General features: G+C 40.7%; 2 protein-coding genes and 1 long non-coding RNA gene across 5 annotated transcripts; 2 read left to right on the forward strand and 1 right to left on the reverse strand.

The window, feature by feature from the left end:
* Positions 1-29139: 29139 nt before the first annotated feature.
* On the forward strand, positions 29140-42445 carry LOC121697071 (myosin heavy chain, fast skeletal muscle-like). Its single transcript, XM_042078349.1, has 40 exons — positions 29140-29227; positions 29389-29435; positions 31246-31461; positions 31569-31712; positions 31800-31956; positions 32069-32096; positions 32196-32316; positions 32403-32495; positions 32774-32837; positions 32928-33026; positions 33108-33211; positions 33293-33431; positions 33833-33951; positions 34102-34251; positions 34340-34510; positions 34600-34900; positions 35003-35070; positions 35156-35243; positions 35338-35455; positions 35555-35678; positions 35786-35922; positions 37214-37469; positions 37587-37829; positions 37943-38119; positions 38208-38353; positions 38454-38544; positions 38630-39019; positions 39116-39361; positions 39471-39667; positions 39776-39959; positions 40039-40204; positions 40297-40421; positions 40508-40816; positions 40932-41135; positions 41223-41348; positions 41447-41617; positions 41695-41799; positions 41879-41974; positions 42106-42237; positions 42327-42445. The coding sequence occupies exons 3-40, from the start codon at positions 31258-31260 to the stop codon at positions 42345-42347; spliced, it is 5814 nt and encodes a 1937-aa protein (XP_041934283.1). The 5' UTR covers positions 29140-29227; positions 29389-29435; positions 31246-31257; the 3' UTR covers positions 42348-42445.
* LOC121697072 (kyphoscoliosis peptidase-like) lies at positions 34572-60493 on the reverse strand. Of its 3 annotated transcripts, XM_042078351.1 has the most exons (9): positions 60432-60481; positions 59559-59625; positions 58226-58516; positions 57893-58007; positions 53023-53140; positions 52722-52913; positions 52348-52538; positions 50648-52155; positions 34572-34583 (listed from the first exon to the last, which is right to left on the reverse strand). In XM_042078351.1, exons 3-8 carry the CDS (start codon positions 58484-58486, stop codon positions 50837-50839), a joined length of 2196 nt encoding a protein of 731 aa, XP_041934285.1. In that variant the 5' UTR covers positions 58487-58516; positions 59559-59625; positions 60432-60481; the 3' UTR covers positions 34572-34583; positions 50648-50836. The 3 variants fall into 3 exon arrangements, with proteins under 3 accessions (XP_041934285.1, XP_041934286.1, XP_041934284.1); XM_042078352.1 differs by lacking the exon at positions 59559-59625 and having other exon boundaries at positions 60432-60493; XM_042078350.1 differs by lacking the exons at positions 59559-59625; positions 60432-60481 and adding an exon at positions 60251-60425.
* LOC121697074 lies at positions 44360-46219 on the forward strand. Its single transcript, XR_006026383.1, has 3 exons — positions 44360-44489; positions 45054-45142; positions 45307-46219. It is a non-coding gene; the product is annotated as an uncharacterized LOC121697074 (long non-coding RNA).
* Positions 60494-71577: the final 11084 nt, after the last annotated feature.

Here is a 71577-nt window from a genome sequence, read left to right on the forward strand (position 1 = left end):
GAACACGGTACCAATGTAGCATGTCAAATGTTGAGGATGTGTCTTTGAACCTTTATATCACAAGATATTGGCACAAGCTTGATTTGGTTTCGAATTTTGATTGGCTTTTGGTAGGCAATTTGTTTAGCAACCCAAGTCAATCTTTAGGAAATGTGAGCAAATCAAGTCTGTCACATGCCACTTTTACAAACAAAATGTAAAGCTGTTCTGTTCTTCACTCACAGAAATAAAAACAAATGTAAGGGAGAGAGCTGTTTTTACAACATAACATCCAGGCAGGGTTGGACTGGTAATCTGGCAAACTGTAGCAGTTGTTTTCAAAAGATATTTTGTTTCTCTTAAAGTCAAAGGGGACAGAGTCAGAGGAGGAGGACACTTTGTTAAAATTTGTGGGGAGGGATAGTCTGACAGTCATACTCAATTCTAGTCAGAATTTGAGTCTGATACTGCTTGATTGGGACAAGATTACGGGGCGTGTTTCAACCGACACCAGGGGAAAAATGCCTCTGCCCTCAATTGGTTAGACCTAACCAATCAGAGCAATGAAATAGCCTACCGAGAATCCTGAACCAAAATGTTATTTTTCTCACTGTTTAGTTTCATTTAGTTTTTGATCATTTTTTAAAGTCAATAGGCTATCTTGTACAACAGACGTGACAGTGACATCTAAATGTAGGCTTAAGCTTCTCCAGTGGCAACAACATTTTTTGTGTAAACAAAATAATCAACTGAAGCACACTCAGTTGATGTGATAGACTAGGCATTGTTGCTCATCCATCCATCATCGAACAAAGCCAACCCATACAATTTGATTGGTTCGAACTGCTCGTGTTCGGGCATAGTTGCTTCTCAATGGAACAAGTCTAGACTCTGAGAACTTCCCGACCTCAAATTTTGTGGGCGGGATTAAGTTGGGGCTGGCTTTCCAGGCTAGATCACCTAAACCTAAAATAAATGTTTTATTTATAAATGAGGTCAAGCATTGGTCTGAAACTAAGCACCAGGTCTGCTGACCACTCTGGTGTCCCTTACACTTGTTCTGGAGTTTGAGATTAGTAAGCATTTTCCAAACGGAGAATGGGAAATATCCCAAGAGTGCTCTGAAGATAGCTTAGCAATCACAAAGTGGAGACATATGCGGACATCAACTAAGCCCACAACATGTCTATTGGATCCAATACCTACTAGTCTTTGTTGCCTGTTTTACTGATTTAGCTCCTGTCTCCACATTTTTGGTGAATCATTTGCATTAGACTCTGTACCATCTGCTTTAAAACAATTATCAAACCACTACGCAAATCTAACCCACAAGTTCTGCTAGAAACTGCTAGAAAAGAGAAGAAATTGCTGACCAATTATTTTAGTAAATATTCAAAAAGACCTAAATGTACTACTGATTGGTACATGTATGTTCCAAAAATATTTTTTATATATAAAATATAATAATATATAGTTTATTTCCAGTCTGTCATGGACATAGTATTATAGCTAAAAATGAATATACAGAAGTAAAAAGATTCTCTGTAGAGAAGGATAATCTGAACACAGCAAGTGTTTGCGGTCAGAGAAACGTTAGCTTGTCCATCAGCTATTTTTCCTCATTATTTTAAAAATAATGCATTAAGGATCCAAAGATTATTTTTTTATTCCTCTTTTTAGTCAACTTAAGCATTCACACCCTGTGACATAACAACAAAAAAGAAGTTGCTCACATGCACAAAAAACATGGCGGATTTTCGTTTTTTCTTCAGCAGAAAGTGAAGAATTCTGAAAGGTTTCGGCACTAATATCTGTTCAGATTAAGTTTTAGATTGAAAAGTTGTGTTTCATTTTCATAATCTTGGTTCAGTGAACACATACAACCGTCAGTTTATTAGTTAACAGAAATGTTGTGAATATGACGTTCAGGCCTATAAACTATAAGTTTTCCTGCAAACGCCATTTGCTTGTGGAAGAAGATAGTGCAGTGGTCACAGATATGCATTAGCAGGTGGGACACCGGGGTTCACATCCAGTGTGATGCATTTTGGCAGTGTGTGTGTGCATGTGTACCAACGTCTCTGGAGAGAAGGCACGCAATTTGAACAAGAAATCGGTTCTCAAACGGAAGTTTTGATTGCAACAATTAGCTAGTTCATGCACCAGGGTGTAAATAGCATACAGTACTATATACACCAGGGTACGAATAGCATCCACTTCTAACTATACATTGATGCAAACAGCATGAGACCCTATTCAGAGTGTCTATTACACAGCTGAGCAATTCACACCCTGTTACGTAACAACAAAAAAACATGTTGCTTGTTTTTTTTTTAATTATTATTACATTGTGTGATCAATATGCCAGAATAAATGCACAGGCGTGCAAATAGCATACACTGATATTTGTACCAGATGGGGTATTACTAGAACACATTGCTGTGTGCACCAGGGTACAAATAGCATACACTGCTAATTGTACCAGGGGTGCAAATAGCCTTACCCTTTCATTTTTATTCTCGGGATCTACTGGGCAAGTCCTAAAGAACTGGTCTGTCGCGATCGACGGGTTGGCGACCACTGATTTAAGCTATTATTTTTATATTAAGCTGCCTGCTTTTGAAAAGATACACTCATCAGTGATCAGATGAAATAGTGTGTCTCCATCACTCCAGGATAGTTCACAGAATAGTGTTATGAAAAAAAAACAAAAAAACAGTCGGTTTTACCTAGCTTGAGTTGCTGCAGCCAACAGTTAGAGCTTCCAGATAGCTACAGTGCTACACTCAGGGAGCATGCTCATGAGCCCCCATGTTCATGCCCCCAGAATGTAGCGCTATAGCTGCCTGGTTGCTTTAGCTGTTGGCTGCATGAACTCAAGCTCAGCTGACCTAGTACTCGGTGATCTCGAGAAATAGAGGTCTCTGTGAAAAATCACCAGATTTTTCCTTTAAGAAAGAGGAGCTATATACCGACATGTTGAGTTGAAGAATGCACTTGGAGTGCATTCTGGAGTAAAGTGAATGTTTGTATATTAATTGATTTTATGCCTGCAAAATAAGAAAACACTTCCCTTGGATGACAAAATGAAGTATGTTGTCCTCGATGAATTCACTACTTTGATGGTGTCCGCGAGAAAGATAGAGAATTTGTGAATTGATTTTCAGATACATTAAATCAAATTATTTCACAAATGCACATTTAAGCAAGGCTTTCCATCTCTTAGACAATATTGAAACACACGAGACAAGAGAAGATGGGTGTTCTCAACACAAAGTTGAGGAGTGGGAGGGGAAACATAAGGAACAATGGTGTTCCATGCAGTCAAAACCGACAGAGAATGCCAAGGGGAGCCTTAAGAGGCAGAAGAGCAGCAGGAAAAAGCACCTGTTTCCAAGCCCAGCAGTCTTCAGCCAGATTGATGCTCATAGAGAATATATAATATATAGAGAAAATATAATAAATATAATAAAGTGGTGCTCAGAGGTCCAAAGTGCCACACCTTCCCAAGCCTCTCGAAGCAAGGCCAGCGGTAACATTACTCCTTTCTATACTATCTGAACTTCTTGACTGGTTTGAATCTTACCTTAAAGTGCCCATATTATGAAAAAAAGACTTTTTCTGGGATTTGATGTGTTATTGTGTGTCTCTGGTGCTTCCACACGCATACAAACTTGGGGGAAAAAAACATCCATGCTGTTTTGAGTGAGATAAGGGTTTCTGGATGTATCCTGCCTTCAGCCTCCAGGGTGAGCTGGTCAAATCGGCAAGGCTTTTGACGTCACAAGCCGGAAAAGGATTTATACTTACTAAATCGTTGAACAAACGTGAATAAAAGGCACACAATAAGGTTGGTGTAAGAGCTATCTGTTTCTATCTGATTCATTCTAATTCCATCACTTACATATTTCCTACAACTAGGTGAGATAGCTAAGCTTATGTTGTAGGCTACTGAAGTTCCACTGTTAGATAGCTTGCTAGCAAGCTAACCGTTTTACATAGAGATTATGGTAAGTGTTAGCTACGGGCTATACTATGTAAAACGAAGGTGTAGTACATATAGATGTTAGGGGATTTTGAATTGGTGTGTTTCAGACATTGCATAATCAACACCCATCTCTCCACACCAAGCCTGCGAGTTCAACTGTTTTTTAAGCCTACATATCTCAGAAAATAATGTAGATACAAGCTTAAACCTTTGCACAGTAGTTGTTGGGTAATATTTAGCATTATTGACATTAAGTATGAAGCAAAGCCAAGATGGTCAGGCAAGGCTGGAGGCATTTGTTGATTTGGCACGAATTACCCTGGTAACAGTTGGAGTGGGGCGTGGGTAAGTGAGCAGCAGCTCATCAGAGGTGGAAAGTAACGAAATACATTTACTCACGTTACTGTATTGAGTAGTTTTTCTGTGTATTTTGTATTTTTTAAGTAGTTTATAAAATCGGTATTTTAAATTTTACTTGATTACTTTTTGAGTGAAGTATTGTACTTCGCTACATCAAAAATCCCATCCGTTACTTGAGTAAAAAAAAAGTTAAGACTAACGAAAACAAAGGGAGAAAAAAAATCGCGCCCTAAACCACTAGCCTAGTGATAATGATCAGCATGTAGCCTACAACAGGACATGAATCAAGCTGACGCCATGCAGTCTTTCTGAAAGTGATGGAGATGGAGCTGGATCATGAGATGCATCAGATTAGCCTAACATATGAAAGTGTATTTTCCGCTATTCCAATGGGTTGTCTCAGTTCGTTTTAGCACCAATGATTGCGGAGATATTCAAGCAAACACCATGGGATTTCGTGCTTTGACGTTTGTGCTCACCTTTCTTTGGAAAGAAGTTTATTAGCAGTTGTTTCCCCTCATTTTGATGTCTCTCTTTTTCCTGTTTTGGCCTTTGTTTTTAGTAACCTGACTTGGCTTTCTTGGAGAAAGACATTGCACCAGCAGCACAACAATTAGCGGTCCACTACTTGCGATGCTCAACTAAATAAACAAAAGATAGACTACCTTATGAATCATGCAGGCGGACTAAACCATTTAGCTCTTTAGCAAGGGAGAGTGAGAGTGACCTTAGACAGTTTTCACTATGTTTTGTATACAAAATCCAGCCAGTCAAACTTTACATTTCGTCTGACATTCATTTTTACATTTAATTTGGAAGTTAAAATATTCAGGTAAAATAAATATATGGTGGAAATAAGTATTGAACGCTTTTTTTTTTTTTTCCAGTAATTAGCCTAAACTTCCAGTGAATCTATTCGAAATTTTCACCACACATTATATTAACACACATATAAAAAATCCAAACATAAGAGTTTTGTGTATTAAGTGGAATGACACAGGAAAAAAGTATTGAACGTGCCTACTGAAATTTCTTCAATACTTTGTGGAAAAGCCTTTGTTTGTAAAGACAGCTTCAAGACATTTCCTGTATGACAAAACTTACTTAACAGAACTGTTTGAGCTTTTTGCTTTTATCCATCATGAAATGTTTCTTGCGTGACACCTTGGTAATGAAAAACCTTTTTATAGCCCATCAATATGTAAGCTACTAACCAAGCTTATATTAATTTGCGCAGATAGAAAGGATAACTACTCTCTAACTACTTACAGATTCCAGCTCGTTCCTTCCCTTTCCTTGCCTTAGTGCTTTTTCTTAGCGTGTTCAATACTTTTTCCCTGTGTTATTCCACTTCATTACACATGACTCTACTTATGGAGTTGTTTGGATTTTTTATGTGTGGATTAGCTGAGTTATTACTAATGCCTGATGAAAATGTTGTGCCCCCTGTATTCCACTTTTCAAGGGCCCTCTCCTCCATTGCCCTATACTTCCCACTTTCCCCCCCAGTTCGACGCCCTTTAATCTGCTGAACCTTCTGCTCGTTTCCAAATATAAAAAAAACTCTCTGCAACTCAACATTGGCCTGCCTGCCTCAGCTGCATGTGAGGGGCTTTTCAGTTGTGCTGGATTACTGTTCACTGCAAAGCGACCCAAGGATGAGTGCAACTAACTTTGAAAATCAACTACTGCTCAAACTTAAAGGAGAATTCCGGTGATTTTTCACATAGATCTCCATTTCTCAACATCCTTATCAGGCAAGTACCTCCACTCGGCGGCCATATTGCAACACTTTTTGGGCACTTATCGTGCATCTATTTCGGCAGAAATGCATGTGCGTAAGGCTTCACGACACCAATCTTGCTCCAGCAGCGAGATCACAACAGATGATTGGCACGATGTCTTCACAGCACACCACATGATTGGCTCAATGTATTTTACAACACACCACATGATTGGCTCAATGTATTCACATGTCAACGTTTTGCCGCGGAAGGGTTGTGATATGTGTAGACAACTGCCATATTGGCGTTACAAATTAACCCCATGCATTACTATGGAGGATTTTTTTAGTGCTGTATCTCCTCATTAGAAAGTCTCTGGTAAAACTGGTTGTTCTGGTACCCACCCCAAAAAAGTAACTAAGTAACTTTTACTTAAAGTACATTTTAAATGAACTACTTTTTACTTTTACTTGAGTACATTTTCAGATCGGTATTTTAACTTGTACTTGAGTAATATTTCATCAAGGTATTGGTACTTTTACTTGAGTACAATATTTTCATACTTTTTCCACCTCTGCAGCTCATTAATATGTAATGAGCAGCAGAAACAGCACACTTTGAAAGGGACTGAAAAAGAGTGTAATAGAAGTAGGTAAGAATCTTTTCCTACAAGCTATTTCCAGCAAAGAACTTCAGAAACATGTTTTCTTGAACTCATAGCTATTTTAAAGGAACCATATGTAATATTGTGGTCAAAACTGGTACTGCAATCACTTTCAAATTACTAGAGCGGTGTATCCCCTCCCCCATGACTCAAGGTTGCCAACCCGGATGCCGAAACACTACTGACTTTGTGATTAGTAGATAGGTGGAGGGTGGCGCATCAGGCCAAAACACAACATAACATGACAAAACACAACATCAACATCAGTTGAGGGCTGCAACTTCACTTTTTAAATGACAATATCCTGGCTGTACTACTGTTGTCAGTGATATAAGTATTTGAAATGAACATGATTTCTTAATGCCTAGTGACATATCAGGGCCATTTTATGATTAATTGAAATACATTTCTTACATACAGTTCCTTTAACTTGTTGAAAAATAGTCATAATATGGGCACTTTAAAGGGCGTTCTTTCAATGTGTCTTGGCAGGGACAGCTATCTAAGTCTCATGACCTAACCACCACGGATTTCTGCATGCCTTAAGGATATTTCAGCCTGGATGAAAGATCGGCACCTTCAGCTTAAAGCGATGGTTCAGAGTAATTTCACCCTAGGGTCCTTTGCACAATGACCCCGAGCCAAACACCCTCCCAGGACCTGTTTTCCCTTGGTTGAACCCTGGTCAAGTAGCGCTGTCAGAAACGAATGAGTTTCTGCAGTCGTAATGGTACCAACTTTTATCTCGTAAATTACCCCACTAATAATGCCCTGAATGGTACGAAACTTCTACAGTAGTACAACTATGCTCTTTACTCATAAAACAAGGCATTGATGGATGCTACTATCTGCTACTATACCGCTGCGTCAACATTACTTCCCGTAAAAGTCCTGGCAGGAAGTAGCCTATGCATAAGGATGTAGATCCAGGAATGCACTAATATTTTGTTCGTAGTACCAGTTTGCAACAATTATTAGTTTACACTAAGTTGTAAACACTTCAGAAAAAAAATATTAAAAACTTGATATACCAAAAAACGATGTAATCGCTTCCTACCAGGACTTTTACAGGCTTTTCCCAAATCACGGAAGTAACGTTGACGCAGCGGTATAATAGCAGATAGTAGCATCCATCAGGCAAGTGTTATTTAAATAAACTCCTGGTGTATTTACAAACTTTTCAATGCCTCGTTTTATGAGTAAAGAACCAACACAGTCCTCAATGATCAGTATAGACTACAACCCAGACGGCACACATAAATCTTACCGATGTCGGGCCGATGAATGCCGTTACAGTCTAGAAGACATCGCATAGGAAGCGTTTGCTCATTGGCAAGACATCGCCGCGATGTCGGCAAATCATTGAAAACGACAATGAGCCAATGTTTCAACGACTCATCAAAGCTATGCCCACCCCCGGCTTATACGACCTTTATTTATTTAGGTCGGAACTTGAGATTGCACATTTTACACTAGGCTATAAATGATTAGATCTATAAAGACACAAGAAAGATGCCAGAAATATTTTCAATTCATTTTATTGAATGTTTAAAAATGTCTGAATGATGAAAAAATGCTGTTAGAAAATGTTCCCCCAAAAATCAGGTTCTTCTCCTGCAAGAGACAAAAACAACAATTAATTCACCGCAACACTTTCATCTTTAAAGTCTACCCTTACCGATTGCTGTTAATGAATTTTCATAGATGCAGAGAACCACTACCGAGCTTGGAGAAATAGATTTCAAACCCATTAGCATTACCTCAGCTGATATTTCAATCAAGCAGAGGTGAGCTAATGCCATTACTTGGCTAGCACGCTAACGCCGGCCAAAACACGAACTCTGGAAGTTCGTGTGAAAGTTGGGACTGAAACGTAGCCTACATTTGCTTTGGGAACTTTGGCTGATGCATATATCTGTGCATTTCCTCTGTGCAAAGGCGTTATGATGACACGACCAGCAAGTTAGCTCAGCCAAGACTGTAACGTTAGCTAATAGCCTAGCTCCCACTCCTCTCCATACAAAAATGACAGCCTTTCCTGGGTTAAGTCTCACGGTCAAATAATAACTTGCTATTCTTACACCCAAGCATATTGCTGTCCTTGTACCGGTAATCATAGATGCTGTAGTGTTAACATTTCGCCATAGCCGCTAGCTAGGTTTAACATATTTTCCAGTGTTAGCTCAACTAGCATGCTAGCTAACGTGAATTAGTTCACAACGAAGTTGTAATTACCCCAAAACAGCTCTTTATAAAGTAATGTACACCAAGTTATGGCTTAGCCTAGCAGGCAAATATATAAACCATAGACTGTATATAGAACTGGACAGTGTGCCGTCTGTTAAGAGTGATGCGAGCGTTAGTCCAGAGCCCCCTGGTGGCTGGCTGCAGTACAATGTGTAACTCCGTCCATCCCCATGTATTTCAATGGCCAAGAAGTCAACTTTCCGTGTCACTTTTCTTACCTAAAACTATTTTTGTATCTACAACTTTTTATTCGAAAAAATAGTTTTCAAGATGCTTCAATACACACAATTTTTCTTTTCTCGCTGAAATTATTTTTTTTAATGTTATATTAACAAATCTAAAAAGGGCGTGTTTACACCTATGATTGACAGCTGGCTGGCTGCAGACACGTCCATTATGTTTTACCGTCTATGCTGCAGACACGACTACGTCATCACTCCCTTATTTTAACGACACCAGATTTCGACACATAATCTAACCTAAGCGTTGCTGTTATTATCATTAGGCTATATCTTATCAGAGTCTGACTAAATACATATTAATAGTCATACATTGTGTAGTTGTTTGTAAGAGACATCGTTGTTAGTTGTGATAGATTCTTTGTGAAAAAAAGATATGTGCTGTTCTTTCGTAGATGCTAAGTATATTAGCTCATAGCATGCTAAATCATGCTAGCATTAGCCAGTTGATAGGTAAAGAAAAAGGGCTCTGCTATATTGATCCGAAGTTACATTAGCCATACTTACCATCATTTAGGCTACAGTCCTACTTATTTCAAATGGTTTAACGTAACCAGTGATTGCCGCCATCATCGTTGCAACTTCATTTGAATACACTTAAGTCACTGGGAGAAGGCAATGTTAAGTTTCATTAACGTTAACTCTTGCTTAGTTTTGCACGAATGGCAACAAACGTCACCTAGCCTGCTAGGTCGACATCCTCGGTTTGACCACTTATTAATTAGCCGACAAATAACGTTATTTGGTTTTTAGTGAACATATATTAGACCATAGCTTAACGTGAGGAGGGATTCAAAGTTACAAATGGCCAATTTGCTTAGTATGCTCAGAACAGCGGTATCTTGCCAGTGATGTGTAAATCCTCCCGTAGACGTACCCCATTTCAAAATACGTCTAAATTGAAAATGTAGTATTGAATATCAATAATACACAATGTCAAATTAATCAACAGCCTAATGAAAATAAAACAGCACTACTGCATACAAACCACGCATAAGTGCTTAAAAGACCAAAAACTATCACAAGAACGAAGAGCACTGGGCAACTCATTCCACCAACATTGAACCACTGAGGAAAAGAGTCTTGAATTTGACCTAGCGTTTAAGACTGGTCGACACAACAGAGGCTCATCAGAAGACCGCAGTGGGCGGTTGGGGATTTACATGTTCTGCTTGATGAGGGGTCCATTCGGATATCTTTTCTTCATTTCCTCGGCTAATTCTTTGCGAGCATCCTCAAGGCCTTCATCATTACATCCTTCAGGAAAGTTTGGAAGATAGTTCAATTCTCCCTTCTTTGCCTTCTTTATGTTCTTGTTCGCCGGTTCCCCTGGAGTTGAATGACCCCCCGTTTCCCTGCATTTATCGCCACATCAAGTCATCCAGACGTCTGCGTTTGGTTCTGTAATTGCCCATTTTATATTTAAGGCTATTTTTCCAGCCACAATAACGACTGGCTGAGCCTCGCTCCTGAAGACAGGGGTGCTTGCTAATCAGTGCTGAAGCAACACTTTCAAATTGTGCATTATTTGGGTAAGCTGTGTACTGATAAATGCACTCAGCAATTCTTTCAAGGATGTCATGCTTAAGATCTTTGCCAACCCTTAGATGTGTTCCATCCTTCATGTACAATAGATCAGCCTGTCTAAGTCTGTATTCCACATCTACAGAAAAGCTTGGAATTTCAAACTGCTCTGGCCACTGTGTCTGTCTACCCTGAGGGGATAGTGGGAGTGGGAGGATCTCAGTATCTGCAGTACTAAGTGTGTCACTACAGATTTCACTTAACACAGAGGTTTCCAACACAAGGATAGGGATGATTTTCACGGTAGCTTTATCTGGGAGATCTCCCATATCGGTCAGGTTAAATAGCTGGTAATTGAATCCAGGATCTTCATATTGCAGACAGCAATTGTAATTAATGCCTAGCGATTCTTTAAGTTTGATTATCAAATCATCCACCGTAGCAGGCCTTGTATTTAGTACGAACTTTCTGATTTTTTTCTCGTTGCCTATCTATTAATCACTGTAGTACACAACGCAGTAGTCTTTTAAAAATAACTTGATAAGTTGGTTATGTAATTTCATTGCTCAATGTGAACTTGTGTCAATGTGAGCAACGGTTATCCTGATAGAGTTTATGGTAAACATAGGCTTTTAAAACATAACTATTGCCAAAATGCAACCAAGGGTCTTTTTGTAAGTGGGTCAAACTCTCGTTTAAAAGCGGAAATAGGACAGAATCGCCACTTTTAATACTAACTGTGTTGTTGTTTTCAGGTCAAATGGCCTTTTGAATGAGAGCGCTAGGGGCACTACTATTTTAATGCGATCATACTATGATCCATCAAAATATGTAATGAATATTTTTAAAACACAATTAGCCATTTTAATGCAATCATAGTACAACACAGTCAGTATTAAAAATGCCGATTCTGTCCTATTTCCACTTTTAAACGAGAGTTTGACTCACTCACAAAATGACCCTAAGGTGCATTTTGGCAATAGTTATGTTTTAAAAGCTTATGTTTACCATAAACTGTCAGGACAACCGTTGCTTTCTTTAACACAGAATGTAACGCTTGAGAGTCACAATTAAATTGTCCCCAAAATTGTATCCTGGCAGAGGGAAAACATGATTCAGCTCTTGCACTGTCACCACACACTGAGAGGAACCAGGGATGTCACAGAGTTCAAATGACCTAATGTTCGTGGTACCATGCGATCTTATCTTTGCAGACAAACAGGATCTCTGTGTTAATTGCCAGAATCTGTTGGATTTGCTTAAATGTGGGGAGGCCTGAGCATGAACCGACTGAGACTATCATATCAGGGCAGTATCTTACTCCATCTATAGAGACGGATGAGGCAACAAGAACTGCTGTGAGACCAGGAACTCTCTGAGAGATGACCTGTTGGACATTCTCTGGGTAAGATGTAATCAATGCTGTGGTCACCTTGTCCATTTCAACTGAGGGTTTAAAAAATGAACTTGCATCTAAATGGTAAGCAATCATTTTCTGGTGGTTTTCAGCCAGTGTGAGAGCTACGTTTCTGAAATTGTGAGCATTACGAATTACAACTTTGAAAAACTTGTGCTTGCCCTCAAAGCGCATTGTCCAAACATCAGAAAGTGGGCCAAATGCCTTTATCATTTCAGGATAATGCTCCACAAAATGGTGTTTAGGGCATAATCTGAAATTTGGGAATGTTGCTTGCAACACTTCTCTATGCTCTGACACTTTACAGTCAAGGATGTGTATTGATTCATCAGTGTGTCTATTTGCTACAGCCAATTCCACAATCTCTTTGAGAAGCATCAAAACGTGCCACGCATTGTCTCCCTCTGGAACTTTATGTCCAATGAGAAGCGGGAGTAGTCTGATTAGAGCCCAATTCTCATGCCCATTTCCACCTCCCTTTGGTCCCTTTGGAAAAGGCATGGGGAATAAGTTGAGGCTGGTCAGTTTTATCATTTGAAGCATAGGGAAATGTTCGAATGGCATTGTTTAATGCTTCCAGCGTAAAATATTTCTTGGAAATCAAGTCTGAAATGCAGAGCGACAACTCTACTGGAACAATACCTTCGAAAAGGTCATGCAGGACATCAGGGGGGTAGCCCTGAACAACATGGAAGTGCCACACCCTCTTTTAACACCATACAGCCTGAACAGAGTGGGATCTTGCTGTACCGCCTGAACCTGCTGGTTGTGAGTATGTTTTGTGCGGGCTGCAAAAGTGCCTGAACTTACCTCGTTCTCTTGTACTTCACTCCTCTTCACCATGCAGAACCTATCCACGACAAAACTCTCATAGAATCCTGCAAGTGAATGAGCACCCAAGTTGTCAGCAGCCACATATGACAATGTTCCTTTGACACATTCTCCTAACTTATCAACATAAACACCATGTGTTGTCATGCACAACTTGCCTCGTTGCCATGGCGCCGCCGCGTTCGGACGCCTTTTTGGTTGCTCCGCCTAACTTGTGCTTATATTTACTCTTTTACCTTTTATTAACCCCTAATTTTTTGCACTTTTCCACTGCACTGATTACGTATGATGGCGTTACACTCCGAAACATCGGAAATTAATTGCCTTTTTTGTTTCGGGATGTTTTAATTGACGATTCTACCTGGCCGACTGAGATTCTCCGAGATGCATCAGGGAACCATGGAGACGCATCTCGGCGCAGAAGGAAAAAACACAGAGGAAAACGAGCCGGGGCCCGTAACAGATTGAGGAATAGAGCTCATAGGCCTCCACTGCCTAGCATTCTCCTAGCCAATGTCCAGTCTCTTGTGAACAAGATGGATGAACTAAGAGCGAGGATACAGTTTCAAAGAGACATCAGGGACTGTAACATTCTATGCTTTACTGAGACATGGCTAACTGAACTTGTACCGGACAGTGCCATCACTCCGGTGGAGTTTTTCTCTGCTGCTCGCTCTGACAGGACTGAGGAATCTGGAAAATCGAAAGATGGCTGTGTTTGCATCATGACGAACAGCAAGTGGTGTGATCCTAGAAATGTCACCGTTCTCTCAAAGTCCTGCTCGCCTCATCTAGAACATCTAGCGATCGTCTGTCGACCCTTCTACCTGCCCTGTGAGTTTACTTCGGTAATATTCAACGCTGTCTACATTCCTCCACAAGCCAACACAGATGCTGGCGGTTTCAGAATTGCAAGTGTTAAATAGACAACAACACACGCACCCTGAAGCTGCGCTTATTGTGGCCGGTGATTTCAATCAAGTACATCTGAACCGGTCCATGCCTGAATTTACTCAACACATTCACTTCCCTACACGTGGTGACAACACACTGGATCACTGCTACACACAGTTCAAGAACAGCTACAAAGCGAAGTCTCTACCAGCTTTTGGAAAATCAGATCATGCCGCTGTTTTCCTACTGCCTATGTACAAACAGAGAAGTCGGACGGACCCCCCAGTGACGAAGGAGGTCAAGCGCTGGACTGACCAATCGGAAGCCAGGCTACAGGACGCCCTTAGCAACGTTGACTGGGAGATGTTCAAGACGAACTCTGCTGACATCAATGAGTTTACGGAAGTATCATTGAGTTACATCAATATGCTAACTGATTCCATCATCCCAACTGTAAAGATCCGAAGCTTCCCTAACCAGAAGCCATGGGTGGATAGAGAAGTGAGAACGGCATTAAAGACACGCACCATGACTTATAATGCTGGGCTTATTTCAGGGGATATGACGGATTACAAAGCAGCATCTTATAGTTTACGTAGAGCTATTAAAGATGCTAAGCGGCGCTATAGAGACAGAGTTGAAGCTGATTTCTTGGAGGGTGATCCAGCACGAGTGTGGAAAGGACTCCGAACCATCACTGGCTTTGAAAGAAAGTCCCCTCCTATGATGACTGTGAGTAAAGCCCTCCCTGATGAACTTAATGCTTTTTATGCTCGCTTTGACATGAAAAACACAGACTATATTGGACTAGCTGCAGCATGTGAAGCAAATGAGGATGCACCTTTCTGTGTCTCTGAGGTCGATGTGAGCAATGCCTTTAGGAGGGTAAATTGTAGAAAAGCTACTGGACCGGATGGAATTTCTAACAGGGTTTTGAAATCCTGCGCTGCTCAGTTAGCTCCTGTGTTCACTTATATCTTTAACACATCATTGGCTCAAGAGACAGTTCCTACTTGCCTCAAGCTGTCTGTTATTGTTCCAGTACCGAAAAACAAAAGTCCATCATGTCTGAATGACTACCGCCCAGTAGCCCTGACGTCTACAATGATTAAGTGTTTTGAGAAGCTTGTGAAAAACATTATCTGCTCATCCCTCCCTGCCTCCTTCGACCCCCTCCAATTTGCTTACAGAGCCAACAGGTCTACAGAGGATGCCATCTCAAACCTCATGCACACAACCTTAACTCACCTGGAGGAGGGGAATGGGAATTATGTGAGGATGCTGTTCATTGACTTTAGTTCAGCATTCAACACGATAGTACCTCTCACCTGGGTCACAAAGATGAAGGCCTTAGGACTGAACACCACCCTGTGTCACTGGATATTTGACTTCCTCACCAACCGTTCACAAGTGGTTAGAGTGGGGGGTCTGACATCTGACTCATTAACCATCAGCACTGGTGCTCCCCAAGGCTGTGTTTTGAGTCCACTGCTGTACAACATCTACACACATGACTGCAAAGCCAACAGTAGTCATACCTCCATCATCAAGTTTGCAGATGACAGTGATCTTGGGCCTGATTAGTAACAACAATGAACAGCTCTACTTGAGGTTGATGAGGTGGCACAGTGGTGTCAATCTAACAGCTTGACACTGAATATCAATAAAACCAAGGAAATGGTAGTGGATTACAGAAGGCAGCAGCAGAACTACAGTTACACCCCACTAATGATCAGCGGGCAACCTGTAGAGAGTCACAAGTTTTAAATACCTTGGTGTCCACATTACTGAAGACTTAACATGGACTGTTAACACTCAATATGTTCTGAAGAAGTCCAGACAACGACTCTACTTCCTTCGTCAGCTAAGGAAATTCAAAGTTTCTACATCCATCATGAAGGCCTTCTACACTTCAGCGGTTGAGAGTGTTCTAACTGGTAGCATCATCACCTGGTATGGGAACTCCACAGTTAGAGATTGTAGTACTCTGCAGAGAGTAGTGCGCTCAGCTGAACGTACTATAAGAACTCAACTCCCTGCTCTACAAGATATCTATTCCAGAAGAGTACTCCTAAGAGCCCAAAAGATTCTGAAGGACTCTTCTCATCCTAACAATGGATTATTCCTACCGCTGAAATCAAGAAGACGCCTATGTAGTCACAAAGCCAGAACTGAGAGACTCAGGAGAAGTTTTTATCCCCAGGCCATCCGAACTCTGAACTCACACTATACTGACTTTGCACACATTCACTCCTCAGCACTCTCAAACATTTCCCAACTCTGAACTCACACTATACTGACTTTGCACTCATTCACTCCTCAGCACTCATGACCACCCCCCCCCACACACACACACCTACAAGACTTTTAGCACTTTTACATCCCTCTCCCTATGCTACAGACCTTTTATTTATTTTCTTATTTCACCACACGTCAAAACACACACACACACACACACACATATCTGACTTTCTCCAACTTTTGCACATCTCCATAGAACTTTTTATTTATTATTTTTGATTTCTCCTCCATCTACCCATGTCCTTGATTGCCTAGCCTTTCTGCCCCCACCCCCATCCCCAACACACACACTTACATCATCACGGTCATCACTTCACATACATACAGCACACTGCTTGCTACAGTAAGCCTCCTCTACATACAGTACTTGCTGCACACTGCCCCCCCCCCCCCACATACACAGCACATTGTCTTCAGGATCTTCTCCAACACACATCCTCTACATACTTACAGCACACTGCCCCCACCTACCCACACACACACACACACACACACAGTCACTGCTCCACTCCCCTCCCGCCCACACACACATCTTCACGGTCATCACTCACATACATTACATACAGTACTCTGCTTGCAATAGTAAGTCCCTGCCCCACCCCCCCTACATACACAGCACATTATTTCATCAGGAAGCTTCTCCAACACACATCCCCAACATACTTACAGCACACTGCCCCCCCCCCCCCAATACACAGCACATTGTCTCATGAGGAAGCTTCTCCAACACACATATTGCACACTGCCCTCTCCCCACATACACAGCACACTATCCCATCTCCCCTGTCATCCCCCAACACACACACCAAGACCCCTGGCAGTTGGGTTAGCCCCTTGAGCCGTGGATCTGCCCAAGGTTTCTTCCTTGGTAAGGGAGTTTTTCCTTGCCCCTGTTGCTCTTGGGTGCTCCTTGTTGGTGCCCCCCACCCAATCCCAATCCTCCCCCACCTTTTTTATGCAGCCCTTGCCACTTAATCTACTAAACCCCTCTTCTACTGCACTTTTTACCCCCCCCCCCCCCCCCATTAATGCACAAATAGGCACCAGACACCAGACATAATTTCACTGCATTTCTTACTTCCAGTAACTATATGCATGTGACAATAAACTTCCTTGTATCCTTGTATGTGTCTCCATATAAACCAGATCCTAGAGGAGAGGATGGAGAATTTTTGCGTACCCAAATTCTTTCACATCAGAGACTTTACACAGAAGAGCATGAATAGAATGAAGTGTGGACCTATATTTTGATGGCACATTAGCGAGCACCCAATATACTGCATTCATTTTGTGCTTTTTTCTAGAGGTCCCTAAAGGATTTGAGATCTCAAAATCATCCGTGTAAAGTCCGATGGCAATTTTAGAACCCTCTCCACTGAGGAGGACATTTTCTTTATAGTTTGACCCATCTCTGTATGTACTGTATCCACAAGCTACATTCTGTTGAACTGAAAGAGCCTTTTCTAAAATGTCTGCCCTACTCAGCATTTTCTGCAGCATTGGAATTATTGGAACGTACACTACACTAGACTTCTTGTCATTGTTAATGACATACTCCACTGGTCTAACAACCTCAAATTTTTTGTTGATATATGCTGCTCTTCTTTTTGTTGTTGACAATGAGCAACCCCTGGCACAAAACCTCATTAGTACACTGCTTTCTGAGGCAGCCCTAACTACCTCTCTAACCGTGTCTTCATCTACATCAGTGTGTTGTTTGAGGACCTCCTTGACTGAACTGTGCAAAAGTGGCTGGGACAATTCACAAATTTGTACAAGCTCTTGTATAAATTCTTGCACAGATGTTGCTGGGATGTGAAGGATCATTTGCATCTTTAAAAACAAAGCGGCCAAATTGTGTTCCAGCTGTTTCCCTAAATCATTAAGTTCATCATCATCACTGGAACCCTCACTACTGTCTAAATCAAAGGTGTCAGTTAAAGGCACATCTTCTACTACTTCAAACATGTCAGCATTTAGACTAGCAGAGATTATTTGAGGCTTAAACATTCTCCAATTGTCTGCTCTGTGCTCTTTACATATGTGTGCATTAAACGTGGAGTACACATTGGTACTAAAGCCACATCCTTGGTATGGACACTGAACTCTGTGATTGACTCTTAAAGGAATTATCCGGAGTAAAATGCACTTTAGATCAATTTACGGATGATTGGGAGTACATACGTTGAGTTGACATCAAAATCATGTCATTCGGATGTGTTTTGAGAAAGTTCGATTTTACCGTTTTTAGTCAAAACTCGTTAGCCTGTTAGTGACCAGGGCATGTCATTTTGCCGCTACAAAACGCTATTTTTATACCTCTTCTACAGTTCCAAACAACATTATACTTACATGGTAGTGAGTAGAGGGTCCCTAAAGCCAAACCGAAGTATCCCGAGGTCTTTATGTGGTCGTATAGAGAGTCCAGAATGAATTTCATCAAGCCAGTACCTTTCCGGAAATGTTGCTTTAAATGTGTACTGCGCAGGTGGGTGAAAAAGGCTGCTTCTGTGCAAGGAGCAAAGAATCACATAACAGACAGCTAAGTTTGACAATTTGTTGTGGATCTTGGGCTTTTGTGTGAATTTTAGATAAATGGACCTTAAAGGTCTCATCTCATCGTTTTTTCATTAATTTTGCCATGCCCAGAGGAAACTTTTGTTTCTCATTTGTATCCCTTCTGTTGCTAAAGAGGCAAAATGGTGATTCTCTTTTAAGGATCATTTAAGTATTACCCAGAGGAAAGAAAATGTTAAAATGAGAGCTCCTCTCTTTCTCAATTGTTTCTCCTAGACAATAATGAGATCACAGTGATATAAAAATGAGATTATTGCTTTTGTCTCCCGCTTCTCAGGTTTGTCTCTGGAGCAAAAGAGTTAAGTTATCTCAGTGTAGACTCCCTTTAATCTACAAATGAGATCTCATCAATATTTTATTGATGAGATCAGTGTTGTCAGTGTTACAGTGTTGTCTAACTCTCCTACTCAAGTGAGTAGGACGCATTTCACACTGCTCCTGCTTCACCTATCCTTTTAGCAATTTCCACTCTTTTTCATTCTTTTATTTCATTTACAAGCTAGTTTAGCAAAGCCAGCCAAGTCAATGAACAAAAACTGAACGGCAATTCACCTTGAAGTTGGATTAAAACAAAATGCGCTCCTCCGGCCAGAGACCCAGGAGATCATGCCGAAAATGTACTGAGCTAGAACAGAGGATTTCTACTTTGGAATCAAAGATGCATGCCCTTCCACCAACGACAGATGAACTACGAGAGGCATCTCATGAAGTGAGTACAGCAACTACTGGAAATGCAGAGAATGTAACCCAGCAGTCTAATATCACTGCTAATAGAGCAGATGAATGCATCGACCTCACAAAGGGAAATGTGAGTACAGAGCCTTGGCACAGGCAAGGTGCCAGACCAAAAAACAAAAAACGTAATACAAGAACTGTAATTACCTCAACACCAGTAAATTCAGATGTTAACTTCAGGCCTCGTATCAGAAATACAGACAGATCAGCAAACTACTACAGGGCTTGTGGTCCTAAGGGAAGCCCACAGCCCCTAACACTATGGAACAGATTTGAATGCCTCCGGGACGTGAGAGAGGAATTTCCCAGGGAACAGACCCAAAGCAGGCAGCGATCAAACCACAACAATAGAAAGATGGGCACAGACAAGAAGCAGCACTCGACACCTATTCATCCCACAACCCTCGTTCTAGGCGACTCTGCTGTGAGACATATAAATGGGGAAAGGATGATTGTATGTTGTTTCCCAAATGCTTCAGTGTCTGACACAAAAAACAAGCTTGCAGAACTGGTGTCAAAATATGCAACTATCAAGCGCATCATTGTGCATGTTGGAGGAAATGACAACTACAGAGAACAGCTGTATGGCAAAGAAGATTTCAAGGAACTTTTCTCGGCCCTATATGAGCTTGGAATACAAATTTTCATCAGTGGCCCACTCCCAGCAGAGGGAAGCTTTGTATTTTCCAGACTATTCAGTTTAAACACCTGGCTCGCAAAAACATGCTTTTCAGTTGGGATGAATTTTATTGACAATTTTAACCTTTTTTGGAATCGCAGGGAATACTTCAGACCAAATAGCACAGAGCTGAGTTGGACTGGGGCCAAGATCTTAACCGAATACTATCACCTCTCTCTCCTGCACCCAACATTTTTTCTGCCAACCTTGAGCCGAGCCTCTGATAAGCGCTCAGTGGCCATACAGACGGAACAAGCGGATGACATCAACAACTCAGCTAAACCAAAACACTCTGCACAGGCTGAAACAGAGATATGCCCAACCCCCCCTGCTGTGGGGTCCTCTGGTAACCACCCGCTAGCCTCCGCTGAAATGCAGCCCTTGGAGAAACATAAACAACCAGCTCAACATGCCCAGCCATGTCCACTGGACAAGATAAGATGGGTGCTGCTAAAATGACTCAAAGTCAATCACTGGCGTCAAACTCCCTGGAATCTCAGCAAACAAATGGATGTGAAGAGCATGAGGAGATAGCACCTATCAAAGCTGCTGAGAGGCTATCAGAAAGGAAGGGTCATGTTGTAACACCAGTACCAATACCCCTCCCCACCTCCGTTGACTCCTTGTCACCACAAAGACACAACAACATGGAATACACTACTGGAATACATGCTGAAAGCGGAGCGTCTGCAACAAACTTCCCAGAACCTCAGCAGGCAGATGGAGACTCTGGATCAATTTTCAACCCCAACCTCCTTGATTTCCCATCACCACCCACACCCAATCACATCCCCACCCAATCAAACTCCCCAGGCCACACAAACCCCCCTAATCTCCACCCCGTCATCCCACCACCCACTCAAACTCCACAGGATCCCCTGAATACCCATCACCATCCCCACCCAAGCACATGATGTTCCCTGCAAAAATGGAGAGACTGCTACCAGTAGCCATGCAGAGTATTACTAGCCCAAGATCATTAGCACCAAAGAAGCGAAGGGCACCTCCACCCCCTCGCCCTCCCCCTCCCCGTTTAGAAGGATCTCTTAAGCAGCAGCAACCTCTTAGTTCATTTTCTTAGCCGGCATATATAGCATGGAATGTGCAGTGGAAAATACAGATGGCAGCAGCAGGGGACAATTATATGATGACTGTATTGCATGATATTCTCAGGGTCCCTGCAATATAAATGGTACTGACAGTAGTTTTGAGAACATGCCGGGACCCAGTAAGCCCATGACATTCCTTATTCCTGTATTGACAAGAAATAGAACACAAATGCATCGAGCTTATAGGGTAAACCAGTCCAATCTCCTACCCGTACCACATCAACCTCAGATTTCCCCCATGGATCATATTTCATAACACTTACAGCAAAACTAGCACTCCTAATTATCAGATCTCTTTCAAACAAATCATTCTTAATTTATGATCTAATTTGCACACACAACCTTGATTTTTTACTTTTAACTGAGACATGGTTAGATCAAGCAAACAGTGCTGCTACTCTCATCGAATCAGCTCCCCCAAATTTCAGTTTTTTGAGTGCTACCACAGCAAATAAAAGAGGTGGGGGGATAGCCACAATTTTCAAGACGTCTTTTCAGTGCAATCAGTCTTCATTCGGTGACTTTACTTCATTTGAATATCTGTGTGCATGCATTAAGTCTTCTCCTCAGATTTTATTACTGACAATTTACAGGCCTCCAAAACATTCAGCTAAAGTTTTTTCTTGAAGAGCTAGGTGAACTGCTATCAGTTGTTTGCATAGAGTTTGACTGTCTTATTATATCAGGGGATCTAAACTTGCATGTGGATAATCCTGAAAACAATGATGCCAACCCAGATAGCAATTTCCTTTGGGCCGGATCCGCATAAGAGCCTTTAGATCTGCCTGTAGCGGACATACGGTATATGACTGTGGGCCAGGTCTGCTCCTGATACAGGTTTCAGCTCTGCTAGCAATGCTGTTTTATCACAGGTTTACAGATTTGTCCCAGGTCCAATTTCCGCAACTCAACTGGAAGTCAGGAGATGCGTTTAAAATACAAAACGCTGATTTGGCCCAAACCTGTGATACGGATATGAGCCGAAGGACCATTTTTTCACAGCAGACCCAGGTGGTAATGATATTAATTAAGGTGCTGATTTTGCTAAATTGACTGTCCTTTCCCTCATTGTCAACTGGCTGCTAAAGAGAAAAAAAAGGTATTTTGGAATGGCACAAATTTAGAAACCATGGGGGTGCACTATGTTCCCATGGCCACTTCATTTCTACAGTAAGGCCGGAAAAGAAGATATAGTTGGCTTAATATTGATTATGTTCGTTTTATTATTTTTATTATTACCTAGCAGTGGTAAAAGTAGTCAATTGTTGTTTGTGTCAGATCTAACAGTGCTATGAGACAACCCCATATTCTTGCCACGCATGCGCAGAAGTCCAAGCAGGAACGTTAATCAAGGATCTTTGGTTTGCTCACTATCAATCTATTATTTTCCAGCAATATGGGCTACTAGCTTAGCTTAAGCAAAACAGCCATCACAATAACTATTTTGGAAAAAACAGTGATAACGCTAACAGGATCACTGATGATAAAAAACGAGTGTAATTGTGACTTAGCCTATTTTCAAAAAGGAATAAATGGCTAATGTTTATTTTGTGTTGTTTCAGATTGACCATGGAGATGACTGAGAAAGACAGCCTGAATATCGATGGGAACAGTGGAATTAACACGAACTTTGTCTGGGATTGCACTTCTACAGCCAGGTTGTTGAATAAAAAAATAATAAGACACTTACTGTATGTGTAAAGATTTTTTACCCCCCTCTTGTGTTTATCAGTTGAACTTAAACGTTACAAACTTTAGCCTGGGTGAACCTATAATGAACCTGTTAGCAAATGTGTAGCAAACAGATTTTTCAGGATAATTAATTACCAATCACATTTCACATGTCAAATAAAGCCGGCTGATGTCTAATAAACGGGTCCGTACCACACACAATAAGCGGACCCGTATTGCATATGATAAGCCGATCTGGAACACGTCAGTAACACAGACTCTACCATACGGAACTGGGCCAGTCTTAGCCCTTATTGGTACCAGATCCGTCAAACGGATCCAGACCAATTTTGGACCGATGTGCGTTTGGACGCCGGATCAGGTCCATTATGCAGATCCGTGCTGGACGTTGTGGTAGGTGTGGCCCAGTTCCGTCCCAGTGTATGTTTGCTATCTGGGAAGGAATTCATTGCACTAATCGATACATTCTCCCAAACACAGCATGTACAGGGGCCAACACACTCTCTGGGCCATACCCTCGACCTTGTTATTACAAAGGGTCTCGATGTCTCTAAAGACCTGGCCTTATCTGATCATTTCTGCGTGTTCTTTGATGTGTCTATGTCCCCACACACTCAAAACACAGCTATGATGGTAAAAAGAATCATAAATGATCAGACAAGTGCTCTCTTTGAGCAAGCACTTTCACTAAAGTCAAGTCAACTGTCAGACTCTGAAGACTTATTTGATCACTTTAATGCAAAAATGGCAAACATTATGGATGACATTGCTCCATTACAATTCAAGAAAGTTAAGGACAAACAGAAAGCACCATGGAGGCAAAATCCAGCAGTTAAACTTCTAAAAAGAGAGTGTAGGAAGACTGAAAGAAAATGGCGTAAATACAAACTTCAGATCCACTATGAAATCCATAAAGAGATGCTCCGCACATATAACTCTGAAATATGCAAAGCAAGACAGTCTTTCTTTTCTAACATTATCAATAGAAGTTCAAATAACACTCGTATTCTATTTTCAACTGTTGATAAGTTAACAAATCCCCCCTCACAATTAGCGCCTGAACTTCTCTCAACTAATAAATGCAATGAGTTTTCATCTTTTTTTAAAGGTAAAATTGACAAAATCAGACTCAACATATCTGCTCAATTACAAATTCAACAACCTGAACTTCCAGCAACAAACAGAGGGAAACTAAACTTGATGTCAGAGTTCAGCTTGATAGACTACGAAACACTTGAAAAAACGGTACAGAATCTCAGCTCTTCCACATGTGTCTTAGACACTCTGCCTACCAATTTCTTCAAAACTGTTTTTCACCTCATAGCGGCAGATGTCCTTCAAATTGTAAATGTATCACTGCTGTCTGGCACTTTTCCTAAGTCACTGAAAACAGCTGTTGTAAAGCCACTTCTCAAGAAAAATAACCTGAATGCCTCCATGCTAAACAATTACAGGCCCATATCCAATCTACCTTTTATTGGCAAAATTATTGAAAAAGTAGTCTTTAATCAATTAACCACCTTCCTAACATCAAATGGGTATTTTGATTACTTTCAGTCTGGCAAATCACAGCACTGAAACAGCTCTCATTAAAGTTTTCATTATCATACGCCTCAACACAGATTCAGGTAAAACATCAGTCCTAGTGCTACTGTACCTTAGTGCAGCATTTGACACTGTTGATCACAATATTTTACTACACAGACTAGAACACTGGGTTGGATTTACAGGCATAGTTATCAGCTGGCTAAAATCATATCTACAAGAAAGGAGCTTCTTTGTTGCCATCGGAAACTGTACCTCAACACCAACGTCCTTGACCTGTGGTGTTCCCCAGGGGTCGATCTTGGGGCCACTATTATTCAACCTCTATATGCTCCCACTTGGACAAATCATTCAAAATAATTTGATTTCATATCATAGCTATGCAGATGACACACAAATTTACTTAGCTCTATCACCAAACGACTATGGTCCTCTTGAATCTATGTGTCAGTGTATAGAACAAATCAACACCTGGATGTCTCAAAATTTTCTTCAGCTGAACAAAGAAAAAACTGAAGTAATTTGTTAAAAAGGAGGAAAGACTTAGGGTTGCCACTCTCCTTGACACAAAAGGGTTGAAGGCAAAGGATACTGTTAACAATCTTGGTGTATTAATTGACAGTGATCTAAATTTCAACAGCCACATGAATGTGCTAACTAAATCAGCTTTTTACCACCTCAACAATATTGCCAAATGGGCTGATGTCAAAGCATGACTTAGAAAAACTCATTCATGCATTTATCTCCAGCAGGGTTGATTACTGCAATGGACTGTTCACAGTCCTTCCTAAAAAGACTATTAAACAGCTTCAGGTGATACAAAATGCAGCAGCTAGGATTCTAACAAAAACTAAAAGAACTGACCACATTACTCCAATTCTTAAGTCCTTGCACTGGCTTCCAGTAAGTCACAGAATTGACTTTAAAGCACTATTGCTTGTTTATAAATCAGTAAATGGAGCAGGACCTAAATACTTGTCAGACATGCTTCAGCAGTACACACCTTCTCGTCCTCTCAGGTCCCAGGTGAAAAACCTGCTAGTAAAACCTACAGTTAGAACTAAACATGGTGAAGCAGCTTTTAGCTGCTATGTGGCTCAGCTGTGGAACCAACTTTCGGATGACATCAAAAAGGCCCCAACTGTAGCCAGTTTTAAATCTAGACTTAAGACCAAACTGTTCTCAGATGCTTTCTGCTAACTGTGCCAGGTTACAAATTCTGAATCTGCCTTGATAATTATTCTACCTTGTCTTTTATTACTTTTTTTACTACTTTTGCCTTTGTTTTTGCTTACTAATTATTCTTTATTTTTAAATGATTTTACCTTGTGTTTTATGTTTTCTTTTTATTCTGATCTTTACCTTTTAACTATTCTTTGACTATATTGCCCTTCTATGCTTTTATTTGTTATTATTGTTTGGTTTTGTTTATGTAAAGCACATTGAATGACCTCTGTGTATGAGATGCGCTATATAAATAAACTTGACATGACTTGACTTGACTTGACTTGACATCACGGATGCGTTAATAGGCCTAAATCTACATTGCGGCGAGTTGACACAAATTATTCACTTTGACGAATTTATGTAGTTTCAGTCCTAGTTACTTTACTTTGGGCCATGCTCTTCCTTACTTGAATCACCTTTGAAAATAGAGGATTGAAGTAGCCTATGGGTGTTTGGGAATGAATGTTGACTCAGATGCTTTTTGAGACTTTGAGCAGAAATGTCCCAGCCCGGTGTTTAGGATGCATCATAGATAGGTTATCTTTCAGGTAGTTTTTTAATGAAAAATATATAGGCTATCACGTAGCGAACGTGTTGTGGCTAACTCACCTAGCTCCTGTTAGTAGCCTAGGTTATGGTCATAAGCAAATGAGATAACAGTCAGTCAGATAACAGATTGCTTTGTATAACCGCATAGTTTTCTACAAATGCAATCAAATTGGCCTCCATCACTCAACCAATGCTAACGGTAACATTATTGTACCTAGGTCTTATAGCTATTGATATTATAAGATTAACGTACCTGCAGTATAAAACAAGCATGTCCGATAAACATTCTCAGATTTATTTCGGCTTCAAGAAGAAATGGGAATTACATTTCATGTGAAAATCGTCCTATCCTTATTAGACGTTCTCTACGGTAAACTACAGTCCTTGTAGGAAGCGTCCATTGTTTTTCCAACCCACTTTAGATTAACTTTCAACAAAATTACGTCTTACTGCAACGATGCGCCATCTGGTGGACAAACAACTACGTATCGCCAATACTGGAAATGCAGCCACGATGATGATGATGAATATTTGGTTTTCCTTTAATCCTACTGAATTTGTAATTATGTATCGGCCGTTCTAATTGCCGATACCGATATGTGTGTGTGTGTGCGTGTGTATATGTGTGCACCACCATCTACAGGCCAATGAGTGTACAGTCACTAAATGTACACATAACTTAATTTGTTTAGACCCCCCCATGGATGAAATTCTACGAAACTTGGCATACCCCCAGAGAATGCCAGGTTAATCATACACATAAAATTTGGTGCAGCTCTGAACATCTTAACTGAAGAGAGGGGCGATTAAAGCAGAATGATATTGCATTTTCATTTTTTACGGGGGGGGGAGGGCGGGGTGCCAATCACAAATGAGTGATTATGGGCTATTTGATGTGGGCCCTTGAGACCAACATACCATAAAAATGTCTTCATCCTCGGTGCCACGGTTCAGGTAGTTATTTAGGAAAAACTGCATTTTTGGGGTTTCGGGGGGCCCAGCGCAGGGGGGGAGTGGCCCCCGGGGACCAAACTAAATTTTTCCATAAAAGTATAGTGGGGCTACATACCCACCAAATTTCATGTGCCCCGGTGTTTCGGGGTCCCGGGTATCGTTGACCAAAAATGACGGGTAGATGACGGGGGAAAAAAAACTGCATGAAGTACTGTATGAAAAAAAAAATTACTGCATGAAGTACATACCCTTTGACTCTGAAGAAAAACTAAGCAACAAGAATACTATTCATCATCTCTCTGTCTGCCCCTTCCTTCTATCTCCTTCTTCTCTTCTTCCTCTACCTGGGCCTCCTCCTCTACCTCCTTCTCCTCTTCCTCTACCTCCCTCATCTCCTCTTGGAGCTCCCCCTCTCATTCTCACTCTTCTTCTTCTTCTAGCTCCTTCCATTTTTGTTGAAGACAGGTAAACTCAACTGCTGCCTTTTATAGCACACCTGAGTGCTGCATTTTCAAATTAGCACATGTGTGCTTCCACAACTGGTGGATGTGATTATCCAATTTGTTCATTAGTGTGGTCATTGGCAATCCGGGGCTTTGTAATGACAAGGAAGTAACCTCACAATCCTTATCTGTGTCTAATCTGTGTCTTTTTGTATTTGTGTGTCACTTTGGACAAAGGCGTCTGCAAAATCCCATAACCATAGCCAATTACACAAAAGTCTCTATTTTTTCATTTTTTGTTGGTTCAATTGGTGTGTATAAGAAGGACTATACATCTGCAACGTATATTGGATAAAACAACATGAATATTCTATTTCTATGGATTCTTGTGGATATTTCAAGACCCAATATGCTGCATCTACTTATTGCTGGATATACACTGCAGCTAAAAGGGAGGGAAGAACCAAAGGTGGAGGGGAGGAGGGTATTTTAGATTAAATTTAATTGAGACACAGTAAGATTAATTTGACAATGTAAAGCACTATACAGATTGTAAATGAAAAAGGTTTTCATGTATGGATTCCCAAGAGCTGGTGGGAGGTTGGGGAGGGGGGTAGCTGTACAGTGGAAGGCACACTGTCTCATAACAGGTTTTAAGGCACTAGCACTTTTGTTTTATTAATCTATTTTCTATTTTTATTTCTAGTTTAAGTTTAAGGAGGAATAATGAATAAGTCATTGTTTCTTATTATTTGTGATACCTAATGTTAAGCTTTAACTTCTTTACTGTATTGTCCATTTTGCACTTTTGGTAGTGCAGTATGTCCAGGCATCAAGGGAGCTTAGAAGAAGTCACTTAACACCAGTAATAAAACTGCTGTGCGCTTCACTTTTGGAACATTGCCCTAAACTTCACTATTTCAATCACTGCCAAAACAAAACGAATGATACATGCTACAAGTGCATGGTTGGCATAAAAGATGCACCACACTAATATTTGATGGAGATATTAATTACATACAATTTATTTCAGGGAGCCTACAACTGAATGGGACACAACATTCATTAACTGATATTTACAAACCACTGAAAACTCAGACCACTGCCAGACACATCTAAATACAGCCAAGAAAGCCCTTGACCATAAAAGCAAAAATGCAGAGACAAACAGACATATGAGGCATACATTGCACTATAATTAGGATATATGATAACAATAGCATTTGTATAACACTGGCATCAAAGTGTATGCTTCTTATTCATTTATTCTTACTTACTTACTATTCTTTACTTATTCTTATTCATCTTATTATTATTTTTATCATAATGAGCATCTCCAAATATCACATCTTACTTTGAGGTAAACCATCTGTTTTGCTGTTGTAGCAATTGTAACGGTAAGGTTGAGGTCATGTTTAAATAGATCCAAACACATCAATCAAACACATCTTGCCTTATTAGAGCTCTGCTTAGTTGACAGAAAAGGGTCAATAAAAGGACCTGCTGGGAGGGAGTTCTGCAGAGGACGCCAGGAGGGATCCAGTGCTCAGTAAGTCTTAGATGGACACAGAAAGGAGGTGGCTCCTATTACAGTGTCATTGCAAACTGCATCTCTTCATCTCTAAAGCAACTAATAAACTTAAGATTACTATATTGCATTTATTACATTACTAAAATAGATGTCTTTGTATGTTTTTAAATCATTTTTAGATACTCATAACAACTGTGGACATTTCATCTTCTTTTGGGAGGAAAAGGTAAGGTAGCCTGATTTATCTGAAACTGTTAAAACTGTTACATTCTAGTAAAGTTGCACTCTAGTAAAGTAAATATTTTGAGGGACATTTACAGATTATAGACTATGTGTAGCTCCTTTCAAGGTCTTATCATGCAATCTTTGCAGACAATGTCCAATATGCCTACACCATTAATTACCTAATATCACTAGTTAGTCTATGACTCTTAAAAGGAAACGTAGGCTAGATTTAAACATCCCCAACCTCCACCGTAATTCACTGATTAGATTAGATTCAACTTTATTATCATTGTGCAGAGTACAAGTACAAAGACAACAAAATGTAATAAAATTTTGTTTATTTTAACATTTAAATGTATCAATCTGGCACACTTTGAAAAGAAAATCAGTGGTTACATTTGATTATTTGTATCTATGGATAGAAATATTGGTGCTGTAGCCTAAACTATTTTGCACTTCAGAATTTTAACCATGGACACAAAGGTGGAATAGTTATGATGATTCTGCAATAAGTTTATGACCACAAAACATATTTGCTGAATTTCACAGGTCAGAAATTGTACATTTCAGCCCTCCATGAAATTACGCAGCAGGCCTCGTGGTCACCTGTGTTGTTTAGCTACATAATATTTATCTTATTATTTTGCCCATCTATACTCTTGAGGACATCTATCTCTTGTGCATCAACCTAGCTGTTTAATGGATTTTATACAATTGCTGATGACAGTCACTCAGCTATTTACTAGGGGATATGATATTTGGTGATAACACCTACATAACCACAATGCTAGTGTTCCTAACACCATTCAAATAATTAATAAAATAAGTAAATAAGCTACAGTTAAATCACTTTTTGTTTGTTTGTGTAGGCCTATTCTGAAATATTTCTGAGCCCCCCCCAAACATAGCCTAGCCCCCCTATGCCAAGCAAAAGGGCGTAACACAATCTGTTACATTAGTTTATCTTGCAAAGTACTTACATTAAAGTAAATATTTGTGGAGATTAGTTCCATTTTGTGAGTAACTGTATGTCTGTTTGTAGCATTGCACCCCAGGTGCTTTGCCAATTTTTATCATATTTCATTAACTGATACACTGACTTTGATCTCAAAATGACTGTAGACACAATCATTTGGAATTGTTGAAATATTATGGTAATTGTTTAACTATTTCAAAAGAGTTCTGGCTTCAATGATCCACAATATTTTTATTTTGAATAGGCCTGAACAGTACAAAAATGCATCTTTCTTAAAATGTAATTAGTTTTCATATAAAATTCACATTTTCATATTTGAGTGTACAAATGCATGCAGAGTTGACATGTGAACACTTTTTTAAAAATGTATGAAACAAAATAAACTGATAAAAGTGTTTTTTTCATGCCTTTAAAACATTAAATACACATACTGTAGGAAAACAATCCTGACTCAGGTTGTCATAATTCATGTGGCACAGGGTTTACTATTAAATCACTTCAATATTTTGTACGGCGTGTTTTGGATATGTGTGTGTATTCAGTGGTTATTTCAGTATGATTGGGGGATGGCATTTTCAGGACAATAATGCACTAAATAAATTGGTTAAATTATTATTTAGATATCAAAATACTGTTTTGTATTTGACTTGTTAATGAATTGCAGTTTGAGTACCCTACAATGATAAGCTCCATATAGAGTTCTGGCAAACAACTGGGGTTGCGTCCCCTAATGATTGTCATCCACTTTATTTGCAGTACTGTGTCTGTACATGTCTGATTATGTAAAGCATTTTATGTTGAAACTGTCTGCTATTCATGTTTATGATTAATGCAGTAGCCAGCAACCATGGGGGACGGTGAAATGGCCTGCTATGGCAAAGCTGCCATCTACCTTCGTAAGCCTGAGAAGGAGAGAATTGAGGCCCAATCCAAACCTTTTGATGCAAAGACTGCTTGCTATGTGGTTGACAAAGAAGAATTGTATCTCAAGGGTACAATTAAAAAGAAGGAAGGTGGCAAAGCTGTCGTTGAAACGCTTGAAAGCAAGGAGGTACTTTAGCAAGGCTGTTGAAATAGTTTTGATGTTAAAATGAAATTTTCACAGAAAGTTTCATGAATACATTTCTTTGTTAAAGGCGTTTTCTACATTGGTTTTAGGAAAGGACAGTGAAGGAAGATGAAGTGTTCCCCATGAATCCTCCCAAGTTCGACAAAATTGAGGACATGGCCATGATGACCCACCTCAATGAAGCCTCTGTCCTGTATAACCTCAAAGAGCGTTATGCAGCATGGATGATCTACGTAAGCATTACACTTTTGACCAAATTAAGAAAATAAAATAAAAATGGAAAAGTTGGAAAACCAATCTTCTTCATTTCTTCATTCTAGACCTACTCTGGACTTTTCTGTGTCACTGTGAACCCCTACAAGTGGCTCCCAGTATACGACCAAGAAGTGGTGAATGCCTACAGAGGCAAGAAGCGTGTGGAGGCCCCACCCCACATCTTCTCTGTCTCTGACAACGCCTATCAGTTCATGCTGCAAGGTATGTTTTCAGTTTTACAGCCAACACTGAATGATATGAATACATTATATATTTGATTCATTTACGTAAAATAAACCATTCATGTACAGTAAATCTCTATTTTCCCCCACAGACAGGGAGAATCAGTCTGTCCTGATCACGTAAGTGTCAATGCATCACTTACAACTTTTTACAGGATTAATAAATGGCTAAAGCTTTGCATTATCTACTCTTATTGCAATATCTTCTGTTCAATACAGCGGAGAATCTGGTGCTGGCAAGACTGTAAACACCAAGCGTGTCATCCAGTACTTTGCAACAATTGCAGTGTCTGGTGACAAGAAGAAGCAAGAGCAGCCAGCCAGCAGTGGAAAAATTAAGGTATAGGATGCCTTGCATATTTATAGGTTAATTATCACATAGCAACAGTCTTCAACTTCAATAACAATATATCTATGGACTTGCAGGGCTCTCTTGAAGACCAGATTATTGCTGCCAACCCACTGTTGGAGGCTTATGGTAATGCCAAGACTGTGAGGAATGACAACTCTTCACGTTTCGTAAGTTTAGTCTTTCATCTAAACTCTTACCTCTGTTTTGTCGTTTTCTGCTGAGGGATTTTCTTTTAACTAAAACATGTACTTTGTTTTATACCTATTAGTATTTTTTGAAAAACATTTTACTTTTTGTATTAGTAAAGGCAGTATGTATTGTTACTCTTAGGTCTATTACTGAATATTTATTGAATAATTTTATATATTTCCTCACTTGTAAACTGCATTGGTTAAAAGCATCAGCTAAATTAATCAATGCAATATCAAAATGTAATCTCAAACAGGGTAAATTCATCAGAATTCACTTTGGCACATCTGGAAAACTGGCTAGTGCTGATATTGAGACTTGTAAGTATAATTAATCTTTGTGTTTAAAGAAATGTTCCATTACTGCCTTAAATATATCAAATGAAAATGCACCCTTCCCTGTTTAAAAAGACCTGCTGGAGAAGTCTAGAGTGACATTCCAGCTTCCTGATGAGAGAGGCTACCACATCTTTTACCAGATGATGACCAACCACAAGCCTGAACTGATAGGTAAGGTTAATATTTTCAACCATTGTTGAAAAATCAATACATGTAATTCTGAATTCCTTCAATCATTTTTTACCCCTACAGAAATGTCCCTCATCACAACCAACCCCTATGACTTCCCAATGTGCAGTCAGGGTCAGGTCACTGTGGCCAGCATTGATGACAAAGTGGAGCTGGATGCCACAGATGTAAGTTGTTCAATAATGTGTTTTCCCCCGTTCAATTTCTTGAAGAAAGCTTTAAAATAATCAAATAATGTATTATTCTAGGATGCCATTGACATCCTGGGTTTCAGTAATGAGGAGAAAATCACCATTTACAAGCTGACTGGTGCTGTGCTCCATCATGGCAACATGAAATTCAAGCAGAAGCAGCGTGAGGAGCAGGCTGAGCCTGATGGCACTGAGGGTAGGTTACAACACTCTATTGAATCAGTCAGTTAGTAGTAATTACAAGGTACTTCTACACCATGGACAAAATTGTCATACCACCATGTGACTAAATCAACATATGCATATTCATGTTTATTCATATTCTAAATTTCCTTCTTTATTAAGAAAGTATCTATCTTCATTTAAAGACAAACATTTAGAAAACAATGGTTACTCAGATACCTTTATGTTTTTTGTGAGACATATGATATAGCCTTTAACCTAACATTATCTTGAACAAATGTTTTGATTTAGGGAGAGGGTATTGAGGTGAACACATTCTTTCATATGCTGACCCAAAGTTGTTTGGAGTTTGGACTATTAAATTGGTTATAAATGTCAAATCAACAAAATGCTACACTGTGGCACTTTTTTTAGATGCTGACAAAGTCGCTTATCTCCTGGGCCTGAACTCCGCTGACATGCTGAAGGCTTTGTGCTACCCAAGAGTGAAAGTTGGAAATGAGTATGTCACCAAGGGTCAGACTGTGCCACAGGTATTATTTTAAAAAGTTCAGTAAAGATCCCAAACCACTTGTCAAAGTATGGACAGAATTCCTTGTAGTAAAACTGACCTGCAAATGACCAGCATTTGACTTTTTGGTCTCTGAATATAGCATGATCATTGTTTCAATATTCTGTTTCAGGTCAATAACTCAGTTGCAGCCTTGTCCAAGTCCATCTATGAGAGGATGTTCTTGTGGATGGTCATCCGTATCAACCAGATGTTGGACACTAAACAGCCAAGGCAGTTCTTCATTGGTGTGCTGGATATTGCTGGCTTTGAGATTTTTGATGTGAGGACAACACTTTCACCAACATTATTCATTTCTCATTTCATTCCAATTCCATTCGCAAATAATATACAAAAATTCTCCAACACAGTTCAACAGCATGGAGCAGCTGTGCATCAACTTCACCAATGAGAAATTGCAACAGTTCTTCAATCACCACATGTTCGTTCTGGAGCAAGAGGAATACAAGAAAGAGGGCATTGTATGGGAGTTCATTGACTTCGGCATGGATTTAGCTGCTTGCATTGAGCTCATTGAGAAGGTCAGTGTCAGTCAGTCAAATGAGTCAAGTGCTAGATTTGTATTGTTTTATAATACCCACTTTTAAAACTAAGCTAATTTTCCCAACAGCCTATGGGAATCTTTGCCATCCTTGAAGAGGAGTGCATGTTCCCCAAGGCCTCTGACACCACTTTCAAGAACAAGTTGTATGACCAGCATCTTGGCAAAACTAAGGCCTTTGAGAAGCCGAAGCCAGCCAAAGGCAAGGCTGAGGCCCACTTCTCCCTGGTGCACTATGCTGGCACTGTGGACTACAATGTTGGTGGGTGGCTGGACAAGAACAAGGATCCACTGAACGATTCTGTTGTGCAGCTGTACCAGAAGTCGGGAGTAAAACTCCTGCCTGTCTTGTACCCACCTGTTGTTGAGGGTAACAAAAAACCTATACGAGTCTACAAGCTAATGCAAAAATATCCCATTTATGAATTTTTATGTATGTAAATTATTGAATCTATCATTTGTATGTCAACAGAGACTGGTGGTGGTGGTAAGAAGAAGAAGAAGGGTGGCTCCATGCAGACTGTGTCATCACAGTTCAGGGTATGTATATTAAACCAATAACAAACAAACCATTCATCCTAAAGACAGGTGAGGGGATGTTTTGATTGCATTCTTTTCTCAACAGGAGAACTTGGGCAAACTGATGACTAACTTGAGGAGCACCCATCCTCACTTTGTGCGTTGTCTGATTCCAAATGAAATTAAGAAACCAGGTAAAGGGTGTTAGGTATAGCCAATGAAGATATATGCATTATTTGTGTATTAAATTGAGAATATGAGATCTCATGACCTGTTTTTGACATGCAGGTTATATGCAGAACTTCTTGGTCATCCACCAGCTCAGGTGCAATGGTGTACTTGAGGGTATTAGAATCTGCAGAAAGGGTTTCCCAAGCAGAATCCTCTATGGTGACTTCAAGCAGAGGTTAACTGAGAAAGCCAAGTATTACATAAAGTATATTCAGTACTACATTTAGACAGGAAAAAGTAATGCTCCATATGTACATTTATTTATTCTATCCAGATACAAAGTGCTGAATGCCAGTGTCATCCCTGATGGTCAGTTCATTGATAACAAGAAGGCTTCTGAGAAGCTCTTGGGATCTATTGATGTTGATCACACCCAGTACATGTTTGGACACACAAAGGTAAATAATATGTTCCATGCAATCTATTATCTGCTTATCACGAGTACAAACAAGAGCTAAGCTTTTTCTGTGTCAAGTTCATGCTGATATTTTCCTTTATCCCTCAGGTGTTCTTCAAAGCTGGTCTGCTGGGTACCCTTGAGGAGATGCGAGATGAGAAACTGGCTTCCCTGGTCACAATGACTCAGGCTCTCTGCCGTGCATACCTGATGAGGAGGGAGTTTGTCAAGATGATGGAAAGGAGGTAAATTTGTATATAAAAATAACTCAGAAGTCTGAAAGACTGCTATAGTATGAGTAGTATTAATTGTATAGTCCGCCTCTGTATCCCTCTAAATTGATAATGCATTGCTGTTTGCTAAAGGAAACGTATTTATCAAAACTATGTCTGAGAAGTTCCTATTACACTTTCTACTAGAGATGTAACATTGTCAATTTCACAATATCGAGATAATAAAATGTCATCGTGGACATGTGACAGTATGAAACGATAAGTCTGTAGTTTCAGCTGCCATGGAGCAGAGCGAAGAGAAAATGAGAATTACAGAGACCTATCGTTCTATGCGTGCCTATCATCCTTTGAGCTCTGCTCGCTGGCTGCTTTTACATAGATAGATAGATAGATAGATAGAGATTACTTTATTCATCCCCACAGGGAAATTATGGTGCTAGCACAGCGGAAATGGTAGACTACGGTGTTGGAGAGTCAGTACACAACATGGGTACATTTTTTCATGATAACATTTCGGCTGCGCTTCCTCCGGTGTATATTTAGGTCTCTTAAATAAGAGTTGAGCTGAAAACAGGATCTGTCCATTTTTAAGATGTACATGCTACACACACAAGAGTTTCAATTGTCGGAGAACTCGTCTATGAACGCACCATTAGGCTACTTTCTGTCTAATGTAGGCTATAGACAAATTTCAGAGACAGACTGAAACAAAGTACCCCAGCAAAGGTAAAACTGTGAAGGAGATAATAACCTACATTTAAATTGACTTCAAAATAAATATTGTCCATTTCACTATACATAAATGACAACATGACCTGAAATGCAAGACTAAAAGAAAGAAACAGGCAGTTTTCCTATATGTATGTTATCTTGTAAATATCAGATATAGCATCTGACCCATGACCCATTTTTGCCTAATACCAAGATTATAATTTAGCATCCATAATATGTCATCTAATGACCTATTAAGGCAAATATAAGTTGGCATGCATATTCATATTGATCATCCATTACCCCACACAGTGCGAGACTGCAGTGATCTGAGGTTTCTCTTTTCCAAGTCTTAATTTTCCTTTTTTTTTAAATATCACAATAAATATCTTACCGTTGACTTGTTACTTTAATATCGTATTGAGAGATTGATATTGTTACATCCCTACAAATTGCAATGAATATTGTGCCGTGGACTTGTTACCTAGGTATTATTGTATTGTGATATTTTGATATGGTTACTTTCTACCCATTTCATGTAATCATAATTCTACATAGAATATTAAGGATATATTTCACGGTTCTTGTATAGAGAATCTATCTACACCATCCAGTACAATATACGGTCATTCATGAATGTCAAGACCTGGCCTTGGATGAAGGTTTACTATAAGATCAAGCCTCTGCTGAAGAGTGCTGAAACTGAGAAGGAGCTGGCCAACATGAAGGAGAACTATGAAAAACTCAAAGCGGACTGTGCAAAGGCAACAGCCAAGAAGAAGGAGCTAGAGGAGAAAATGGTGGTTCTAGTGCAAGAGAGAAATGACCTTGCACTGCAAGTGGCATCTGTAAGTGCATACTTTACCATTTCAATATTCACTACCCATACCATTACCCAGTCTCAGCACTGTGTTGTGCTTTCAATACAAATTAGATGTCATGCTTCCATCTTATATTTATAATAGGGAAATGAGGGTCTCAATGATGCTGAGGAGAGGTGTGAGGGTCTTATCAAAAGTAAGATCCAGCTTGAGGCCAAGCTCAAAGAGACAACCGAGAGACTGGAGGATGAAGAGGAAATCAATGCTGAGCTGACTGCCAAGAAGAGGAAACTGGAGGATGAGTGCTCTGAGCTCAAAAAGGACATAGATGATCTGGAGCTGACCTTGGCCAAAGTGGAGAAGGAGAAACATGCCACTGAGAACAAGGTTGGAAATTATAAAGGGCTGATCAATGTAGTATGTCAAAAAATAAATAATCTTTATTATATATAATCTATATATCTATCACTGTTTACTAATGTAAAAAATTATATGTGCAGGTCAAGAACCTAACTGAAGAGATGGCCTCTCAGGATGAGTCCATTGCTAAGCTGACAAAGGAGAAGAAAGCCCTCCAAGAGGCCCACCAGCAGACTCTTGATGATCTTCAAGCAGAGGAAGACAAAGTCAACACTCTGACCAAAGCCAAGACTAAGCTTGAACAGCAAGTGGATGATGTAAGAATAAAAATCAACATGACAACTTCTCACACTGATTTTGACCATTTACCACATACTCACCTCACCTTACACTTCAAATTGGCAGCTTGAGGGTTCCCTGGAGCAAGAAAAGAAGCTCCGTATGGACCTTGAGAGAGCCAAGAGAAAGCTTGAGGGTGACCTGAAGCTGGCCCAGGAGTCCATCATGGATCTGGAAAATGACAAGCAGCAGTCTGAAGAGAAGATAAAGAAGTAAAGGTGTTATCTATTACAAAATATCACTGTTCAATTCCCATGTATGCAGCCAACTTTAGAAATTATTCTTCCTTTTCTTCAATCATTTTTTAATCAGGAAGGACTTTGAAACAAGTCAACTTCTTAGTAAGATTGAAGATGAACAGTCACTTGGTGCTCAGCTGCAGAAGAAGATCAAGGAGCTTCAGGTTTACTTATTCTCCACCAACTCAAACTCTGAGCGTTTTTGCCATTTTCTGTCTTACTAATATAATACAATATTTTTTCCAATAGGCCCGCATTGAGGAACTGGAGGAAGAGATTGAGTCTGAGCATGCAGCTCGTGCCAAGGTTGAGAAGCAGAGAGCTGATCTCTCCAGAGAACTCGAAGAGATTAGTGAAAGGCTTGAGGAAGCTGGTGGTGCCACTGCTGCTCAAATTGAGATGAACAAAAAGCGTGAGGCTGAGTTCCAGAAGTTGCATCGTGACCTTGAAGAGTCCACCCTGCAGCATGAAGCCACTGCGTCAGCTCTCCGCAAGAAGCAGGCCGACAGCATGGCTGAGCTGGGAGAGCAGATTGACAACCTCCAACGTGTCAAGCAGAAGCTTGAGAAGGAGAAGAGTGAATACAAGATGGAGATTGATGATCTCTCCAGCAATATGGAGGCTGTTGCTAAATCTAAGGTTGGTGAGATGTTTACCCTCATACTATCTTGTAAACAAATCAACTTACAATAATTTAATTCACTTTTTGCTACTAACGGACATTATCATGAACAGACAAATCTGGAGAAGATGTGCCGCACTCTTGAAGACCAACTCAGTGAAACCAAGGCCAAGAGTGATGAGGTTGTTCGACAGCTCAATGACCTCAGTGCTCAGAGAGCACGGCTTCAGACTGAAAATGGTGAGCTTGGCCGCCAGGTTGAGGAGAAAGATACTCTTGTGTCTCAGCTAACCAGAAGCAAGCAGGCCTTCACTCAGCAAGTTGAGGAGCTGAAGAGACTGAATGAAGAGGAAGTCAAGGTACTGATTCAGTACTTGCCTATATCCATGAAATTAAGAAATTGGAGTACATAAATCACATTTGGGGAAATGCTTTATACTGTAAACACCCTTACTTGTTCACAAACAGGCCAAGAATGCCCTGGCTCATGCTGTTCAGTCAGCTCGCCACAACTGTGACCTTCTAAGGGAGCAGTTTGAGGAGGAGCAGGAAGCAAAGGCTGAGCTTCAACGTGGCATGTCCAAGGCCAACAGTGAGGTTGCTCAGTGGAGGACCAAGTATGAAACTGATGCCATCCAGCGTACTGAGGAGCTTGAAGAGTCCAAGTATGTGCTAAAGATGCAAAAACCACGATTTTGATATGTATTTTGTCCACTGAAACCTTCTAAAAATCATCATATTTTCTGTCTTAAATCTGAATCTTTTTCCTTCAGAAAAAAGCTTGCCCAGCGTCTCCAGGAGGCTGAGGAGCAAATCGAGGCTGTAAACGCAAAATGTGCCTCTCTAGATAAGACCAAGCAGAGACTCCAGGGTGAGGTTGAGGACCTCATGATTGATGTGGACATAGCCAATGCCCTAGCTGCCAACCTTGACAAGAAGCAAAGAAACTTTGACAAGGTAATACCTCCAAAAACTCATTCAGATGTGGAATGTAAGTGAATAAGTATAAGCCTCACACAAAAACTGTTTCTAAAAGGTCCTGGCAGAATGGAAGCAGAAGTACGAGGAGGGTCAGGCAGAGTTGGAGGGTGCCCAGAAAGAGGCTCGTTCTCTCAGCACTGAGCTGTTCAAGATGAAGAACTCCTATGAGGAGTCTCTTGACCACCTAGAGACCCTGAAGAGGGAGAACAAGAATTTGCAACGTGAGTCAAAATAACCCAATACATATTTCACTTAAACATATTTTTAAATTTCCAGATAATATGTTTACTTTAATATAACTGCATATTTGCAGAGGAGATCTCTGACCTGACTGAGCAGCTTGGTGAGACTGGAAAGAGCATCCATGAGCTGGAGAAGTCCAAGAAGACTGTTGAGACTGAGAAGTCTGAGATCCAAACAGCCCTGGAAGAGGCCGAGGTAGAAATTCAGATAGGCTTTCCTACACAGTGAGAAACGGAAATGATGTTATATATATATATTAAATTCTTTATTATTTTGTTTAGGGAACTCTTGAGCATGAGGAGTCCAAGATTCTTCGTGTCCAACTTGAACTCAACCAGATCAAGGGTGAGGTTGACAGGAAACTTGCAGAAAAGGATGAGGAGATGGAGCAGATCAAGAGGAACGCCCAGAGGATCACCGACACGATGCAGAGCACTCTGGACTCTGAGGTCAGGAGTAGAAATGATGCCCTGAGAATCAAGAAGAAGATGGAGGGAGACCTCAATGAGATGGAGATTCAGCTGAGCCATGCTAACCGACAGGCTGCTGAGTCCCAGAAACAACTGAGAAATGTACAGGGCCAACTCAAGGTCAGTTATGCAATAAAATAGTACAAGGATCCTGTCTGATCTTATCTCACCATAATTACTATACGGTTAATATGTAGTGTGACACTTATTTTGTTCTTCCATGTTATTTTATTAGGATGCCCAACTGCACCTTGATGATGCGGTCAGAGGACAGGAAGACATGAAGGAGCAGGTTGCCATGGTGGAGCGCAGGAACACCCTGATGGTGGCTGAGATTGAAGAGCTCAGAGCTGCCCTGGAGCAGACAGAGAGAGGCCGCAAAGTGGCTGAACAGGAACTGGTTGATGCCAGTGAGCGTGTTGGCCTCCTGCACTCCCAGGTATGAGAGAAGGGTGTTCAAAAATTAATTAACTTAAAATTTTATTGAAAGTTTATAATTGACAAGATCTGATTTTTTTAATTTTAGAACACAAGTCTGATTAGCACCAAGAAGAAGCTTGAGGCTGACTTGGTTCAGGTCCAAGGTGAGGTTGATGATATTGTCCAGGAGGCTAAAAATGCTGAGGAGAAGGCCAAGAAAGCCATTACTGATGTAAGCAATGTTTTGTTATGAACTTTGGTACTGTATTATGAGGAGCTAAATACTGCATGTAGCTAGTGTGATCTAAAACACAGTGTCCCATCATTTAGGCTGCCATGATGGCCGAGGAGCTGAAGAAGGAGCAGGACACTAGTTCTCACCTGGAAAGGATGAAGAAGAACCTGGAGGTCACTGTGAAGGATCTGCAGCACCGCCTGGATGAGGCTGAGAATCTGGCTATGAAGGGTGGAAAGAAACAGCTCCAGAAACTGGAGTCTAGGGTAAGTAAATATGGGTGAGATATTCAGAGCGTAATAAATAAAATGAACACATTGTGAAATGGAACTCCTATGTAAAGGTTCGTGAGCTGGAAAGTGAGGTTGAGAATGAACAACGACGTGGTGCTGAAGCTATCAAGGGAGTCCACAAATACGAGAGGAGAGTGAAGGAGCTCACCTACCAGGTACAAATTTTCTTTAACCACTATTGAACAGCATTTATCTCGAGGAGGACAATGATTGACAGATTGATTTTCTTTTTAGACTGAGGAGGACAAGAAAAACATCAACAGACTGCAGGACCTGGTTGACAAGCTGCAGCTGAAGGTCAAATCCTACAAAAGGCAGGCTGAGGAAGCTGTAAGTAGTTTCTTGTTTTGCCAAAATGGTGAAATGTCTTGCTTAATAAAAATGATTTAATTTCAAAAAGAATAAAAGAACAAAAAATGATGAAAAAATGAAATGAAAAAAACATACTTTCTCATTATTAGGAGGAGCAATCCAACGCCCACCTGTCTAAGTTCAGGAAGGTTCAGCATGAGCTGGAGGAGGCTGAGGAGCGTGCTGACATTGCTGAATCCCAGGTCAACAAGATGAGAGCAAAGAGCCATGATTCTGGAAAGGTAAATCTAATTTGCCATATGTCAATGTATTATAAGCCATCATATGTTCATACTCAATTTCATTTAATTCCTCAATTTCTCTTTCTCAGGGCAAGGAGGCTGCAGAGTAAATCCTATGAAATTGTCTGACCAGTTACTCATTTGGATTAATATCCTGATTACTGTGATCATTCTGTAACTCCTACACAATAAAAGTCTCTTCAGAATATATCAGTATATTGTTTTTAATCAGAATCAGAATTAATTGTGATCAGAATTTGTTACAGTATACCAGAATATTTCATTATGAACCAAAAATCTCAGGTCACTTCTGAACCTGCCTACTCACAACTACACATTGTGGGCACTGTACTGATACATTAGAACAACTTATGCTTAGTGATCATGCATTTGTCATAGAAAGTGTTACCAAATTAACATCTGACGGTCGTTGCTGCCTGGCTCAGTGCCTCATCGGCCAAGTAGGACGACTGTCTAGCTTTCCACATACGTTACTCAGGCTTAATCAAAGCTAGCAGTACTGTATGTCTAGAGAACACCTGTTTGAAATTATTACTGACAATAGTGTCCTAGTAGCTCTCTGAGCCAATATGTTAATAATTTAACTAAGGAAAATCCAATGAAAAAAAAAAAACATTAAATCACTTAATCTTTGAGTTCATACAAACCCTCATACCAAAAGACCTTGTGTGTCAAGGCGTTCTTGAGATATAACACTCAAGGGGTTTTTGACCTTAACATTTGACCTTTGACCTCCAACATCAATTCACTTCATCTTTGAGTCCATACAAACACTCATACCAAATTTCAGGCATGTATGTCAAGGCATATATATATATTAAAAAAAAAAGATCAATTCAATGTCATATTTTGAACGTGTAGCAACCTTTACACAAGTACTTATTGAAATGTCCCACAGAATCTGCCAAATAATTTCACTAGTGAGCAAGCATATAAATAATTAAATATTATTTTGGATCGTAAAGCTGTCCCATTTTGACTGCCAGCAGCTCCTAGCCAAATTGTAACTATATCACTAAGATCCTGTCCCATACAAGGTAGTATGGGCTGTGTCTGATCAAGTTACTTATTCACACACACACACACACACACACACATCTGAACATGGCAGCTTTGACAACAACACAGCAACGGAATGGACCTACTACATTAACAAATAAAACCTGAATGACCATCTATTTTTACAAGTGGATAAATCTTTTGGTGGGGCGCTATCCCTTCAACCCATTTGGAGAGTCCCACTGATATGCAGTGTACAGTTTATTCCCATCTGCTGTTAGACTGATAAATTCATCACCTCTGCTCTGATCTGTAGACTGCTGATACACTGCACTTTAGTCATGAACTCGCTCATGAACACCCTGAACACTGATGTCATTCGCTGCAATACGGCAATGATACAGTAGATATTTCTTAAGATAGGATGATACATTTGTTTTATCCATAATTAATTCCTTATTTTGGTTACACTTTACTTGACAGTATCGACATAAGTGACATGACACAGTCATGAATGTGTCATAAACATGTCATAAACGTTTATGACATAATGCTTCTGTTATTAAATGACATTCGTTTTTTGTCATAACAAGTTAGGGTTAGGATTATGGTTAGGTTTAGAGGTTAGGTAAGGGAAAGAATGAAGTTTAAAAGTGGTGTAGTGTTCTTTCTGTGCACTGGCCTATTGGTACCATACCCTTTAGCTTCTCCTATATGTAAAAACATGTTAAAATGTATTGTAGAGTTCCATGGTCTTAACTCATTGAGTGCCTTTTCCTTCCATACGTTGAGTGCCAAAAACGTAATATTACTGATTAATGATTAATTATACTGATTACTGATTAATATATTTTTTAAATTACGAAACTAGACACTCCAACACACCTTATATGTGATTTTGGGAACTCTGTGATGAATGGAAATGAAATATACGACAATCGAAAACTCATGAAAACGCACAATCTGGACATTTTATCATAACTCGGTTGCCGCTTTGGGTCGAATCAGTGACGCATGCACGTCAGGTCAAAACCAGGCCATTTTCGTGGGTCTATCACTAGGTGGCAGTCTCGCTGATCACTTCCCGGGCTTGGGTATTCAGGCAAGCTACAGGTCAAAGATGCGTAACCGGATGTCCAGTGACCGCTGTTTTCCAGAAGAAAAAGGTCATAAGTTCCAGAAGAAGGTTTAAAGGACATAAAATGGCCAAACATTTGAGGATTTCGCAAGGTGTAAGTTTGTATTATTACTATTATCATTATTATTATTACTATTGATGTGTTTACTTCTCTTACATATTACATACAATGATCACATTGGATCTTTTTCTGCTATTTGCAACTGCCATCACTTATGGTCACCCTACTCACACACTGCTCTTCTGTCCCTTATTACAACATAGCGACAGATAGAGGCATTACAATTTTGTGTCTAACTATAACTGGACTCCTCAGGATTGATACGACTACATGAGTCGTCATACATTCACCCACTCACTCATTTTCCTGTTGCTCACATTGTTCCTTCCCCAAATGGTACACTCACTTATTAGCCTGATGTCGTCATACTCAATTCCTGTCAGAATTTAAGTCTGACGCTGCTTCGTTGGGACGTGATTATGGGGTGTGTTTCAACCAATACAGGGGAAAGAAATGCTTGCCAAATGCCTGTTATCTGTTGTACAGCACTCTGAACTGAATCTTCTGTATTAAAAGTGCTTTATAAATAGAGGTTATTATTATTTAGAGTATTGATTGTATTTTCACAAAATAATTAATATCCCTGTATCTGAACAGACAGAGACTGTACATCTGAGGAGGGAGGCAGCCATCAAGACCCCGTGCCTTTATTTTGGTGAAGATGATGATTCTCTCATACATGTATGGTAAGTAATACTAACCAAGTGCATGATGAAATTGCAATAAAGGGTGATGGCTCATCAATGGTTTATTTTTATGCCAATTTTTAAGCTAAAAACCATTAAGCCAGTTCCCAGCTCGTACCTTTTCTCAAGCGTCAACCTAAAGCAGCTTTTTAAATTTTGTACAGGATATCCATGGCAAGGAGGTGTCAAGAGAAAACCACCCCATGGAACATGAGGACATCGGCATCGTTGTGGATGGAGGCATCATTTTGGAGGAACCTTGGTCTGTTGCACAAGACTGTGTAGTGAAGCCAGAGACTTTCTAATGAGGAGACACAGCACTCGAAAAATCCTCCATACAAATGCATGGGGTTAGTTTGTAACGCCGTTGTATACACATCCCACCCCTTCCTCGGCAAAACGTCAACATGTGAATACATTGAGCCAGTCATGTGGTGTGATGTGAATACATTGAGCCAATCATATGGTGTGTTGTGCAGACATCGTGCCAATCATGTGTTGTGAACCCGGTGCTGGAGTAAGGTTGGTGTCGCGAAGCCTTGCGCACAAGCATTTCTGCCAAATAGGATGCCCAAAGAGTGCCCAAAAAGCATTGCATTATGGCCGCCGAGTGGAGGGACTTGCCTAAAAGGACTTTGGTAAAGCTAGGGGTCATATACACGTTGAATCAATGTTGAGCTTTTCAATACTATTACGAATTAATGCAAAAAGTTGTCATTCAGATGGATGGTGATAAGCTCCTACCCAAGGTTCTCACTCTTAAGAACCAAATCATTAGATGGGCAAGTGGGCCTCTTCTTTCTCTTCCCTGCTCTCTCTCTCTCTGTCTTTCTTTCTATCGTTCGTCCTCTCTCGGCACACTTTTACACACACACACACACAATATCTTGCTGTATGGTGTTTGGCTTTGTATCAGGCACAAATTCGTGCAAAAAGTGGTCATGCAGATGGATGGTGAGAAGCTCTCAGCCAAGTTTCTCTACCTTTGTGTTTTTGGGCTCTGTTTTTTATTTATTTCTTACCCTTTTTCTTTCATTCTCTCTTTCTTTCTCTATCACACTCTACCTCTCTCTCTCATTATCTACTGCTGTTGCTCCTTTATTTATAGATACATTGTCCTCATTGCAGTTTTGATTGAGAGCAGGTTTATTATTATTATATTTTAATATTCTTATCAATCTTGATATTTTAGGCACACAAGACCAGTGAGCAACCAATGTTCATACATGCATATCGCTTCTGTGTTCATCTGTCTCTCATGCGGAACTGTGTTTTCTTTGTTGGAATTTGCATGTGCATTAATAAAGGTAAAGTTATAATCATACATTTGTGTTTTGAGTTTTAATTAAATTTAACCTTAAAATCTAACCTTAATTTTTACCAAGAAAATAATATTACATTTTACTCAAAATATTTGATTAGAGTTTGCTTGGCTTGATTTAGTTGTAACTACTCAATTTAGTTTAGCTTTATTTGCAAGAAAATATTAAGCAAATTCAACTAAATCTAAATGGCTGGATGTAGCTAAATTAAATTAAGGGGAAATGGTTACCTAAATAAAATTAAGTAATTCTTGCATGTCATTTTTTTCAGTGTGTATAGAGTCGTTAGGTGGGCTTAACATAATGATTGATGGCAGAGTTGCAACGGTTTGACTTGAATTCCCTGCTACTTGAAAACAAATAAGATGGATGTTGCTGTTGGCGAACAGTGTGACACAAGTTAAGCTTTTATTAAGTTGGCAAACGTTTGAGCCAACTAGCTGGTGGGAAACGCATGGGACTCACAGTCCTATTGCGTGCAGAGGGAATTTGAAAGACAACTGATTATCCCGCCCCTCGGACTGAGCACTGCGAACGGTGAGAGCCCAGACCCTACATTTTAATGTGGGTCTGGCTCGTCAGGCTATCAGCGTCAGCGACTACACCAAAAACTAAAGGTGTTTTCTATAGACCTCTCCAGAATAAGTCCCGCCTCCTAACTTCCGTATCCATCCAACCTTTGGTCGTCAAATGTCTATGGGAAATAACATGGCGTTTTGAAAGATCGTACCTGTCAAACTCTAGGTGACAAAGTAGAAAAAGCTGGTGGGCAGATTGGCCTACACACTTCTGCCATCTAGTTTCCACTGGATTTTTTGATTGTCAGTGCCGTTTAAGTAACTAGATGGCAGAAGTGTGTCAGGCTAGTATGGAAAGAGGAAATAGCGTTTACATGTCCATTTAAAATATAGCCTTTCTAATGCACCTTTGTGCGTTTTAATCCGAAATAAGATGGAATGTGAGGAGACTGCTATTAACTTTAAAGAGGCTTAGGCTATCTACAATAGAAACTATCTGTAGCCTATGACGCAAATAAACCTCATGTCCGGGTCATATGGATGTCTGTTTTATCTTATTGTTGACAGCAGGGTTTTTTCACGATTTAAAATGATACTTTCTAGATTTTAATGGGCCATGTTGAAGAGCTGATGTCCGTTATTGTTCGTGCAAATATAAACTGATTCATGTCCCTTGCATTTTGCAACTGTGAGGTCCATGGTAGGCGCCCAACAGAAATATTGTTTCATTTTGCGAGTGATACACGTTCTGGCGGTGTTCTAAATGTGCACAGAAAGAGTTCCTACGCTATATAAGGTAGGCTATTAGCTAGGCCTATTACACTACATAAATTGTCACTATGCTGGCGACCCAAATAAAATCTCCTACAACCAACCCTTTGGGAACCAATGCTTTAGACAACATAGGGAACGAAACGGGGGGGGGGGGGGGCAGTCACGTGATCGGGATATGACGGGAGTATTTGTGTGGGCTCGGGATGGGACGGGAGTGAAAATTGATTCCCGTGTCACCCTCTAATTCAAGCAATATGTGTCCTATGTCACATTTGGGCTCAGTGCCCACAAGGACCCAGGTTCGAATCCGACTTAAAGGAGAATTCCGGTGTGATATTGACCTAAAGTGTGTTGAAACATGATACCGAGTGTGAACGTATGTCTCATAGCCCACCTCGGCTTGTCCCCTGCACTCCAAAATCTGGCGCTAGTTAGCCGATGCTACCAACAGCTTTTTCAATGGTGGTGCTTCGGCATCGGGCTAGCCATGCAAATAAATCACTGTTTTACACCATTTACGAGGCTCAATGTATCTCCACACTTCATTGGTAGACTTCCGAGGGCCCTGACATTTAAAACGAGACATTGAGAACTTTGAAAAAGCACTGGTAGTTTACTTACAAGACGATTTATGCAGACAGTATCTTCACGAAGTTTAGCGTTTGCAGCCATCTTGAATTTAATCACGATAAGTCGAGCGACGAGTAAGAATGAACAGGTATGATAAGGGATCAGATTCCAAAAATAATTCCGTGGAAATGCATGGATTCCAGTTGCTGCTACTGGAAGAAACTGGAATCCATGCATTTCCACTGAATTATTTTTGGAATCTGATCATAGGAAATGCAATGTGGAGCCCTTGCTTTAGCTATAGCTACAAGGTGGATGTCTGCTCAAAATGTGAGTGTCCAGTGGCAATTTACTCCGAAATATTTTTACTATCTTTATTCATTGGCTTCATTTGAAGTGTTTTTATCCAAATTGACTTGCAGATGCCAATTAACTGCAGGGCCAGTCTCCATGGAGGTTTAAGGGCCTTGATCAAGGGTACAATAGATGGCAGCTGGGAATCGAAATCACAACTTTTCAGGCTATTGCATGCCAACCTGGCTCCTTAACCACCATCCCAGATGCACATTAGCATGATCATTATTCAGTGATAACAGTGCCCACACGCACTGTGACTATACAGCCTGAGCCTTTCACTCAACACTGCAGTTTCTCTGCCTTGACCTGCTGAGCTGTCAATCTGACAGTTAATAGCACATCCCATTATCCAATGACAAGGCATTTTACAATGGCATAACCAAGGCCTGTCTGACTGGTTCTTTTATGCTGTGGCCATAGCATCGATCCCACATGGTGAGTTATGACAAGCCGTGCTCTCCACATCACAGCAGGGAAACGGTCCCCATGAGGGAGCCTTGCTGGAGAGGACAGCCCTGGGTCATAAGTCATGCCCTCTAGTCCCTGTTCACTCGCATGGTGCTAGAAAGAGCTGTGCAACAGACTGGATCAATTGAACCCTGTTGCCAAATCACCCACCTAATCAACATCTGTTCTTCTATAAGGTCTTATGAACGTAAAGGTTTATAAGTTTACATTAATACATGGCAAATGAGACACTGACATTCTTAAGATTGGAAAGTTGTAGAATTCATAGAAAGTAGAGAAAGATAGATTGAGAGAAAGACGTATAGGCCATGGGAGATACAGATACAGAAAGAGCAAAAAGACAGCAGTTCCTGTGTGTGTATGTGCATACTGTACCACTGTGGCCCTTACTGCTGTGGGTTGGGATTTCTTCACAGTGGTCAGCATCAGGTGGAGAGGTGAGTGAAGCTGTACCACACACATACACAAAGCTCACTGCACCGGGATTAGTGTATGCTTCATCTCACTGTGTGTACACTGTGTGCTGTGTGTGTGTTTCACTAATTCACGGATTGGGATAAATGCAGAGACCAAATTTCCCTCACGGGATCAAAAGAGTATATATACTTATACTTAAAGCAGCATGATAGAGTTTTGGTGTAAAACTAGTGATTTACCGACCAAAAAACATACAAACCATTTTATATTGTCATGTGGTGTTCCATCCCAGTCCACAGAGCTACAGCTAGTGCATGTTGCATCAGTCATGTTTAGTTAGATAGATAGATAGATAGATAGATAGATAGATAGATATTCAAGGTCTCAGTAGCATACAGACATCACACACAACATGCACTTACAGCAGAAATGGTAAATATAAGTATAAACATATAACCAAACTCCACTGTACAATAGAGACAGTAGAAAATAAGAAAAACTAACTAAACGAAATACTAAATATACTATATAAATTAAATTAAAAAATCCACAGTGTGCTTGAGGGTGATCAAGCATGAGACGCTTGCAGTGACAGGGCCGGGACTGGCCTGTAGTTCTGTGTGCATGGTGAGGTGCAGTTCCACTTGTAGTTACAATTAGTGGTCAATAGGTGGCAGTGGCTTGCTTCAAACATAACATAGCAGAGATTTTTGATACTACACTGACAAAGACATAATGAGCAATAATCCTGTACACACTCATCAGTTTTACGTCAGTCCTCCTATACAGTGTTATGCCATCTCTGTTCTATTTTAAATCTTTAATTATGTCTAAAATATTTCTTCTTCTTACTATACTCTATTTATAGTTAGTGCTCTTTATTGCTGAGTCAACCTACTGCTTTTCCAACACATTTCATTTTAATGTTGAACTTGGGTTAATTTGAACATGAACATACAGGTCTGGAAAAAATTAAGAGACCATTGCAAATTTTTCTGATGTCATCCTATGGTGGCTGAGTGACATTCTAGTAGTAATAGTAAAAACTACAGTTTTTGTCTTTAGTGTAAACATTTTACATGTGTTTTATCACATGTAAGAGAATGGCAAGGCCAAGGTCAGAAAAAGGAACCTAATTATTAAGATGGTGATGGGCCTACTACATGATGAAAGGTGATGCTAATGTACAGTAACGCACACAAATTAAACCTAACAGTGCCTTGATCATTTGGCGAATTAACAGATTAACAGGCAGGTGCTCCACCTTCTCATCTCATTCCATTTGGTGTCCTGAGGACGTCAAAGCACAGCAGGATGTCCATCTTTCCCTGTGCTCCCCCTGGAAAGCTGGCGGCGAGTTTGAGCTGGGGGACAGTGCTGGTGTGCACCTCCCCCTCCCACATCTGGCTCTTCTGGTTGAGATGCAGCTCCGTGTGGTCCTGTCCTATGACGTTCACTTTTATCGCCCTGGGGACTTTCACGCAGAAACGCACCTTGGACTTGGGCTCCAAATGACCCGTGCGTGGTTCGAAGAGAACACATCCGGCATTCCAGGTCGAGTAGCTCTCGGGGAATGGAGGCCAGACACTGTCCCAGTCACTCCGCAGCAAGTAATCACATATGTGGGATAAAGAGGCAGAGGTCGCAGGTCCACCAAACAGGCTGAGTCGGTAGACCCCTGCACCCGGCAGGGCCACGCTGATCGTGATGTCTTCCTCATCACAGGAGAGGAGCACGTAGCGAGAAAGGGGGTACTTGGGTTGCGGACGCTCCTGTCTGGACAGATCAGCTTGAAGTTTCAAACTGTGCTGATTGCGAAATGTGATGCTGCATTGCCCCTGCTGAGTGTTTATTATGGCCCTGGTGTGGCTGAAATCAGCAAGACCTGCTTTGAGCGTGTCATTGCCAGGCCCACAATTACTGCTCAGACCAGGTGGAAAGAGTTTATTGATGTTAATGACAGCACTGCCTGTGCAATGCAGGAGGAACGTGCCAGCAGGACTGTATGAGTTACCAGTGCTGTCGCAGTCCTTCACACACACTGTCAGCCGATAATAGCCCACATAAGGGCAGAGAACGTGACAGCTGAGCTGGTCAGGTTCACTTTGTGTGGCCACGCATCTCTCGGCCAGCACCTTATCCAGGTGTTTGTGGAAAAGCTTGCACAGCATCATCAGAGGCCGGCTGGTTTGGAGCACCATCTCAAAAGTGGCAGACTCCAGCATGATCTCACCCTGATATTGGCATGGTTTGAGCCCCATGATCTTTGCGTTCTGATTCAGACCCCAGGACTTGGATGGGTTCTCGGGGAAGCTATCTAAAGGAGAAGGCTTGGGACATTCCAGTAGGAAGTTGCAAACCTCGTGGAGCTTGCCAGATGTGTTGGCTGTTCGAGCAAACACAGTTATGTCGAACGTCCCCTGGGTCGGGGGCCGAAGCCGCAGCTTCATGTTAGTGGTGGTGACGGTGAGGAGAGCAGCAGAGGTGCTCAGCTCTCTATACAGAATATTGCCATTGCGCTGCCAGATCTTGTAGGAGAACTCAAGAGGCTCTGGGAAAGTCATGGAAATGGTGGCCTCACCATTCTCTGAAATGGGAAAAGATGTTAGTATTTTGATGCATTATGATACCCCTACTATCTAGCATCAGACAATTGTTGACCAATTGACAAGGTGTTTGAAGTGATGCCTCCTCATATCATAAACAAACCAACCCACAGAATGCATTATGACAAATTCTCCTAATGCTCAATCCAGTGCACTGAGATGGGAATGCCAACCTGTGATCAGCAAGAAGTGTGTGGGATGGTGAAGTGTCAGTCCCAGCTGGAAAAAATGTGATTTTTTTTGGACCCTTTTCCGGAACTCCTCCAGTGAGAGAGGCTCCGTGAGGAGTTGCCACTCCACCTCGTCTGGGAAGTGGTCACTTATGAACATATCTGGGTCTGTCAGGAAGTAGAACTCATTGTAGCTGGAAAAGAGAAAAAAATATTTCACTGGGGATTCATTTTTATTAGCTTAGTTATTTATGTGTGTCATTTAATTAATATATTTCCACAACCTTTAAAAACCTTTTTTACACACATTTCAATTACCTTTTCCATTACAGCAGTGAATTACACCCTCAATACAACTGCAAGCTAGCCTGTCTCACCATTTATTGAAGACTCTTTTGGTCAAGTCCACGGTCCCTGCCCCCCAGCATGAGTCCAGCAGGTACCAGTTCCCCTGGAGACGCACTGCATTCCAAGCGTGGTTAGACTTGGTGGGTTCGGCATGAAGACCGGGCCGGTAGCTGCCACCTTTGCTGTGACCACTCACCTCCCGGCACTCAATCCCAACCTCACTGCAGAAGCACACAAGAGAGGCCGGTGAGGAAAACAAGTCACCAGAATGTAGTAACACTACATATGGATTGTCTATCGACTGAGGTCAAAGGTGAGAGATCAGGGTACCTGCACATCTTCTTGCACAACCTGGCGTATCCACAGCAGACGCCTCGGCGAGTCTCGACGACCTGCTCAATTGAAGTTATCATCTCAGTCATCCCCAAGTATCCGTTTACGTCATACTCTACACAGAGACATCCAAGCACACTTAGATTGTCATCTAAATAATTACACAGCTACAGAGATGTTCACTCAATGACGACTACCACGACACAACAACAGTTACACGTTAATGCAAATGTTATGGAACAGTGTGACATACTCAGAACCAGATGCATCTAGATTTTAATTAACTGGTCTGTCCGCATAAATCAACACTTCAATACTCATTAAAGGACCAGTATGTAGGAAATAATGAAAAATAAACTGTAACCATTTCAAAAATGATCACCATATGTTGTCAGAGAGTAAGGAAACACGATGAATTGAAGTAATGGCTTATTTGACAACATTACTCTAACCAGTAAAACCCCGTAAAACCAATGAAAAAAATGAGTTACGGGGCGGAATCTTTTGGAATTTTCATTCATGTTTTGAACGATTAATTCTAGAATAGCGTATTAATAATGGGCTAGCACGTCCTCCTATTTGGGTTGCCAAATTAGAAAAGGCCAACTGTCAACAGCTGTCAGTTGTAGTCATGAACGCCTACGAGAGGCAGGCAAATTTCCAAAATTAAAACAAGAAACAAATTAAGTGGACATCGGAGGAGCTTCCTGAGATGGTGACGTCTTCGTGAAACGAAGAATATCAAGTCTGACACAGAGCTGGCCATATTTCTCCACAACAGGTAGCCTATGCTAAATGCTATATGCTAAACGAATTTTTAACTGCTTCTTCAATTTGAGATGCAAGTGTTTGTGCCTTCTCTAAATTTAAATCTTCCTCCATCAGTAATTTATCCTTCACGGCACTCAGGTAAGCACAAGAGATAAGCTGATCACGAATCATTCCCCCCTCCATTGCGCCGAATTGGCATTGTGAAGCTAGCGGTTTCATCAGCTCGTTGCAAATGGTGTCTGAACTTGTGCCTCCATGCTATCACATTCACTTTAGGTACGAATTGCTTTTCTAAAGCAGCCATGGCCTGATCAAATGTCGTAGAAAATGCGTTGTCCCTCCGAACCCAGGCATTGTAGCAGTACTGCACGCTTTCGTACGTCTGGCCATGTGTTTCCCGTAGCATGTATGGCTAGCATATAATTATCGAACATTTTCCTCCATGTAGCAAACGGAATCGGTGGCTCACCCACTTGTGGAAGAAAAACTGGTGGACTCGGTACCAATGCGCTCATCCTCGTCGCCAATTTGTGGTGTTGCTCACAGGAGGAAAGGTAGAAACTTTAAATGATAAGGAGACGGTAAGTATCGTTCAGCTTTTTACTGGAACTCTCAAGGACACACTGGACCACGTATCATAGTGCAGTATCAATATATACCATGTAACGGTTACATCACTACAGTGCCACCTGGGTTGTCTGAACCTGTGGCAACTAAACCCGAGCTGTCGGTTCCAAAACACCGGTTACCAGTTAGTTCAATCAACCCTGTGTTAGATAACCTAGAGTTGTGCGCGTTCACGGCAAACTTATAAAGGCATCATCTATTGAGAGTCGAAACCATGAGTGAAACCGGCGAAAGGAAGAGCACCGTATTTTTCAGAGGCGGAGTAGTCGAGGCTTACGAGGAGGAGAGAACTGTAATAACAAAAAAAAGAGTAATACTTAAGCGCCTGCGTCCGAGACCTTGCTTGGCAGAGAATAGCCTAACTGACCGTGTAAATGCGTATGTTTAAGATAGCCTATTTAATGTCAAAAGCACAATTAAATAATTCACTGGACATCACGTGTAGGCCTATTGACTGCTTTGAATGATGCTTTCCTAAACTAGCCTACCTTGTCACAGATTGAGCGGGCCATAGAATTCTTTGAGAATCCCAAATGTAATTTTCTATTTTAACGCGGGTTCTGCAGCTGTGGGCCAAGTTAAACTTTTGCGCTCCATCATCGGAAGGGTGAATGTCGGAAGGCATGGGTAGCCTATTGGACACATTTCGGTGCACATTTGGAAAATTTTATAAGTGATGCTGACCTGCCAGTTGGTGAAACTACACTTTAATGATCCTCGTGGGTTTGTGTCCAGGAAAACGAATGAAGTTGCGCAGGAACTGCTTTAGCGCAAGGCAAACTTTACGCACCGACTGACAGCTTGCCGATATGCTCTGCGTCTCCAACACTACAAAAACTCCCAGTCGGAGAGCGTGTGTAGCCTATTAAAAAAATATTTGATCCCAAATGCCATCAGCATTCTTAACCAAACTTAGTGACAACATGCATAGCCTAACCGGCTGAGCTGTACAGCTATATTTAATCTTATTTATTAATTTTCTATAGGCTGTTTCCTCTTTTTTGTACTTTACTTGTTTTAATTATATCTTCAATGTGTCTGAGATGTTGTTTGTCCATCTGTCTGGTAAGCCAAACACAAATGTCCACTATGGTGTAGGCTAGCTACATTAAAGATTTATTTTATTCTATTCTAATCCACCATGCGTAATGTAGGGATGGAGAATGCTTTTCAAGTAGCCTCTATTTAGGATTCAGCTGAAAAAGTCTAGCGCTCTTGAAACACTCGTTTGGAAAAGAATGCATAGGCTTTCATGTGATGTCGTGGTCTTATCGCCCTCTCACGGTAAATTGCACGGATGAATGTTACATGATTTTGTGCTTCTTTGTCAATCGGACCTTCGTCGAAATGAAACGCCATTGTGTGACAAGTGTAAAAATAGCGGCCTGATTGAACATGCACTGAAATAACCGAACATAACTGAACATAACCTGAACAAAACCTACCCCCTACCAGGTTAAGTTCAGAGCCTATGTTACCATAGTTACTTACATAGCCTGATCATTTTTGAGCTTTCTGGAACTGAAATCCCAGGTTTACCGCTAACTCTGGGTTAACATACCCAGTTAAGCCAGTAAACCTGCTTTCTGGAATACCCCCCTGGTCAACTAACGTTAGCTAAGTCTTCATTACATCTGGCAACCCAGAAGAGGCTCGCGTCTGGTAGTCTTGAGAACGTTCACCAGTGTTTTGATTTTGGCCTACAGAATGTTCGGTAACAATCCTACAAATCTACAAATCGCACCTTTAAGTAAGGGATAATGTATAAAACGCCGGACATTACTGGGAAAATAAGTCCCGACAGGGCCCTGAAGAGACTTATTTTCACAGTAATGACCGGCGTTCTATACATTATCAGGCTTATTATACGGCTACTTGCCAAAACGAAATAATAAACTCCCCACGATATGACTTTAGCCTACATAACCTAGCCTATTTGTTACCGTTCATCGTGGCATTTGCTGAGAAACAAATAGTTTGCAACAACACACGCTGCTGAACTTGAATCAAACATTCTTTAGAACACAGCTGATCAACCGTCTGCTTTCCAAGGGGGCAGGCGAATTCCCGGAAGTAGAAGAATCGACGTAGGCTGGAGGGACCACCTCTCTGCTAACTCCCATAGAAGCCCATTCATTCTAGGATTTTTTTGAAATACCATAACTTCATATAACATATATCCTGTGCCGATATTGTAGCTTCTGTGTAATCCACATAAACACTACAAAGGCAAAACAGACTCCACTACCTCGTCCGTAATGTTGGTTACCCGTAAGAAGAATGGTCAGCTTGTTTGGTTGGAGGGAAGCTAGCTTTGACGTAATCTCTCTTTCGCGCCGTAGGGAGATAACCGTATTGTTTGGATAAGAAGCTCAGTCCACCTTACTGTCTATGACGGTAACTCATAAGCAAAACCTAGCATACACGACCGTATGTTAAGGTAAAGCATTACACATTAATAATAATAAAAAAAGTAAACCTAATTTTTTAAAAAACGGCACTAATCATTTCAGAGGTTTTCGATGGATTGACCATAGGTCGGAAAAGTGGAAAGAAGATTAGCTTCAAGGCTATAACTTTTTTGTTTTGTTTTAGCATGTTTTGAAGATGATCATGTATGGTAGCTTCAACATTAACACGACTTGGTGAGAATGATATTAATAATAATACATAAATACATTTTTAACTTTGATGACTTTGAAGGCGAAGGAAGTGTGAGAAGAATTTCTGTGTATCTATCATATGAGTTACAAGATTCAGTTCGATGGCTAACGTCACGAAGTTAAGTGTGAGTCTGCGCAGTACTGGGGGGACCAACTGAAAAATCGTTCTATTTGACTCAGTGCCCTCCCACTGAAAACGACGGAGTCCGTTGGTCCATTTCTTTTACTGTCTATGCTGCTTTCACGTTTGAATGAAGTTCCAGTCCTTGTGTAGTGATATGAAAGACGTATCAGAAGCACAAAACCCGTTGCCATTGACAGCGGTAATTATATGTTTGCAGCGGTAATTACATGAATTTATTTACCGCTAGAACTTTGGGAAATCCCATTCAAGTCAATGGAGCGTTCTACTAGCATTGTGAAGAGCCGTATAATAACAGAATGTATTTGATGTTGTCTAGCACTATAGACCCTTTCAAGAGAGTTCCATTATCAGCATCATAGTTGGCCCCACAAGGCTTCCGTTTTAACATTCCGTATCTTAATGCAGAGGAAGTAGATTGGGAACCAAATAGAACGTTCAAGCATTGTTTTTGTTTTTATTGTTGAAAGGGTCTATATACAAATATAAACTCATATTGGGTGTTTAAAGACACACATAATCTCTTTCGCAATATTGCAATGTAATGGTAATCCTGCTAATTCATGATGGTAAGCCAGTGTAATATTAACTATTAATGTTATTAAATATGGCTATAAAGCAACAGACTAGGGTATGGAATGATGATTAGAGCCATGGAACTGACCAATGTTGTGGCACAGCCAGATCCAGATAGCCCTTAACTTTTGCAGGTCAGTCACTGCACCCACAGTGATAGCTTGAGTGATGGCCTCCACAGAGAAGATCCTCTTTCTCCTCAGCTGCAATGGACAACAATATGATATAATGTCTGACACATACACACAGACACATCTTGGTCATTTAAATTAGTGATATCTGTCAGCCAAACAGCTTGTTACCGCTGGCCTGGCTTCAAGAGGCTTGGGAAGGTGTGTGCACTTTGGACCTCTGAGCACCACTTATATATTTTCTTATCAGTTACCAAGATAACAGTCAAATGATATTGCAATTATCTCACCTCCTCTCCAGCCTTGATGGCATGAGCATCAATCTGGCTGAAGACTGCTGGGCTTGGAAACAGGTGTTTTTTCCTGCTGCTATCCTTCTGCCTCTTAAGGCTCCCCTTGGCATTGTTGTCCATCACGTTATTTACATGTGATATTTTATCAGTGTCAGTATTTGCCGATGCCTCAGTCGAAGGTTTTCTCTGTCGGTTTTGACTGCATGGAACTCCATTGTTTCCCCTCCCCCTCCTCAACTTTGTGTTGAGAACACCCATCTTCTCTTGTCTCGTGTGTTTCAATAGTGTCTAAGAGATGGAAAGCCTTGCTTGAATGTGCATTTGTGAAATAATTTGATTTAATGTATCTCAAAATCAATTCACAAATTCTATATCTTTCTCATGGACACAATTGCCATCAAACTAGTGAATTCATCAAGAACACAATACTTAATTTTCTCATCCAAGGGAAGTGTTTTCTTATTTTGCAGGAATAAAATCAATTACTATACAAACATTCACTTTACTCCAGTAAATGTCATTATGCATTCTTCAACACAACATGTCAGTATATAGCTCCTCTTAGGAGAAATCTGGTGATTTTTCGCAGAGACCTCTATTTCTCGAGATCACCGAGTATGAGGTCAACTGAGCTCGAGTTCATGCAGCCAACAGCTACTGTACAGTGTTACACTGGGGGCATGAACATGGGGGCTCATGAGCATGCCCCCAGAGTGTAGCACCGCTATCTGGAAGCTCTAACTGTTGGCTGCAGCAACTCAAGCTAGGTAAAACCAACTGTTTTTTTTTTTTCATAACAGTATTCTGTGAACTATCCTGGAGTGATGGAGACACACTATTTCATCTGATCACTGATGAGTGTATCTTTTCAAAAGCCGGCAGCATAATATAAAAATAATATCTTAAATAATGTAGTACCTCGTTTCAGGTCAGGCTATCAAAAAGAAATACTGAACACTAAAATGTCTCTGTTTCTTTTCATGTATTCAAGTCGGTACTTGAATCATACCAGATAAAGCATTTGCTTTTGTCCAAGATGGCGTTACAGTTATCAGTCATGGACATTTCAACCACTGGAGTTTAAATCAAGCAATTCACCATTGTCCTCACAGTTTTCTTTTAATGTTGGAGTGATACTAGACCTTCATTTACTTCTCTCTGCTCCCACCATCATCTTCAATTGATCTCCTCTCCTGAACACCTTGTGAATATTATACCTTTCAAAAATATAATTATACTTGTGTGGTAGTGTGTGTTTACTCAGTGGGCACATTCGGTCTTGCAGTGCTGCGTAGATCTGGCTGAATCTTACGATACAAACATGCCTTACGTTCAGCCGTATCTACACAACGCTGGAAGAAATCGAAAGCACCCACTGATTTGACGCTACCGGAACACTAAGTCAGACAATTTGCTTCCATCAGAAACAGGTTTTGTTATAACCTTTCTGTACACTTTCAAAGTTTGCAATACAATACAAGTGTACAATACATCGGTTTGTCTATAGGGACCCTCACCACACTACCACAGAAGTGTAATTATATTTTGAGCATTGTCAGTATAAAATGGTGTTAGTTTTTTGATGTGCTTGTTTGCCCTTTAGCTTTCACTATAAGCCATTTCATTGTTAATGCAAACAACAGTCTTGGTCAAAACTCCACCAATGTAATTTTTCTCTCAAACGAAAGTTTGAACTTATCTTCCATTAATAGACCCAAAGTTATTTCAACTCCGGAATTTCCCTTTAATGATGTCCCTGCCATGAAGGCTAGTCATTCAATCATGCTCCTTAGGTGTCAGGGTGACACACACATTTTCTGTCATACCCCCTAAAATAGCCCTGGCCACCCCATGTAAAAGTCTTGTTCTGCCACTGCTGACACGGGCACTGAAATGTACTGAGGCCCCCATCTCTTATAATATTAGGCTGTTTTTAAATACAAATGTGTAGTTTGTTTTATGCATGATCTCAGAATAAAAAAATAGGCTAAATAGGCTACCCAATAGCATAAAGAAACCAACCTCATCCTGAATCAGACCGGTGTCCATTTTTTGCTCGCCATTATACATCAAATCATTTTGTAACCAAGACTATCTGTTTTTAACAAACCCCAAGGTAGTCTGCTGGTTTCATTTCCTTAAAAATATGTAAAAATGACAGCAGTTGTAGGCTATTGCAAAAATGTAATTGGTTGAAACTTACCCAAGTCTAGTTTATTCAACCATCATGTTCTGTTCTGTCAGAAAATAAAAGTGAAACCAGAAGTTTTCTAAGATATATACCCAGACATAAGCCCCCTCTGTGACAGACGGCAGCAAGGTCCAACCTCTTTAATTCATATGTTCTTGTCTTGCCCCTCTCTCCTCTCCTATTGGACGGATGTTTCCAATATTCTATCTACTTAATTAAATGTATGATCCTATTCCAGTAACTATTTTGTTTGGGGTGCTACCCTCCACCCTACTAATATCTAAATACACGGCTGACTTCATAGATTTCACCAATGTATTAGCTAGGAGATTCATTTTACTCAGATGGACGTTTTTCACACCACCAACAGTATTTTGCCGGTTAAGAGACCTCTTATCCCATCCCAAGCTAGAGAAGATGGCTTCGTTGCATGGCTCAGCTACAGAATTTGGCAAGATGTGAAATTCTGTTCTTGACTTTCTGAAATCCATTCAGTTCCCCTCTGCCACTTTATAATCTACTTCATACTTCTATACATATGTTTGTACTTGTGTCGCCTGCATAGCTTGAGAGTATTATACATAAGTACACATAATATAACTATGTACAAACCCACTTCCTTCCTCCATTGTCATGTACTGTAACTAACCTGTAAAGAGACTATAATATCAATCACAAAGGCCCTTTTTTGTGTTGTTTTGTGTTTGGTCTTTAATTTGTAATCTGTGCAATATCTGTTCGTGTGTCTGCATTTCCCAAATGAGTGTATTTTTTGAAAGTTGGCCCAAAGTTAGCCTATTTAAGATATGCTTTTATCAATCTTTCATTGCTAACTTTGAAACACCAGAGAGGATGTACTGTAGCTCACCCCTCCCTTCTGTATCCCCCGAGAAAATCTTTATTTGAGGGACAATTTGATTGACAGATTGTTTGTTTCCAGTTTTCGTAAACTGGGCTACCTACAGAGACGATTTTTACAGTGTACTTACAGATTGGGCAGCTAGCGGATTTTAAGAGGATTGTTGAATGTGAAAAAAAAATCGTAATGGGCTTGAAATTGCGTACAATTGCTGACTGCACCTTCAATGATGATTTTCCCTTCCAAGAGCATCTGTGGTTTGAGGGGTTTTCCTCTCTTGTGAAAAAAATCAGAATAGCAGACAATTAGTCTGATTTATAAGATATATTATTATATTATATATTATAAGTATTTCTTAATTTCTACTCTTAAAATAGCCTTCCTGTCATCTCAGTCCAGACCAAGTCCAATTTAAGTTCAAACTTAGATAGTACACATATACTCTTTCTCTCTCTCTCATTGTGTTTTCTTTTGTTTCTATTCTTCTAATGAGAGTTTAGCAGAAATGGGTCAGGATTTAGTAATCTCCAAAGTTGGGGTTCAGTGACATGGCATTTCATCGAGGCCTGTCTAGTTATTTTATGCTGTGGCCATGGCATCAATCCCACATGGTGAGTTATGACAGGCCACACTATCCAGACCACAGCAGGGAAACTAAGTCAACTGTCATAAGTCATGCACTGGTCTGTTCACTCATAGGCCTATGGTGCTATAAACAGAGTGCACTTGATCAAATTTTGCTACCAATCACATTTGCACATCTTCAAGGTCTTATGAACATAATGGAAAATAGAAAATTCTGGTATAAAATTAGAAAAAGATCTGGATGTGTTATTTAGAGAAAGATTTGATGCATCTGCATTTGTTGACAGATATAATATATTTCCTTAGATATCAGTTAGACAGCTTGTGTTATGACAATAGGCTAGCCACTGGTGAGCCGACATCTGCAAATCTGATTTTGCTCTCTGGGATGAGAGATGACAATGCAACTGTAGTCACATGTGAACATTTTATGAGAATGATATTTGTGACATCTGTCAGGCAATGTATGTGAAAACAAAACATGTTGATACATGTTCCTGTTTGTGGGTTGTGGATGGAAACAGTTGCAACAGCTACATGCAAAAAAACCGAAGCATACGTGACAGTCGGACAGGAGTTTTATGTAACCTAGGCTATCTGCTTGTCTGCTGGATTCATTTCCTTAAACAGCCGTAAAAAAGACAGGAGTGGTAAAAAATGCCTTCTCTTTTCCTCTCTCAATGCATTGATTTATTCTGTTGTTCCTTATCTCATAATGAGGGTTTAGTAGAAATGGGTCAGAATTCAGTAATGAGGCCTGACTGGCTGTTCTATGCTGTGGCCACATTAATCCCACATGGTGAGTTATGACGAGCAATGTTCTCCAGGCCACAGCAGGACTGCTGACCCTGTGCTGTGAGAGGCCTAGGTGGAGATGACAGCCCTGGTTTGCATGTCATGCTCTGGTCCCTGTTCACTCACATAGTGTTATAAACAGAGCTGTGCAACAGACAGGATCAATCCCTGTTGCAAATCACCCACTTAATCAACATCTGTGCTTCTATAAGGTTTTATGAACATAATGGCTTATACATTTTCATTAATATATAGTAAATGAGACACTGACACTCTTAAGATTGGACAGTTGTAGAACTCAAAGAAAATACTGGTGGAAAATAAGAAATGTGGTGTGGGTGTGGATGTGTGATTTAGAACCTCACTGCAATGGGTTGAGATTCCTCCACACTGGTCACCATCAGGACCAGCTGAAGAGGTGAGTGAAGCAGTAGGGGCTCTAGACTGGCCCACACAAAACACACACACACACACACACATACACACAAGTCAGTGCTGCCAACATGTAGAACATCCTGTGGGACCAGAGTGGCCATTTTGTGTCTGAGCATTATCTGGGTGCTTTAGGGGTCATGCAGCAGTAAGAAGAGGTGGGGTGCATCCCAAGCTCTATTTGCATGTGGCTTCTCTCCTCTGTCCTCGGTCCTCTAGCTCGTGCCCTGGAAATCATTCAAAGCTTGGCGTCATCAAAGATGTCTCATTTGTCTAACTGCAATCAGAGGAGGTGAGAACAAGGAGAGAGGTGGAAGGGCCATTACGTGAGGAAACACAAGAGCATCCTATGGGGAACCGTTTCCAGTCAGAATTGTGTGATCATTGGTCCAAGCTGCCAAGGTGAAAGGTTCCTTCTCACATCTGTCACCTTTCGGTTTCAAACTCATTCGTAATGATTTATTAGCAACAATAAATGAGTAAATAGACCAAGAAAAGGAGGAAGAAGGAAGGGAGGGAGGGAGGATGGACAAATAGAGAAATGATCTGCACCGAAGGAGAGGAGAGGATGACAGAGGGGATAGAGAGAAGATGGTGGGTAGAGAGGATTGTAAAATGTAAAAAAGGTCAAGAGGTGAGGTCTTATAGGAAAACAGCATGTCAGAAGGATACAGGACATGAAAAGAAGAGAAGGGGAAAATCATTTTGATCCATAACATAAGTTACAACATTATATGAATTTCTAAAATGTAATATTATCCAATAATGCTAAAGCCAGATGGGTAAAGCAGCATAATAGAGTTCTGGTGTAAAACTAGTGATTTAAGTACCAAAAACCATACAAACCATTTTATATTTTTACAGGGTGCTCCATCCCAGACCACAGAGCTACAGCTAGTGCTGCATACAGTGTAACATTATTATTATTATTCTGCCCACCACCACCCCCCCTCTTTGGAGGACAACTTTATTTTTAATTAAGTAATATATTTTTCAGATGCAAATACAATTTGTCCTACCTCAACCATTTATGTGACCCTGGAATCATATAGCACCACGTGAAGTGAAACATCAAACACATGAAACCCAATAAGGTAACAGATAGAGAAGTGAGACGGAGAGACAAACAGATAGACAGACAAACAGACAGACACGCAGACAGACAGTGGGACAGGACGATGACAGAACTGACAGGACAGGACTCAGTTCTTTGTAATTGAGTAGAAAGGTCTGTGAGTGGTCATGATCGGGTTATGGGAAAGGGCTTTGGTAACATGTTTGGGTGTTGCTAGTGTGTGTCTATATGTATAGAGTGGTGAATGTAGGGGGGAAAGGAGGAAATAAGGTTAAATAAAATAAATAAATTAAGTTTAATCAATTGATTAATTACAGTGCATGAAAATGCACTGTTCTGTTATCCGAAGTCGTCTTCTTCTTCTTATTATTCTTCCCACCAAATTTCTGCGTCTAATTCAGCTTCAACCGTTTAACGTAGAAACTTCGTTCAAACTTTGTAACATAGGTCTTGAAAAGGACACTTGAGGAATGTATTTTTCACTTTTGTAAACTTTATACTTTTTGAGATATTAACAAAAAACAAGCTTATTTTTCCCCATAGACTTTGCATTAGCACTATGACATCACAATGGACTAATTAACTTGATTTGCACCTGTATCAACTTCCAGCTGCTCAACTAGGACCCATCAAAGGGCCAGTTAAACTGATTGCACCTGTATCAACTGCTTTCTGCTTAACTAGCCAACTCTCTCTGTGTCTCCCCATTCTACAAGGATATAAGGCACATTCCATCCAACTTTCTATCCATTCATCCTCTTCAAACCATTCACTCATCCACCCATTAAACTATCCATCAACATCCATTAAACAATCTGCCTATCAACATCCATTACACTATCTACATTCAACTTTTAAACTATATACTCTGTCTCAGGCTTTAAGCATACAATCTGGCTCTCTTAAGACTACTATTTCCTCTGCCTACAACTGTTTCAAAATAAATGTCCTCACTACAATAATTCACTTTTAAATAATTTAACTATTTAAACTACTCAACTATTGTTCAGCCATTTCAACTGTCGAACATTTCAACTGTTGTTATCAACTATGACTCCTGCCAACTGTTTCCAAATAAAAGTTTGTTTGGCATTTTATGTTAATATACAGTATGTTTATATTTTCATGCACTGGTAATTTCCTCGAAATGACATTTTCTAGTTAATCAAACAATCAACCAATCAATCAAACAAACAAACAGATAAATAAAGACAGAGAGGGGGCAAGGAAGGGGGGGGGGGGGCAGGTGTTTTCAAAGGCTGACATTCTGCTTCTCTCTATGTGCATGATGTTTTTCTATTGTAATATATTCTGTGATTAAGTTTTTCCAGTGATTTCCAGTTTTGGAGGACTACTTTCTTAGCGACAGTTAGAGAGATGAGCAAGGGGTTTTTGAAGTGTTGCGTAATGTGAATTTCAGAAATGTCATGTGTCGGAGATGATGGGATTCTGACAAGACACCTAATGTAATCTAATGTGTATACATAATACTTGTCAGTTTTATGTCAGTCCTCCTTTTTAATATATGTGTACAGTGTTACGTCATCTCTGTTCCATTCTAAATCATTAATTAATTATATTTCAAATTGAAATATAATTAATTAATAAAATTATAAATTTTCAATTATGTATTCTCCTTCCTATTCATACTTCAATAGTGTTCTTAATTGCTGAGTCAACCTGATGCTTTTAAAACAAATTTCATTTTAATGTTGAACATAGATCACAGAGAATCTCACAAAGTCACAGTTCTCTTATCTACTGAATAGACACACTAGTTTTTGGCAATGTAACTTGTTCACTGTAGACTACCTGACAGGAGGACAATGTATCAATCTTATTTATATTGATAATGGCTGATTTTATATATTTGAATATATTTATATTTAATTGCATTGCCCTACAATGACAGTAATATGTCTTCCATGCTTTTGACATAACACTTTACCAGTCTTCCCAATTAGGGCCCAAAGTCTCTTAGAAATCACAATGCTAATGAGTAAATGAAATATTCCTAATTTATAAACTGTGATCACTTGAAAACACAAATCAATCAAGAATATGATATCAGAGAGGGTTAAAGCGGAGTAATCAAGGATCTTTGATGATATCTTGGTATTGATATTTTGGTACTTATCAAGGCCGTAGTCATGATGTCAACATTGGGAGGGACCAAATCTGTGGTGGGGTCTGAGGGACCCCCAAACAGAATTTCAATACATTTCCTACCATGCAAAAAATATCATTAAAAATCACAAACAAGTCGTTAGTTAAGTCAGTTAATTAGGGTATTCCAAACTTTTGACAGACATAGGCATGGCATGGATGGATGCCCCCCCCCCCTCCTCCTCCAGATAGAGGGGTCCTGAGCAGAGGCGATTGCTCTGACAGGGGAATACAACAGGGGAAGCTCAGCCTCCTCTAAAATATCACGGAAAATCGCATCAAATAACACTATTAGCCTACATTCTTCTGCTTCTAGCCTACTATTCCAACTAGAACATGCTGAAAACATTTTCATCTTCATGGCTAGTTTGTTCAGCAATAAGGTTTTGCCGGTCTTTTATCGTGATTTCGCACCCGTAATACATTGCTGTGACGACACGATCCATCAAAAAAAACATGCAAAAAACCCATAGACGCTCGGCTTCACTGGACTTTTAATGGCACTACAGAGTGGGCTGATCTCAGTGCAGAAAAGCTAGCTCTTTATTGGACAAGCGCCACAAAATCGTCATTTCCAAGGAAGCGCGGCGTCTCTGGGATAAAGGTGTTTGAGTCGTGACTCACTCGGATCTTTCACCCGTGTCTTTAAATTAACCCATGAGTCGCGAGTCTCTAGTATCATTAACTCGGATCAGTTGAGTCCTACTACAATTCAATCTAAAACGATAAACAGCGCCACACACTGGTCGGATCAGCCGGCCGGTTAGGCTACGTTGAGTACGAGTCAGTCGAATCAGCCGGCTACGTTGTCATGAGTGGATCTGCGAGAGCGAGTAGCTCCTTCTCGAGGTGAAAAGCAATTCCACAACAAAAGCCATTCTTTCACTTCTGAAATAACATTCAATGTTCTGCACGCATAGCCTACTATAAAATGCAATTAGGTCGCAAAGACAGTCCGGAACATTGCAAGCTCTGTATGGAGTTGCTTGAGTAGGCTACCTGAGTCAGTCGGATCACCCGGGCGGGCCGGTTACGTTATGTTGTTATGAGTGCGAGTCAGCCGAATCAGCCGGCTACGTTGTCAAGAGTGGATCTTTAGAGGAGCGAGTAACTGCTCGTCAAGGTGAAAAGCAAATCCACAACAAAAGCCATGCTTTCACTTCTGAAATAACATATGTTCTGCACGCATAGCCTACTTTAAAATGCAATTAGGTCGCGAAGACAGTCCGAAACATTGCAAGCTCTGTATGGAGAGTAGGCTAGCCTACCTGGGTCAGTCGGATCAGCCAGGCGGGCCGGTTACGTTGTTGTTATGAGTGCGAGTCAGCCGAATCAGCCGGCTACGTTGTCATGAGTGGATCTTTAGAGGAGCGAGTAACTCCTCGTCAAGGTTAAAAGAAAATCCAAAACAAAAGCCATGCTTTCACTTCTAAAATAACATATATTCTGCACGCATAGCCTACTTTAAAATGCAATTAGGTCGTGAAGACAGTCCGAAACATTGCAAGCTCTGTAGTTGCTTGAGTAGTCTAGCCTACCTGGGTCATTTGGATCAGCCGGGCGGACCGGTTGCGTTATGTTGTAGTGCGAGTCAGTCGAATAAGCCGGCTACATTGTCATGAGAGGATCTAGACGAGCGAGTAGCCTAGTTTCTACTCGTGTCAAGGTGATAATAATAATAGGCCTAATGAGTATAGTAGTAGTAGTAATAATAATAATAATAATAATAATAACAATAATAATAATTTATTCACTGCAGGGCATTTCTACGTTCCTGTTTCTATGTCTACATTGAAAGTCAATTGCTTAGGCTAGGTTAAGACAATAAATAAACAGTCTGGCTCAAACTTCTTTCCTGTGAGTGGGTGGAGGTTTTGATGCTATTATATAAGGTTATATTATATTATATTATATTATATTATATTATATTATATTATATTAGGCTACCTAACAGTATGATTAATAGTAATATTAGTTGCCTAGTGATAGCAGCCTATAATACTTATTAGAATAGATTCCTAGTAGCCTACTATTAGTATATAGTAGTGGTAATAAACATTGTAGCAGAGTAGCATTAGACCTAGGCAAACTTTTCTATTGTTAACACAACAACAACAAATAATTAATTATTATAATATACGCTACCCTCTCTGTCAATAAGATCAAAGTTTCTGAACATGAGCACCAAAAAGATGAACAATGTGTGGATGCACTTTGACCAGGAGAGCAAAACTCTAAAGGCTAAATGCAAGTACTGCAAAAACCTGGTTTCAAATCATGGAGGATCCACATACAACATGAGAAGGCACTTAACGAAATGAAGCACCCCACTGCACTGTACTGAACGTAGGACTGAATTTCTTTGCGATTTAGCAAAAGTGACTCAAGTGACTCGTTCAACCCGGATCAGTTTAGTGAGTGACTTAAAAGGAATCGAGTTTGACAGGCCTACTCTGGGAGTGAATGGGACAGTGGGATGGCCTGGACGCCGAGCTTCTGTATGATGATTAGAGGAACCGTCATAGAGGCTGGACTCTTTTTGACTGACAGCATATGTCGCGATCTGACAGGAAGTGGTTCAAGTTCAAGGGATGCGTTAACGTTAGTGTTGGCAGGTGAAGTCGAGAGGCAAGGCAAATTGCAGCTGAAATTCTCATAATTTGGGAGCAATACAGTCGGTTTCTATTTGTCTTTGTAAATAGCATACTGTAAATAAAACCGTAATGTGGAGTTACAGCGTGTGTGACTTGCTTTTGTTTCAGTTGTGTATTTAGGCTAAGTTAGGTAGCGCGCTATATAACGGTGTAGACATTCTCTGGGTGTAGGCTACATTATAGTCCGGTGGACAGCCCATAGAGCCCCATTGTGGACCCGGAAATGTTGAGTACACCAAAGCTTTATGATGGAAATATATAGAATGGGTTCCCAGCATGCAGAAACTGCCGGATGCTAATTTGCATATTGGGCAATTTGTGTAATTGAGCTAATTAGCATGAATTAGCATAATATCCTTTATTGATCATATTATAAGAGCTGCTTGGCCAAAATGGACAATGTTAATATGTTTTTTGGGGTTACTGGAGATGCTGAGTCCATATCTGACATTTTCAAGATTCAAAATCACTATTTAAACTTGGTTTGGTCACATTTTACTATCATTAAGCTGATTTTGCTGAGTTTTTAGATAGATTTTTGGAGGATAGGGCTGTAGCGATATACAGTAGGGCTGTAACGATACACCAACCTTACAATTCGATTCGTATCACGATTTTTGACCCACGGTTTGATACGAACCTCGATTTTTCTATTTTTGGATGGGGGGGGCTAGACATTTCAATAGCCTACCTTAGAATACCAGAGGATTACAATGTAATATATCTGTATTATTTTATATCTTGATATAAAAAGAGAGAATACTGAATGTCTGACATTTATGATAGCACACTTTATGCAGATTAGCCTATAGCTTAGGCCTACTATTTCTATTACAACTCTACCACATTCAGCTGTCTGGTTAAAGCCTGGAAATATTGTAAACAAAGTAGCATAGTTGGCTAGCTTATCCTAGTCTACTGATTGGACTGTTCAGTTGCCTCATGTGTGTTTAAGGTAATACTGTTCTCCTTGGGACAAGCCTTTTGGGAAACATTGGTATTGAGATGGTCATTCAGTTCTCTCAGAATCCCAAGCGCGAAACATCGTGGGAATCTCAAGCACAGTCCAGCACGCCAACGTTACACAGCTCCCCCAACAAGCCATTGCCATCCTCGGCGCGGGCGTTCCCACATTCAGTCCAGCAATTAGTCTCTGGCACTGCCACACAGCAGGTGGGGTGCACACACCGCAAGAGCCCTACTCACCCTGGGGAACCACAACCACCAGCGGCCCAATGCGGGCGTGCTAGCAGTCACCTGGTCTGTCGCCTCTCGTCCCCAGCTCCCTTCAGAGAACGCCCTCAGGTGCACCACTGCAACATTCCTCCAACACCTGGCGGGGCCTCCACTGCCACATACTCCCCGGCGCTGAGCACCGTAACTGGCACTGCACCTCCGATGCTCCACTCCGTCGTCTCGCCAGTCGGGGCAGCAGACTCCAGTTCCATCGCAGCCGGACCACGCTGCACACAGCTACAGCTACCGACGTTGGCGTCCCTCCTCTGCTGCCTTGTCGCAGAGCTGTCCTCCGCTGTTCCGGCCACTCCACACCGCCACGATCGCGCCAAGGCCTAGACCTTCTCTCTGGCTCGTGCCATCGGATTTCACACAACAAACTTTTTTCCCCCTTATTTTTCTAAAGAGCCTCTACTGAAGGCCTCTGTAAGCTTTTTAGTACCCCTTACAAGGGTTCTCTTCGGATCCTTTTGCTTGGGCCTCCACCTAGCAGTGAGCATGGACGGATTATGAACTTTTGGGTTGTATTAAGATGTATTAAGGGCCCCCCATTAATTGTTGCGTATGTGGTCCTTCCTCAGAAATGTTTTAATTTGTTTGATGTGATTTCCTGTATTCTGGTGCATTTTGGGGATGGCCAATACTAAATTCAATCAGATTCATAGCCTACATCCTGATGTGTTGATATTGAGGCAATGATTTCAGGCAAAGGCTTGGGCTGCAGGGCCCCCTGGCCCCTGGGCCGGGCCCGGTAGGCCCGTGCAGTAATTCATCCCTGGCGGTGAGGTCGCCCACTCCCGGCTCCTCCAGCACTGAAGACACTGTCTCCTACAGAACGCAATTTGCTCCTCCATGGAAAACGTGCCCATCTACAGGTGTGGCTTTGGAAAGCAGCAGACCGTCCTGATCCACCGGCTGTGGATATAACTGCGTTTGGAGGAAGTTAGAAGACAGGTATGAAGAAAGGAGAGGAACTTGCCCACCCTCGATTCAAGTCCTGTTGCTCCTTCTGATTTGTTAGATGTTATCAGCTGTAACTGCAAAGCTGGGTTAAAACTGTGTATACATGTATCTGAAAAGTGCAGTTGTGCAGCTGCAGGCCTGGCCTGTACTAATTATTGTTTCTGCAAAGGCAGTGATGTTACATGTGGCAATATATTTACACAGCAAAAACAGCAGAAGGACAGGGATGAAGAGTCTGGAGAAGATGGCGACAGGACAACGGATGAGGACAGTGAGGAGTAGTAGAGGCTAGTTCTTCCCTTTGTTACTCAATTGTGAGTCACAGCAGAGGGCCAGTGAATAGCTATTTCCAAAATGATTGTGGAATTCAGAAATAACTTGAGGATCCAAATT

This window comes from Alosa sapidissima, chromosome 22 (assembly GCF_018492685.1).
Source record: "Alosa sapidissima isolate fAloSap1 chromosome 22, fAloSap1.pri, whole genome shotgun sequence".
Classification (NCBI taxonomy): Eukaryota; Metazoa; Chordata; class Actinopteri; order Clupeiformes; family Clupeidae; genus Alosa; species Alosa sapidissima.

What these genes read in the sequence shown, in the direction of transcription:
- LOC121697071 (XM_042078349.1), top strand. Translation starts at nt 31,258, where the DNA reads ATGGGGGACGGTGAAATGGCCTGCTATGGCAAAGCTGCCATCTACCTT. An exon ending in TATGGTGACTTCAAGCAGAG is followed by an intron (nt 35,456 to 35,554) that starts GTTAACTGAGAA and finishes TATTCTATCCAG; the next exon opens with ATACAAAGTGCTGAATGCCA. An exon ending in TCTGAAGAGAAGATAAAGAA is followed by an intron (nt 38,354 to 38,453) that starts GTAAAGGTGTTA and finishes TTTTTTAATCAG; the next exon opens with GAAGGACTTTGAAACAAGTC.
- LOC121697072 (XM_042078350.1), bottom strand. Translation starts at nt 60,298, where the DNA reads ATGTATAATGGCGAGCAAAAAATGGACACCGGTCTGATTCAGGATGAG. An exon ending in TTGTGCAAGAAGATGTGCAG is followed by an intron (nt 52,914 to 53,022) that starts GTACCCTGATCT and finishes GTGCTTCTGCAG; the next exon opens with TGAGGTTGGGATTGAGTGCC. An exon ending in ACACTTCTTGCTGATCACAG is followed by an intron (nt 52,156 to 52,347) that starts GTTGGCATTCCC and finishes TTCCCATTTCAG; the next exon opens with AGAATGGTGAGGCCACCATT.